The sequence below is a fragment of the Podarcis filfolensis genome, assembly GCF_964270895.1.
Source record: "Podarcis filfolensis genome assembly, chromosome: 15".
In the NCBI taxonomy this organism is placed as follows: domain Eukaryota; kingdom Metazoa; phylum Chordata; class Lepidosauria; order Squamata; family Lacertidae; genus Podarcis; species Podarcis filfolensis.
In genome coordinates, this window is record NC_139618.1 from 39,167,801 (window position 1) to 39,239,889 (window position 72,089).

Here is a 72,089-nt window from a genome sequence, read left to right on the forward strand (position 1 = left end):
TTATATGGAATTAAAATTAGGCCACAACTTTATTCAACTTCCGAATGTAGGAAGACCTTGCCTTAGGCCTTGGGCGTGTATCCCTCCCAGCCCCCCAGCCAGGGGGAACTGGGGCTCATCAGGGTAAATGGGATATGCGGGTGCTCTGTGAGACATAAGTATAGCAGGCAGCCCAGCCCATATCCTTGCACACAAGGTAGTTAACTGACGACCTTTCAGCGTATGGCCAGTGACACCTATATATATATATAACCCCTTTAAGAGGGGGACCCTAGAATCGCCAACACAGGGGGGTGAGTCACCACTTCACGCCCCCCCCCAATATAGGGAAGAAGAGACTAAAGGATTCCACCCAAAGCCATAACCGCCAAAGTTGTGACAAATTGCTATGGGGAAGACAAAACCTGCCAATGCAGGGAAATCTCTTCCTGGTCCTTCAACAGCAACCAGTCAAAGACCATAGCAGCGCTCACTAAGCAGGAAGAAAAAGTTAACCTGCAACAAGAAAACATTAAACAAAGGGATGGTAAGGAGGGTGAATCTCCAGAGCCGACTGCCTGGCTATTGTCGGCTCCACCCCCTATTTAAAGATGGGGCTGGCCCCACCTCCCAGCAAGAAACTTGATTACTGAGGCTGGGCGTGAACCTCCAAAAATTAACACTGAGAGGCAAGCCAGCTCCTGTTTGCCAGTAAGCTCCGTGGGAACTGTAGCACTACGTGCGATCCCACAAAGGGCACCCACAATGTAAAGTATGAGTGCTCATTCTGCCCAAAGTCAAGATAGACTCTCTCTCTCTCTCTCTCTTTATCACATCACTCTCTGGCACTCTGCAAGCAGCCTCAATGGCCTGCTCATTTTCTGGAATACTCATGAGTACCATCTTCTGATGGGTGTTCATGGAAGAATGGCACAAAGAAAAGAACATGAGAAGATCTGCTGGATCAGACCTATGAGCCAACTGGTCCAGCATCCTGGGAAGCCCATGAGCAGAATCTGAGCACAAACAGCACTGTCCCCACAACCCCAGCAAATGATGTTTGGAGGCATGCTGCCTTCAACTGTGGCAGGGGAACACAATATATGTTTGTGTTTGGAATAAAATGCTAGAATACCTGTAACCCTCACACCCTTTATAAAAGTGTTTACTAAGGTAAATGGCCAGATCTGCAAATAATTTCACTGTAGTTCTCTTGACTCCAGGGAGAAAGAGATAGAGCATTTTTTTCAAAATTCAGTGGTCAGGTTTGGCATGGAACAAATATTTGAAATACTAGAACTAAGCTGTTGCACTCATCTGTAGTTACAATCAGATGTCTGATTTGCTTTATGACAATGATTGTAAAGCTAATGTTAATCTTGTATTCTAAACTGCTGTGAGACCTGATGGTGAAGGGTGGGTAATAAATGCAAACACCACCACAACAATACAGTAATAGTAGTAGCAGCAATGCTATTCTGCATGAGTGATCCTCTCAGTCAAACCTAGAAACCACTTTCTTAAGCCAGTCATTCTGGGTTATTAAACTGTTAATTCCTCTGTTTTCCAAATTAGGATCATCTGTGAATTTGGTTTCTTCTTCTTTTTGAATCTTAAGTTCAGTTTCCACATTTCCATATCAGCATTTTAGCGCAGGTTTCTCCTAAAATACACATTTTTGCAAGCAATTTACTCCTAATATAATGTATTTTTGCATGTTCTTTTTACTCATTTATTCAATTTTATGCACACTTCTACCCTAATATTTGTGTTTTTTGTACACAGTTTTTTGTTGTTTCTGTTTGCATATTGTTTCAGAAACTACAAGTTTTAACATGAACCAACATGAAATCACCACCACCACCCCTTCTCCCTATGCATACTGTTTATAGGACGAAATATTTCCAGTGCATATAAATCTATTGTAGCTTCCCAAGCTCCTGATACAAATTAAAACTTTTTTTTCTGAAAGACACGTTTGTAAGGATCTTTGCTAAGTGTAATATCCCACCTCCTACCCACTTTTTTTACAGCTCATATTTTGTCCAGGAACATAGACATCCTCTTCTGTCAACCGTTTGCCTGGCTCTGATGGATAGAAAACCACTTGGAGGACAATAATGCTAGATAGAGAATGGAGAAAATAGTGTTTGTTGTTTTGAATAAAAAAGGATGGAGAGAAAAACTGGGCATCTATTCCTATTACTTGGAAGGGAAAACATATGACTGTCTATCAAAAAAAGAGAGAAAAGAATGGATGTCGACATTTTTACAGTGCAATGAAGCATTTGGATATAGCAGTGTTGGCAACATTTTATTTGCTGGCAAAGCATTCAGCAAAATGCCACTTTAAGTTGAACTCTCTCGTGTGCCAGCTCCATTAGTATTCCACAACCAACCCAACCCGGGTACCATCGGCATGGCATGCTAATTAATACAATTGCTCGTTCTTTTGCCCCTCTCTCTCCCTCCCCCTTCTCCTGCCTTCCCTTTCCAGTATGGCCAGTCACTTCTATCAATGATATATGGTTTATATCTTCTTAGACATTATGCTGACGACCCAGGGCAGCACCTGCCACTTTTGATAAACTGTCAGATTATTTTTGGAAAGTCTAACATATGCTTTTTTTCTGGAGTTACAATTTAGCACTGGGATAATCTATTAAATTGCTTTCTCAGTGATGCCAAGTAGTTGTGCTGTTCTTTTATTTAGGGGACTAAAGCAGCAGATTAAATGGGTGTCCAGATAATTTAGACAAACCGTGAATGAGACATGGAAAGATTCCACGAGGGCTTCATGCTGGAAGCTGGTGAGCAACCTCAGCTTTGTCTAGCCATGCTCCAGTCAGATATAGTATTTCACTTTATTCCATGGCAGCTATTTCTCCGGGAACTACAGAGGACTTAAATCCTGAGGGTGGGATTCACCTAATGAATTTAAACTTTGGCCTAGGAAAAGCCAACTTAAAGGGTACTGAAGTCTACAACAGTGGCGTAGTGGCGCCCGCCCTGTGGAACGCCCGCCCACCAGATGTCAAAGGAAAAAACAACTACCAGACTTTTAGGAGACATCTGAAGGCAGCCCAGTTTAGGGAAGCTTTTAATATCTGAAGGACTGTTGTATTTTAATATTTTGTTGGAAGCCGCACAGAGTGGCTGGGGAAACCCAGCCAGATGGGCAGGGTATAAATAAATATTATTATTATTATTATTATTATTATTATTATATTACAATGAATGGATTACATCACTCATTCCACTGCTTTCAGGCAGTTGTTTACTGAATTTCATCGCTTGCCAACTAGCCAGTGATCAAGATGTCCCAAACTAGGATTATAGGAGACTATATTCTTGCTTTGTGAATGTAACACATTTATGTTTGGGATTTTATTTTATTTTATTTGCAAGATTGAGCTAGAAGACATTGGTTTCATGCTGTCAGTTCTTGAAGATTCATAAAATGTGAAATGACAGTTCCCCAACACAGTCCATCCCTGAATGTAAGAGCTGATTATTCAATGGACCTGATGTGCTTTATTGACGCATATGTTACAGTGATGGCCACCAACTTGAATGATTTTAAAAGAGGATTAGACAAATTCATGGAGGAGAGAACAATCAATGGCTACTAGCCATAATGGCTATGCTCTTCCTCCACAGCTGTAGACAATAATGCTTCTGAATAATAGTTGCTGGAAACCACATGAGGGAAGAGTGCTCTTTGCGGGTTTCACACAGACATCTGGTTGGCCACTGTAAGAAGAGGATGTTGAGCTCAATGGGCCCTTGGCCTGATACAGCAGGCTCCTCTTGTCTTCTTATGTGTGCATCCAGGTGTTCCTTTCAACAATCTGGCTGCAGCATTCTGTTCAGTCTCACAGGAAGCCTCACATAAAGAAAATCACAGTATTCCTATTACCGTTGCAATTCTAAAGACCCATTGTTTCAAATCACAAGTGGGGAGAGTTCTGTTGTACTCATCTCCAGCTTTTGTGATTCCCATGGATATCGGGTTGGCAACTATGAGAACAGGATGATGAAGTCAATGAGCCTTTGGCCTGACCAAGCAGAGCTCTTCATATGCTCCTAATACATACCGGACCTTTCTTCTATTGATCAAAATATAAGTATGTGTTCATTTCAGGCAGGCAGGCAGAGAAATAAAGCCTGACCTAAATAGAAAGACTAGATCTTTCTGAGATGAAACCAGTAGCAAAACTTAATAACTGAAAACAAACACTGTCGGTTTCCCTCCAGGGATCAAAATATATCTTTGAATAGAAGCACTTCTGTGCAAAAGACAAATGCAGAGCCAATTGCCTGAAAAGGTCACCTTTTCACAAACTGGGGGAGGGAACATTTTCAATTAAGTATACAGGCCTTGAAGGGGCAGTTTTCAGAAGTGCCAACAGAGCCAAAGGGCACAATTGATATGGAACCTGACCTGCACAATCCCCCACAAATAATGGAATTTGGGATGCAGCTCCTCACTCTTCCTCATGAGTAAACAAAGAAGGAAGCTCAAATTTACATGCATCCCTTTTAAGTTATGCACAGCATCTCTCCATGAGATGTGTACAGGAGTACAGTTTTGTCTCCTCTTGAATCCCATACTTTGCAGTGAACTGTGTACCTCTAGATCAGTGTTTGCCAACATGATGCCTTCCAGATGTTTTGGACTACAAGTCCTAAATAATTACAAGACCCAAATAATTACCGCCCAGTCAGTCTGACATCAATACCAGGGAAGATTCTGGAGCAGATCATTAAGCAAACAGTCTGTGAGCACCTAGAAAGGAATGCTGTCATCACCAATAGTCAGCATGGATTTCTGAAAAATAAGTCATGTCAGACTAACCTGATCTCGTTTTTTGACAGAATTACAAGCCTGGTAGATGAAGGGAACGCAGTGGATGTAGCCTACCTTGATTTCAGCAAGGCATTTGACAAGGTGCCCCATGATATTCTTGTAAAGAAGCTGGTAAAATGCGGTCTTGACTATGCTACCACTCAGTGGATTTGTAACTGGCTGACTGACCGAACCCAAAGGGTGCTCATCAATGGTTCCTCTTCATCCTGGAGAAGAGTGACTAGTGGGGTGCCACAGGGTTCTGTCTTGGGCCCGGTCTTATTCAACATCTTTATCAACGACTTGGATGATGGACTCAAGGGCATCCTGATCAAATTTGCAGATGACACCAAACTGGGAGGGGTGGCTAACACCCCAGAGGACAGGATCACACTTCAAAACGACCTTGACAGATTAGAGAACTGGGCCAAAACAAACAAGATGAATTTTAACAGGGAGAAATGTAAAGTATTGCACTTGGGCAAAAAAAATGAGAGGCACAAATACAAGATGGGTGACACCTGGCTTGAGAGCAGTACATGTGAAAAGGATCTAGGAGTCTTGGTTGACCACAAACTTGACATGAGCCAACAGTGTGACGCGGCAGCTAAAAAAGCCAATGTAATTCTGGGCTGCATCAATAGGAGTATAGCATCTAGATCAAGGGAAGTAATAGTGCCACTGTATTCTGCTCTGGTCAGACCTCACCTGGAGTACTGTGTCCAGTTCTGGGCACCACAGTTCAAGAAGGACACTGACAAACTGGAACGTGTCCAGAGGAGGGCAACCAAAATGGTCAAAGGCCTGGAAACGATGCCTTATGAGGAACAGCTAAGGGAGCTGGGCATGTTTAGCCTGGAGAAGAGGAGGTTAAGGGGTGATATGATAGCCATGTTCAAATATATAAAAGGATGTCACATAGAGGAGGGAGAAAGGTTGTTTTCTGCTGCTCCAGAGAAGCGGACACGGAGCAATGGATCCAAACTACAAGAAAGAAGATTCCACCTAAACATTAGGAAGAACTTCCTGACAGTAAGAGCTGTTCGACAGTGGAATTTGCTGCCAAGGAGTGTGGTGGAGTCTCCTTCTTTGGAGGTCTTTAAGCAGAGGCTTGACAACCATATGTCAGGAGTGCTCTGATGGTGTTTCCTGCTTGGCAGGGGGTTGGACTCGATGGCCCTTGTGGTCTCTTCCAACTCTATGATTCTATGATTCTATGATTCCTATCAGCCCAAGCCAACACATCCATGCTGGCTTGGGCTTATAGAATCATAGAAAGTTGTATGAAGTCAGACAGCTGGTCCATCTAACTGGTAGTGGCCATCCAGGGTTTCAGGCAGGAGATGTTTCCCGCCCTGTCTGGAGATACTGGGCAGGCATAGGCAAACTCTGGTCCTCCAGATGTTTGGGACTACAATTCCCATCATCCCTGACCACTGGTCCTGTTAGCTAGGGATGATGGGAATTGTATCCCCAAATATCTGGAGGGCTGGAGTTTGCCTATGCCTGATGTTGGGGATTGCGTGAGGAACTTATGTAAGCAAAGTAAATACTCAGCCACTGAGCTACAACCCTTCCTTACTAGCATAGATTGCATGAAAAAGAGACTAGACAAATTCAGACAAGTTGTATTTCCAAAATATTTGAAGGGCACCAGGATGGTAGAGGCTGCCATAGAGTATTGTGCAAAAGTGGCTGTATTCTCAGTGATGAAATAGACTCCAGTTTATTTCACATTCACATTTTATAAGGTTTAGTCCCAATGATAAACATCTGAATTTGCCATCTAAATGTTTTAAAATTGCAAATTTCAGGGATGCCTGCCTAAAACTTCCAAGAGGTAATTGTGCCAGTAAACACTGTTGCACAACAGAATATATAAGCAGGTTACTGGTAACTTGGTTGCACAATAAATTGTGCAATTCTGTTGTGGGACAACTTTCCACTAATGTAACTGTTGCATTGGATTTCTCATTTGCACAGAAAATGATGGATTTCTATTCAGCAGCATTCCACACTGCAGCAGGTTATCAGAGGTCCAGCTGGTATGGTATATGCTGGATAAAGTTGCATCTAGGGTCCTTATTGTGACCCATTCTGCAGATCCATTTTACGATGGTCCCAAGCCAACAGGGCTCTAACTTTGCTGTCAAAACAAGCACCCAGCATCTGGGGAAGTATAAGACTTTGCACAACACAGCTTTTCTCTGAGCTGAGACCCACACAATACATTCATAATAGCCAAGCCTATTTGTAGTCATAAGGTGGTTAACCGAATGGGAGCGGAAGGCCTAATTATGCAGTGGCACCTTATTGTAATTCTTGGGTAAGAGGTGTGAGAAAAATACAAAGTATTTGTTATTGTTGTGAATTTATGGAGCCAAATGATAGCTGCTATTTTCAGATCATGGTTCCAATTTGAGGGATTTGTGCATAAATTGGAATTCCCCAAGAAATAAATGTGACCTCAATTTCCATTTATTGACTGTGTGTCTGCCTGCCTTTGGCCTCCTTAGGCACTGTGGTGTGAAATGGGAGATTAAATTAAAGAAGCAATCACTTTGATTCCTTCTGTACACTGTACCTGGATTACTAAAACAGGAAAGGCATTCGCAGGGCAGAAGGAAGTCATTTAAACCAGAGGCAATTTCTCGTGCATGAAGCTTTGGACTCGTTACCCTCAGCTTCATTAGTTTGCCCACAGTGCTGCAAGCTCTTTTGCAGGGCCTCAGTGATACAAAGATACTGCCATAAATGAGATTGCATGTGTAAATATAAGCATGATAATGCAATAAATTGAGGGTGGAGAACCTCTGGCATTCTGGGCCTCTGCATCTGGCCCCCGGGACTCTTCGCAGGCCACATCCTCACTATTTTAGCCCAGCTGAAAACATGTTCAGAAATAAACATGGGGATGGAGCAACTCCCTTATGGGGAAAGCTTACAACATTTGGGATAGTTTAATCAGGAGAATATGTGTCAAAAGGGAGACACAATAGAGGGGTGTGAAGTTATGTATAGTATGGAGAGAATGAATAGAGAGAGGGCCCCCTCTCTCTTGTAAGGCTATACTATGTGGCCATCCAATGAAGTTGACTGTTGGAGAATTCAGGAGAGGAATTGTCCTTCAACACAACAGCTATGGAATTTGTTTCCACAATTGTTGGTAGTAATGACTACCAACTTGGATGGTTTTAAAAGAGGATTAGGCAGATTCATAGAGAGTAAGTCTATAAGTTGTTAATAGCTATGATGGAGACAGTATGCCTTTGCGTATCATTGTCTGGGAATCATAGGTACAGAGAGCGCAAGTGGGATCACATTCTGATTGCAAGCTTCCCTAGGGATCTGGTTGGCCACTGCTAGAATAGGAAGATTGGCCTTTGGCCTAATTCAGCAGGCTCTTAAAGTGTCATTGAAGAGAGATAGCATATTTTGCTTGTCTAGATAAAGGATAGAGAGAGATAGGGGGTGGAATATGGAAAACTCTGGTGTGTTGTTGTAATGCAATCTACTGTACAATGGTAAGGATCACATCCATGACTTCACCCACTTTGGCCTTTGGCTTCACCCTTCATTGGCCTGCGGCCCCCAGAAGTGCACGTGGCACTTAGGCTGAAAAAGATCCCCAAATCCAGCAATAAATGAAGGATGCATTTCTTATAGAGAGCCAGTGTGGTGTAGTGGTTAAGAGCGGTGGACTCGTAATCTGGTGAACCGGGTTCGCATCTCCGCTCCTCCACATGCAGCTGCTGGGTGACCTTGGGCCAGTCACACTTCTCTGAAGTCTCTCAGCCTCACTCACCTCACAGAGTGTTTGTTGGGGGGGAGGAAGGGAAAGGAGAATGTTAGCCGCTTTGAGACTCCTTAGGGTAGTGATAAAGCGGGATATCAAATCCAAACTCTTCTTCTTATAAGTGCTTGAAAACGACACAGAACTGGAGTCAGGGCATATGAACATGAAGCTTCTGTGTCATGACTGAATATGACCAGTGTTTAGACCATTGTCTAGACTCAGACTTCTGAGTTGTGAGAAGACCACTGTGCATCTCTTTTCGAAATGCGGAAATCTTCAGCCCCTCAGCAAAGGTGACAATGCATGTCATTTGCATTCAATTCTGGCAGCACTCTGTTGGTGTTGGGTTGGGAGAGATCCTCTTTTCTCCCTCTTCTCACCCTGGTATTCTGCTTATATGATGTTCGAGACACTCTGTCTGGCCTTCTGGAAGATTGTTCTAAGCTACCATTCTGTACAAATCGCTACAAATCAATTCAGGAAAACCAGAGCTGCTCTATAGTCATTTGTAGCTGCTTCAACCCAATCTGGATAGGCTATTAATTGGCCCTAATTGGCAGGAGCTCTGGAAATGCTTTTCTCTCATCTAAGTAAATTGTGGCTTGACAACTTCCAGTCCTCCTCTCATTTGTGCCTAGCACCTCCACAGATATCTTTTTCTTATGTTCCACAACTCAATAAGTGTAACAAATCACAGCTGGGGAATCACATGATCATCACCTGATTAGGGGGTGGGATGGGTGAGTCCAATCCCTGAGTCCTGGTTAGTGGATGCTGATTCTGGTGGAAGAAAAAAGGGGTATAAAACAACTTCCATTATCATGCTTCCTTTTACTCCTGCTGTCTCTTTACTGTTGCCTACAAGTAAAGCACGCAAGCCAGGTTTATTGCCTTGAAGGGGTCAGGCTCAGGGAGGGGACATGACTGGTGAGCAGATATATGGGAAAGCTAACCAAAAGAGTTTCTCTTTACTTTGTATCTGTTTCTGTGTTAGCTATAAGTCATCTTGAGTCCTTGTCAGGGGAAAAGTCAGGATATGAATATTATTGTTATTATTGTATGGGCTGATTCTGTACTCCAGATGTTCTTAAGCTGCTGATTTATTTTATTAACCAATTTATAGTGCCTGGGGTCTTAGGGTCCTCTCTTGTTCTTTCTTATTCCAAGTAAACTTTTGCTGCTGTAAAGAATTGGTGTGAATTCTTGAGAAGGAAGTCCAAATTCTAAGTCCAGTGCACAGACTGGTGGTAATGGGGGTGAGGGGATCCCATTCCTTTGGCTAGCTAGAGAGACACAGGCACAGAGACACAGTCTGAGCTTTTCCAGGGAGCTAATATTTCCCACTTTCATTTCTGCTGCCTGGTAAAAATAGTGGTGTGAGAAGTGGTGGTGCAGTCAAGAGGGTCTTATTGACTTGGAGACTCTCATTCTGACATTTGTTTTATACTTAGATATGTTTGAGTAAGGGACGCAGGTGGCACTGTGGGTTAAACCACAGAGCCTAGGGCTTGCCGATCAGAAGGTCGGTGGTTCGAATCCCCATGAAGGGGTGAGCTCCTGTTGCTCGGTCCCTGCTCCTGCCAACCTAGCAGTTCAAAGTGCAAGTAGATAAATAGGTACCACTCTGGTGGGAAGGTAAATGGCATTTCCATGCGCTGCTCTGGTTCGCCAGAAGCGGCTTTGTCATGCTGGCCACATGACCCGGAAGCTGTACGCCGGCTCCCTCTGCCAATAAAGCGAGATGAGCACCGCAACCCCAGAGTCGGCCACGACTGGACCTAATGGTCAGGGGTCCCTTTATCTTTACCTTTATGTTTGAATTAGTAACTATTCAGTAGGCTTTTTGAAAATAATTTGCCTGCATTATCAAGCTGTATGACAATAAGCTACCTTCATTGTAATGCCACGGGAAGGTAGGGATGGAAGAAGATAATGTTTTTTGTTCTCCCCTGTGTTGTTTCTGTTCTGCTGCACTTTGTCTTCCACCAAAAGCTACATTTTTCACCCCGCCGTCTGCTATGAACAAGTTACATAACATAATTCCACAATTTTCTAAATACTTAAGTTGCCATTGTGCTGCTCCACCCCATTAGCTTCAGGGCAAAGAAACAAAATGCAAATGGAGGGAAACATAATCAATTGCACATTCTTTATGGACTGAAAATAACTCTGAATGTTTATCATATGTGTTCATTCTAGTCATGGGACAAGTAAGTGATCATTGGTTATTTCACTTCCCACTTCTCTCTTTATTAGAATTCTCCAACATCCCTTCCTGAATGCTGCTGAAAACAGCATTGGCATGATGGTGTTCTATGTAGCTGGCATGGAAGCTCCATGATGGTGCCATGGCCAAGAGGAATGTTCAGCACTGGCATGAGGGTAGGTCATTCAACTGAGATCACACACACCTTAACAAAGCCATGGCCTCACATGGAGAACTGCCACATGGAAATAGGGTCTGGCAGCCTGCATATGGAGGGTGTTTGGATTGATTATATAAGGATGCTATTCACATATTTTTCTCTACAGGATATTTTCTCACCAAGTGAAAGCTGGAAATCAGAAGCCGCAAAACGTCAAATCATAGCTCTGTAGAACAAGATAACTAAGCAGCCCAAGCATGTATAATTGTTTTACAATCCAAAGCATGTATAATTGTTGCACCAAAACATCTCCAAAAGGTCAACTAGTTATCAGAGACGGGGCCAAAGGGGAGTGTAATTAAATCCACACAAACTAACAAAGCTAATTTATTAGGATAGTTTGCAAGAGTAAAACCAATGTTGCTTGCGAGTCTTCCAGATGTCTTGTCTAGTGGCCAAGCTTAAATATATTTTCAAATGATGATTTAAAGACAAAAATCCACTCATTTGACCTCTATATCTTAATGCCTTCTGTGGCAGAGTGTGGGTATACATAGGAAGCTTTCTTATGCCAGGTCAAAAATATTCTAGCATGGTATGCTGTGTTGATTCCTCTGTCGAGGCTTGATTCTCAACGGAGAAGTGTTTCCATTATGTGTTTCCTGATACTTTAAGATAGTCACTAATGTGCTTCCCATAGGCTCACATGCACTCAGAGATCTCCCCTGGCACCCACAGGGCCCACTCCCTGCACTCAAATTAGACTGGAAGGGGGCATTCTGTTGTAGCCAAGATAATATACTGTGGTGTAAGCTTGGTTGTTGTGGGTGTATTGTGTTCAGTACAATTTATCTGCTTTGCAAATGTGCCCATGGTTGGTGATACTTTCTTTAAGAACAAAATATATATATATTGGAAATGCCAAGGACTGAGCCTGGGACCTTCCGCATGCTAAGCATGTGCTCAAATAATGAGTTCAGTGCTCCATCACTGAAGAGGAATTGCAGTTAATGCTTAAACCCATTCCTCCTTCCTTGGAAACATAAATTAACTTGAAAAGACAGGTTTCATAACCTCTCTCCTTGCTTGAGGTAGGTTCTGATGAGGACATTATGGACCATTATGGGCCACTTCTAGATGGTACCACTTCCACAAAACTATCTCCATCTGTTACTATCATTGCTTCATGTCCTCATCCATAATCTCACTGGTCTCAGACAACTATGTGCAGCTTCTATTCTTTACCTCCAGGTCAATGGAGAGTTTTTAATGAGACTGCTCCTTTCATAGATTGGAGAATGAAGCCATTTAGTTTCATAATTGTTCCCCTGTTTGTTCTCCCCCAGTTTAATTCCAGTCAGCAACAACACTGCTGCATTAGACCCTGGAGCAACTCAGAAATGAACCATCCTCCCCCTTGCTCCTGACTCACCACTTTCAACCTGCAAAGGGAGGAAAACTGAGCTTGAATATGGGGAAGTCCTATCCCCAGTTGAAGAGCAATGAGATAGCTGTTTGAACTTGTGTTCATTCATCAAGGTGGATGTACCTCGGAGCTTCTTGGAGCCCTGCATGTCATCAAGAGTGGGGCATTACTCCTTGGGAGGCAGGGAGGTGGGACTGGAGCTTATTGGGAATCAGCTACATTTCTCAACCTACAGTTGAGACTGATCTGTTAGGGCTAGTGGAGAGCATGGCTCCACCAAGCTCAGCTTGTTCTCAGCTAGCCCCTATTTAATAATAATAATAATAATAATAATAATAATAATAATAATAATAATAATAATAAATATTTATACCCCACCCAGCTGATGGGTTTCCCCAGCCACTCTGGGTGGCTTCCAGCAAAATATAAAACATCAAACTTTTTTTTAAAAAATGCTTACATCTCTTATTTACATCCAGCCCAAGAGTTGGCATTGATTGCCTACTTTTTCTTTCATAAGATCATAGAACTGCAGAGCTGGAGTCTTGTCGTCCTCTTTAGAATGCAACAGTTAGGAACAAAACCTGAGAGTGCCACATGCTGGTGCTAGGCTCAATAGACTTACTTCATTTTGTTGCAAGCATACCCTTGTAAGTGTGAAATCAAATCAAATCAATATGATGTTTGCATGATAATTTAATCTTGGCCCTCTACTTATTGGCAAAAAGATGCTATTGTTAGCATTTATGATTTGACATCTATATGAACCTGCATCTTCCCCTCCCCCCCCCCAAAAAGCCGCCTTGAGCTTGTGCAATTTTCATGTCTTGAGAATACATTAATTGCTGCTTTTATTGTTCTTTGCAATAATTTCTGTGGCATCCAACATTTTCCTTACTGTAATTAGCATGAATGAAAATCATTTCAGACAATTGTTAGAATTGAATAAGGATGATAATAATGTGTTGGAGGGGGGGAAATCCTCCAGGACAACTGATAGCTAAGGCCAATTATTATTCTATTATCCTGATGGGGAGAATATATGGTTTTTAAAAAGAAAAAGTGTGCGTGTGTGCGCATGCATGCATGTAGAGAAAGAGTTCAGTCTGTGTTTGAGACAGTGTGTCTCCACATTCTTACAAGAAATCCCAACCCCATCTGTACCAGGCTGGCAGCAGTTGTGGGATTGCATCAGCTACCAGCAGCCCGGGCCTGTCCAAAATGACACAGAAAATAGCCCTGGCCCTCCTGAAACCAGCCCCTAATCCCCAATATCAAGAGGGCCCTCATATTGATATTCCCAGATTTGTGGAATGGGTAATTTTGTCAGGGATCACTTTGGCCCTTGTTTTAATATGGAACCTGGCAAAACTTACCACCATCAGTTAAAATGAAGCCCAAAGCGGACACTTTTGCCTCACTGATGACACAGAATATCCTGTTATTACCACCATCACTATGTAGGATTGGTAGGATGAGGCTGTAATCGCCATGCCGGAAAAAAAAGAAAAGTGAGGAAGGAAAGGAGCCACCATATCTTTACAGTACCTGTAAGAGATCAGCGGTGGTGGAACTCAATCAATCAATTGATCAATCATTTTAGTTGTATGCTGCCTTTCCATGGTTAAAACCATGCTCATGATTACAAATATGACAAAAGTAGTCATAAACAATAAATAAAACATCAAAAAGTACACAACCAAATTGAACAATTTCCGTAAGTCCTAAAATAGGAGTCAACAAACTTTTTCAGCAGGGGGCCGGCCCACTGCCCCTCAGACCTTGGGGGCAGACGGCGGACTATATTTTGAAAAGAAAAGAAAAAGAAGAAATTCCTGTGCCCCACAAATAACCCAGAGATGCATTTTAAATAAAAAGATACATTCTACTCATGTAAAAACATGCTGATTCACGGACTGTCCACGGACCAGATTTAGAAGGCGATTGGGTCAGATCCAGCCCCCAGGCCTTATTTTGCCTTGTTGTTGTTTAGTCGTTTAGTCGTGTCCGACTCTTCGTGACCCCATGGACCAGAGCACGCCAGGCACTTCTGTCTTCCACTGTCTCCCGCAGTTTGGGTTTTGCCTACCCATGTCCTAAAATGAAGATACAAAAAATATATCAATAACAGCAACAACCCCTAACATCTCCCTCTAAACAATACTCCAGCCCAAGAATCTGTTCAGTAGACTCAGCTTTTGCAACTGTATTCACAGCTCCGCCTTCCCAGGCCAGGTGGGAAAAGGCCTGTAAGGCAGGGAGAAGCTCTTCCAGAACTCACAGCCAAGATGGAAGTGAGTAGATGGAGTCTGCAACCTCCAGATGCACAGTTGCTGACTGCTTATGGGAGCCAAATTGTAGCAGCTGGCAGTAGGGAAGGCTACACACCTGCATGATTCTAACTCTTGCTTCCTTGTTGCTTTGACTCAAATCTCAAGATGCTAAGGGCATGATGGGAGGAATCTGTGGTCCTTCAGATTTTATATGGAAACCAACTCCCTTAAGCCTCAGCCAGCATGGGCAATGGTGAGAAAAGATTGTAGTTGTAGTTCAATACCATATGGAGGGCCACTTTACTATTTCACTTCCTTGCCTGAAGGGTATGTGTGTGTCCACTCTGCACATTCCCACCACTTAGGTATGGATGAAACAGTCAATTTTAGTTTCAGCTTCTCATTTTCCATGCTTAGCTTCCGTTTTCCATATTTTGACACCAGCCCTATGAAAATTCACACCCTTGTGAAAATTCATCAGCATTTTAGTATAAATTGTTCTCGATCTACACATTTTTGGGCAATATTTGCCTAACCATCACATCTTTGCAAAGCATTTTTCTCTAACATAATGCTTTGTTTGTTATTTTTAGCATTATGTGCATATTTATGCACACTTTGCCCCAATATAGGCATATTTTGACACATTATTCAGATAGAGAACTGCACTAAAAAATTTGGAGAAGTGTGAATTTTCAAGGATGGCTGTGTTTCAGTTCACATATTGTTTCAAATTGAGTGGGTTCATATTTAAATGGAAATGAAACTGAATTTCTCCACTATAGCTACCCAACACTCACCACCGTGGTTTCTCCACAAGATAACCACAACATTCTAACAGTCCCAAGAGAGAACCATTTTCTTCCCTTCCGACACAGCTTGTCTTCCCTTTTCTGCCCATCACACATTCTCACTAGCCGCTGTTGTCTGCTACCTCACCTGCAGAAGATAAAAGGTATCTGCTGCTTTTGAGGAATAAAATAATTCATTTACGTTTTCTGTTGAAAGTGGAGAGGAAGTCTGAAGTGCTTTGCATCCACAATAAAAAGCTGATCCTAATTAACAAAAGCAGGATTAGTTCATAAATAAAATACGAGCCACAATACACTGTTCTGCAGCTCTTCAAAACAAAAAGGAATTGTGACTCAAGTGCACATTTGATCAGAAACGTCTGTTGTAAAGGTCCCATCAAAAATGAATGAATAGCAGACTCTTGTTCATGCCCTACTGATTTACCCTCACTTATCCTCACAACACGAGAATTGTGTAAAAGCAGAGATTTATTAGAAACATAGGGAGCTGTCTTATGCAGAGTCAGACTGTTGGTCCATTTAGTTCAGTAATGTCTATTCTGACTGGCAGTGGCTCTCATTAGAAATGTGGTTTTTTACAGACAAAAAACCCAGTACTTTTCCATTGACTGCAATAGAACATGGTTACAGGCCCCTAACAAGACATGGAAAATTGTGAAATGATACTTTGTGTTTGAAAACTGAGGTAATTAAAAATTTTAGCTTATCTAGACTGACACTTAGTGCTTCTACCGGAGTAGTGGAGGGATTGTTGATTGCTGCTCTTTTGTATTAGTAAGATATAATTAAAAAATATATATTTAAGGAAAAAAAGAAATGTGCTTCTGTTTGCTTGCTTGCTTGTGGGACACCCACATATATTTTGATTTGTCTTCATTATTTGTAGAGGCTTCTGGATTGCTTTGAATATAGGCCCAGTGGCAGCTGTTGGTTAATTTATTTCTGGGCAGTGTTTTCTGATTGAAAGGGGACCCTTTAAATTTGTGGGCAACCCAGACACTCAGGCACCAACTGCTTAAGCATTAGTGTTGGGGGAAAGAGGGAAACATAAGAAGAGCTCTGTTGGATCAGGCCTCAGGCAGCTGAAATGCATTTTGCCTTGAAGGCCTCCAAGAGAAAAAATGGTTCCTAGAAGTTTCATGCCACAGTATAGCAGACCTGCATTGGTTACACTTAAGCCACTATATGTCTGCAATTCAAAGGATTACATGTTACAAAACCAAGCTTAAATGCATGAGCATCTTTGCCTTTTGAAACAGGATTATGGAAAGAAATGCTACATTTGCTAAAAGAAGTTTAACCCAAAGCCACTTGACCTCCCCTTCAGCCTTAGAATTCCCAGTGCAACTGATTTGGCAAGTGAGGTTTGAAATGCGGGACAATGGGGGCGGGGAGGAGCAAAAAAAGAAAAGAATTCCAGAACAGATGGATTTATGAAATGAGCTCAGTGGCAGATGGTGCTTAGAAGCTTTTATTGGCATATAGTGGATTGTAGAGTTCTCTGTGTTGTTGTTTTATTTTTTTTTTATAGAAGCACTAGTGGTATGTAATTTTGCACAAGTGTTGACTTATTGATTCTGAAAAAGATTCCCCTCTCTCACCCACTTCCAGAACTGCTACCATTGGCAGTTTTCTCACCTGGCTGCATCAGAGAGAGAGAGGTGAGGCTGTGAGGCCGACTCCATCAGTTTATCTGAGACTAACTGTCCTTTAGCTCCTCCCCTCCTTCAGATTCGGGGCAATCTCTCAAAGAAACAAAGGCCTGAAAGTGCCTCACTAACAAAGTGCAACATGCAGGGCTGGCCCAAGACAATTTGGCACCTCAGGCAAGTCACAAAATGGTGCCCCCGCCAAGGGAAGAAGGGGGAATGAAAATCTATATCCAGAACAAAGGGGAATAAAGATCCACAGCAGCGCCTCCTAGAGGCCACCAAGAGGCATGGGGGTGGGGTTGCCAAGGAGGCAGCAGATCCGGCCTTCAAAGAACATGCTACAGTGGCAGTGGCGGCAGCAGGCGATGCATTCCTTGAAGGCCGGGTCTGCTGCCCCTGTGGATCCTGCCACCTAAGGTGGTCACTTCATGTTGCTTCATGGGTGTGCTGGCCCTGGTCCAATGTGTTATAATATGAGGGATCCATAGGCAGCTCCTGATAGGCTTATAGAGTAGGGCCTTACAGTTTCCCATTGTAAAATAATACCCAGGGAACAGGGGAATCAAAATGTCTTGTCTCTGCAACTGACTGAGAGGAAGGGGGGAAGTAGGGAGGTTGGCATTGTGCAAATGCACCAGCAGGTGCACTGGATTGGTTCTGCCAATGTGTTTGCACCATGCTGACATCTATGCAGCCTCATCTCTTCCCTCCATCTCTGTCCTGGTAAATTCAATAAATTCATGGTAAATTCATAAATTCAAATAATGGGATATCATTTAAATAGTACCAACCCTCCACTGTGATCTGTGAACCACTCTGGGAGCATTTTGGCTGAAGAACAGTGTGTATGTACACACACAGAAAGAGAGGAGAAAGGGAACTGGGAAGCTGATAATTCAAAAGGGCACCAGGGTGCCTGAAAATTTGAAATATGTTCTGGTACTGTTCTTAAAGTCCTTGTAATCAGAACTTCCTAATACCATTATCATTCAGTGAAAGTGGGATGAAAATAGCAACTTAGCCAGATTTTGATCACAGAGGGTTATCATGCTAGGAAATAAATAACCTTATAGGATTTAGTCTCCTGAGCTTTACACTCCTTTATTTGAAATAATCTTCCCAGATGGCAAAATCCAAAAGGACTTAGGGGAGAGATGCTTTGCTCTGTTTGCTGACAGAAGGTACATATTATCAGATAAGCTTTTTCAAAGAGAACCTGTTGGGAATTTGGTGGTCATAATGAGATAGTTCTGTACAGCGGGTGGGTGATGGGCTAGGTGATTGAAGTTGCATCAGGGAAGAGAGCAGCATGCAATACCTTTTCAGGACGTTGCCTTGAATTTAGCTGAACACTTTTGTAGCCCCCTTTATGCTACGCATTATGAATGTTTCTGCTGTAATATTTTTCCTGAAAGACTTGGAAACTGAGCCAATGTAAAAACATTCAAGCGTATTTCAAGTGACTCCCTTAGGTGGCTAGTAGATTTGTGATCAAGGCTGGAATCACCAATTAGCACTCCCAGGCAACTGCCAGGGTCCAAACATCCCTGTCAGGGTCCACTGGTGTTGATGCCTGTCTTGGCCATGATGGCGCCAACACTTGGCTTTGGTCTTCCTTTCTACTCCTTGCCCCACCTATGGTCTTACTTGGTTGCGGTGGGAAACTGGGGAGCTACCTGGCATTTTCAGTTTCCTACAATATCTCACATAAATGTTCTAGTATTTAAAATACACAGCTGTATATTACAGGACCCTTTTGCATCAGAATGGAGGAGATATTCAATTTACTTCCCATCTAAAGGCAAACCAACCTAGTTTGCAGTTTCTGAAACAATATGCGAACCAAAACACAGCCTTCCTTCAGAATTTGTCCTTCAAATTTTGCCGCGTACAATAGTCTCCAAGCTAATGTGTATAAAAATCTATATGTAAAGCATTCACAAAAATGTGCATATTAGGGGAAATAACATTTAAGATGCATTGTATTCTGGAAAATTGCTTTGCAAAAATGGGTATAATAAGCAAAACTGCATAAATAAAGGTGAACATCGGGAGAAATTTACACTAAATGCTGATTAATTTTCATGAGAACTGAACCTATGAGTGGAAAAAATGAGAAATTTTGGTAAAAATAAATTGACAGATTTACCAAGGTTTGTGCACTGCATGTTACTAGTGTGGATATAGCCGGAGAGGCAATGTGTGTGTGTCTAATTACCAGCAACATCAATAGGATTTACTCCAACACTACCAGTAACATGATTGCAGCCCAAACATTTTTGTTTTGCTTCTGTTGACTTCGTATCCTTTTTGTTTACCATTTCTATCCTTGTGGTTTACAGATTTTATTAGTTTTTGTTACAAATAGCCAAGCTATTTGAAATACAAGACAGACGGCCTTATTAGTGGTGATGCAAAGGATCTGGAATATGCTCCCGGTGGAGGTTCACATGTCTCCGTTGCTTATCTTTCTTAATATAACCATTATTAGAAATGGACAGAAATTTAAAACACTTTCTAAAAAAACAACAGGGTGTTTGTTTGTTTTAGCCACACCCCTAGTTAAACCTATTTATTAATTTACTTGTACTATTTTTCTCCTGTTCCAGAGGGTACAACCTAAACCAATGGATTCCACTTACAAGAAAGCAGATTCTGACTAAACATCGGGAAGAACAATGCAATGGGCTCCCTTGGAAGGTGTTGGACTCTCCTTCCTTGGAGGTTTTTAAGCAGAGGTTAGATGGCCATCTGTCATGGAAGCTTTAATTGAGATTCCTGCCTTGCAGGTGGTGGGACTAGATAATCCTCAGGGTCCATTCTAACACTACAGTTACATGATTCTGTTTATATACCACTTCATTGCAACCGTTTCTTAATACTGTAAAAAAACATAATGCAATAGAAATGAAAAGTCTGTTAAAATGATAAAACCAGGATCCCATTAAATTGCTTGCTAGAATAAAAAAAAAATATTCATTTAGTGGTAGAGGTTTGATAGGGAGAGAGCCTCTCTGACCTCAACTGAAGGAAAGTCCCAGGGAACTTAGCAACACTTACTTCTGAGTATGTATACTTGGATAGCACTGTTAATATCAACATTTAGTTCTGTCACTGCTTTGAATTTGTGGTTTTACTTTTATATACTGGATTTCTGTTTCTTTGTTATGTTGACTGGAAAATGTATTGCAGCTCCATGACAGAGCACCTGGTTTCCATGTAGAAGGTCCCTGTTCCATTTGCAACATCTCCAGAGAGGGCTAGGAATGGCCCTTGATTAAAGTCATATGATATGCTGCCTCCGTTTTTAGTATTTAATTTTGTTACATTTCCAAGACTATATTGTCTATGACTGACATAAATTTAATTTGCTAATGCTTTTGTTATGAACCATGTTTAGGTTTAAAAATGGCATCAGCATTGAAAAATAATTCTGAATAAGTTGTGCAGTTCTGTTTTAGATCAATTTATAGAGGATGAGTCTGTTAATGAATATTGTCCCTAACAATTACAAATTGAATCTATATTTTTAAAGATATTTTTTAATTTCAAGACTATGCAACCCACAAGTCATACCAGAAAAAGCCCAAGAGAAACAATTAAAAAACAAAAACATATACACAAATAGAAACCTATATTAATTAACAGATGCAACACCCACAGCGAGAAAACAAAAGAAAGCCCCAGTTAAGTATTAATTGATTTCATGATTCATTGACTTCAATAATTCACAGAGCTGAGAATAAACATTTTTCAACCCATATTCTGAAGAAATAGCATCTAGTCCAACTTCCTGCAGTGCAGGAATCTTTTACCCAATAAGGGGCTTGAACCCAGAACCTTGAGATTCTCTAGCAATTGAGATTCATGCTCTAGCAATTGAGCTACCCCTTAGGACTCATTGGGTTTTAATTGCTGTTTATCCACTCAGGAACCTCAAGGTGAATTATCATCATCATCATCATCAGACTCTGACCTCTCTGGGGCTTGGAAAAAAATGTTTTTTCTTTTGTGAAAGCGAGCAAAAAAACCATTGTGCTGATACTGTATCCTTCTCTATCTGAGTCATGTGGAACTTGTAGATAACAGCTCTATCATGGGCAGAGAAAGCAACAACATCCAAGGCCCAAGCCCAGGCAAGCAGTGGCTCAAGTAAGGGTTTGGACAAGAGGCTAGCTGAGAGGCAGTCAAGCACAGGATTGAATAAAAGGCACAGTACCAGTACCAGTCCAAATGTTTTCCCGTCTGGTACTGAGACATTTGATCCGGAGGTGCTGAAACCACACCCAGCAGAATTTCACCAGCTGCAGGCGGATCTTATTTTTGTGGAGAACTTGACCTCCTGAGAAGTATTTCCCTGAAGTCTGGAAGTTCTCCTCATGGAATGGATTTCTGCCTGCCATATAGGGAGCCACCATTCACATGGGCTCAAGGCCTGTTCAACCTCAGTTTCTGGTGTTGAATTATCCTGCTACACAGGCTGCCCCCTGTCAACCTTGCTTGAGAGTCCTGACTCATCCTTACTCCTAGATCTAGTTGGGTCCTGGCTAAGTAGTGGGGCTCCAGTTCGTTATCGGAGAACAACCTGGTCATAGATGCATCATCAATACAGAGACAGTTCTCTGGCCATTAGCAAAAGTGTACTGTTCAACAAACAAACAAACAAACAAACAAACAAACAAACAAACAAACATCACTGTTATTTGAAGCAGATAAGAGTTATTGGAGAAGTTGCCTTGTAATAAAGTGTTTTACCCCCGATTAATTTACAGTTGTTGTTCTGTCTTCTCTCCTAGTTTATCTTGGTTCTCCAGCTGCTGGTAGCATGTGTTTGCAATATGTTGTATAAACAGACCCCCACATGCCATTTAAAAATTTTCCAAAAACACACACACACACACACACACACAAAACCCAGCAACTCTCTCTCTCTCGAGCAATTTATACTTTGGCACACAACCTATAGAAAACAATCTAAAATGTGGGAGCCATCCCAGCCTTTGTGCTTAAAACTAGATGTAGCTTATTGGCTTTAAAAGCACCCAATAATATTACACATTACAGTTTTGTGAGACTGTTGAGCACTTAGGCAAGTAAGAGCCTTCCATTTCCATTTCCCTTTTGTTATACCTGAAATATTAATGGTGGGGGGGGGGTAGATGTGTGTTGGGATACTCTTGCCAATCTGCTAAATATTATTAATCCATTCATTTTAGAAATTGATGCTTTAATATGTTGTTTTTGTATTTGCATGAAAACCAATTAAAAATATTTGGATTATACATACATACATACCTGTAGATGCTTTAGACCAGGGCTGAGGATCCTAGAGTCCAGCTGGGCTCCAACTTTCATCAGCCACAGCCAGGGCCGGCCTGATACATGTTGGCACTTGAGGTGAACCTCAAAACCCCACCAGGGAAGAAGGGACAAGGTGGGGGAAAGAAAATATTGATACTGAGATATGCTGCCCATGGGGATCTTGCCACCTGAGGGAGTCAAGTCACCTGGTGTCCTGGGTGTGCTGTTCCTGGCCCCAGCCAGCCAACCAATGGTCAGGAGTGATGGGAACTGTAGCCCAACAACATTTAAAGGGCCTTAGGTGACCCAGCCCTCTTTTAGGCAATGGTGGCAGAGCTTATTTTCTCTGTAACAAATGTGTACAGTTAAACACTGGAAAAAGCTAACTGTGCCATCAGTCTCAGAATGTTACAACAAAATATGACTACCATAAAAATGATTAAAATTAATATACAGTAGTATAAACAAGCAACCAATGACTAGAGAAGTGTGTTTTTAGAACAGAGGTTCCCAAACCCCCCTCCCCAAAGCTAGAAAATTGTTGGTGGTTTTAGGAGGATCACTTAATTGCTTTTCTGCATGCTGCAGCAATTGTAATGCAATATGCTAGATTATAATGCGTTGCATGATTTTTCGTTGTATTTTTCTAGACATGCCTCAGTCCACCTGAATGAAGCTCCTAAATAAAACAAAAACACTTTGTTTTATTATATGTACTTGCATATAGGAAGCTTGTTATATTCATGCGTACACTATATCCTTAAAGGTAAAGGTACCCCTGACCATTAGGTCCAGTTGCGGACGACTCTGGGGTTGAGGCGCTCATCTCGCTTTACTGGCCGAGGGAGCTGGCATTTGTCCGCAGACAGCTTCCAGGTCATGTGGCCAGCATGACTAAGCCGCTTCTGGCGACCCAAGAGCAGCACACAGAAACGTTGTTTACCTTTCCTTACCTATTTATCTACTTGCACTTTGACGTGCTTTTGAACTGCTAGGTTGGCAGCAGCTGGGACCGAGCAACGGGAGCACACCCCATTGCGGGGATTCGAACTGCCAACCTTCTGATTGGCAAGCCCTAGGCTTAGACCACAGCACCACCCGCATCCCTACACTATATCCTTAGTAGTAGTAAAAAGAAATTCCATGGCATTGATGTCAAAAACCAAAGTACAGCAAAAGTAAAATACAAAAGGGTTGTAACCAACTAGGCTCTACTCAGAGTAGGCCCACTGAAATTAATGGACATAAGTTGGCCATGTTAATTAATTTCAGTGGGGCTATCATTAGATACAACCCTGAAGGGTGTATAAATAATAAAATAATAATTATTATTAAATGACAAAAACCCACCCAAACATTTGATCAATAAGCATGAAAACAATTGCTGTTGTTTTTGCTTTCAGAGTTGTTATTCTGAAGGCATATTTGCATAATCTATTACTGAAGTGGCAAAACTCATGGTTCCTGCCAACCTACAAGCAGAGTGCAGCCACAGAGATACTAGTATCTCAGTGGAACTAAGGGAATCTGACGACCGTCCATTGCCACCCTTCTTGTAATCTATCATATATTACCGTAAGTCTGAGCCCATTCCCTTGCAAAATGCTGAGATAGAAAGATTAATTCATTCTCCTCCACTGTTTGTTGACTGCTGAGAGCACAAGTGCATTTAATTCAGTGGCAGAGCACATACTTTGCACGTATGAAGCTCCCAGATTCCATTCTTTAGATCTAGGGCTAGGAAGAACCTGCTGGAAACGCTGGATAGCCACTACTAGGCAGTCTACTAAACAATACTAATGGAGATGGACCAGTTGTCTGTCTTCATATAAGGGGCATTTTCCTGTCTTCCCGGTAGGGGTATGCAGCAACCACAAGATTTGCCTTATATCTGTAGCATTTGGAAGCATCACAATCTGTTTCAGATTCACTCTCTGTCATTTCATTTCAATTCATTATTCTATTCTCAATCCAATCTGTTAAATCTGGAGCTCTGATTTGTTCCCATTGGAGAATCTGAAAATGACTGCAACTTTCTTTCCCCTTGTAACATAAGTGGCTAGAATTTTCAGGCAAATGAGCTCCTCCAGAGAGAATTAAGCCTGCCAAATTTCAGACAGATTCATTTGGGGGGGGGGGGTTGTGCAGGGAACTTTTACAGGTTTTTTTTCTTTAAAAGGAAAATGTATCTAAACCTGTTTATTTTATACAGAATTGGATGCATATTGCAGGCATGAGGGGCTGAAGCCTGCCAAATTTAAGTAAGATGGGTGCAGAAAGTAAGTCTCTTTTACTGGGTGGGGAAATCGTAGATTACATTCCTTCTCCTATGTATTTTGGGACAATCAGTTTAAAAACTGGGTACATGAGGGAGGGAGGTGCCCCTGAGTAACAAACCACCCAGAGTCCAGGGATATAGATCCATGGGCCACCACAAAAGTTACCATTAGGTTAGGTTACCTTTGTTGTAAAAAAATGGGAAAGTCGTGGTTTTTCTTGCTGCCCCTCTAATAACCTCCATACGCTGGAAAATAGAGAGATATGGTTTTAAATTGTTTGCTAAGAAAATACAGTGGACCCTCCGGATAGGAACTTAATTCATTCCGGGGGTCTGTACATACCCCGAAAAGTCTAGAGGCACCGATTCTGCGCATGCAAGCGGCGCGATAGAGTGTTTCTGCGCATGTGCACGTGGTGAAACCCAGAAGTATACACTTCCAGGTTTGCCGCGTTTGCAACCTGAAAGTTACGTTACCTGAAGATAACGTAACCCGAGGGACCACTGATCCATCCCAATATTCTGCACCACTTATACCCTGCTATCACAGCCCAAACTTCTCATAGTTATTTGCTGTGCCCCTGCAGGGGGTGGGACAGCACCATGCATAACAGCACCTGGAAGCGGAAAGACTGGGCTTCTTCTTGCCTGGACTTCACTACCCACCCTCAGTTTCAGGTCCTCGCTGAGGAATCCATTGGTCACTGGTTAACAAGGCTGGAAAGGAATTTTACTCACAACCACAATTAGACCTGCTGTGCTGGGGGTAGAAAGAAAACATGTCAGGAAGGAGCAGGCCTCTCAGCTACAGATGTCCTTTATTGCTATATAGCAATAATGGAAAATAAACTCACCCTGGGACTCTGCAGCATGCAAGCTACAGGGGCTCAAGAGTTCCAGAAAGCATTACGCTGAAATTTGATGCCCACTGGCATGTGTAATGAGACTCAGGTGGTGAGGTTTTGCCTCAGTAAGAGCATTTGTCATTATTAGGTGTTGCTGTTTTGATTTTGCCACAACTGGTTTCCCTTTTGAATTTATTTTCCCCTTTATTTTGTTTAATTGAAATATTTTCAATAAAATATAATTATAAAAATGGTGGAGATGCATTGGACCCCACCATCAACTTGACGGAGACCCCCATAATGGGTCATGGGGGTGGCTTACTACACTACACAGGAAGTGGATACACACAAGAGACTCTGCTGAAAAGTGTGGTTAAGTGGGGGCGGGGGGAGAGGTGGCTGTGATTCCTGGCAGACACAAGGGGCAGGAGTTCTACCAAGCAGCTGTACACAGACTAGGCAAAGGTGAAGCCATTCCATCCTACATTAGCTGCATTCATGTCATGATAGTTTACGTATACCCTCTCTGCAGTATGTGCAGGCTTGCTGGTACATACCCTCCAACATTTCTCCGATGAAAGTAGGGACGTCCCATTCTGTAATGATAATTTTACTATTTATACCCCCACATATCTTACTAGGTTGTCCAAGCTACTCTAGGCAGCTTCCAACATACATAAAAACATAAAAAATATTTAAAAAACCCTTCCCTATAGAGTGGTATCTCTGGTTACAAACTTAATTCATTCCGGAGGTCTGTTCTTAAGCTGAAACTGTTCTTAACCTGAGGTACCACTTTAGTTAATGGGGCCTCTCACTGCCAGCGTGCGATTTCTGTTCTCATCCTGAGGTAAAGTTCTTAACTCATGGTACTACTTCTGGGTTAGCGGAATCTGTAACCCGAAGTGTTTGTATCCCGAGGTACCACTGTATAGGATTGCCTTCAGACGGCTCTGGGGTTGGATAACTGCATACCCTCCAACATTTCTCCAATGAAAATGTTGTTTAGTCATTTAGTCGTGTCCAACTCTTCGTGACCCCATGAACCAGAGCACGCCAGGCACTCCTGTCTTCCACTGCCTCCCGCAGTTTGGTCAAACTCATGTTTGTATCTTTGAGAACACTGTCCAACCATCTCGTCCTCTGTCATCCCCTTCTCCTTGTGCCCTCCATCTTTCCCAACATCAGGGTCTTTTCCAGGGAGTCTTCTCTTCTCATGAGATGGCCAAAGTATTGGAGCCTCAGCTTCACGATCTGTCCTTCCAGTGAGCACTCAGGGCTGATTTCCTTCAGAATGGAGAGGTTTGATCTTCTTGCAGTCTATGGGACTCTCAAGAGTCTCCTCCAGCACCATAATTCAAAAGCATCAATTCTTCGGCGATCAGCCTTCTTTATGGAAATAGGGATATCCTAAGGAAAAACGGGGCATTCCAGGATCAAATCAGAAACCAGGACAGCTTCTCTAAATCAGGGACATCTCTGGAAAATAGGGGCACTTGTAGCTTTGGTCAGCTGCTGGGTGAGCTCTCTGGGCAGGTCCTCTGATGCAGCCTCCTAGCTGACATTAGTGTTGACCATGAACATGGGCATCTCAGTGGTGGCAGTGAGGGAGAGGCTGGTTGCCTGAGTGCAAAATGGAGCCTGGCTGTCTCATTTCCCCCTGTGCATTTGGAGCTGTCCCATTCCACACACTCCCTCTCCTCTCCTCTCCTCTGCTCCCCTCCCCTCTTAAACTCTGGGTATCTCCTCAGTCAGCTTGATTTTGTTTCTCAGAAGAAGGAAAAAAAGGGGGGTTAAGGGCAGCTGTGGCCTTAACTATATGGAACAAAACTGAGGCTATAGAACTCTTTGGAGGGTCGGGCAGTCCTTGGTCTGCTTCAATACATATTGTTAACAGCACAATCTGACTTGGTAACAGATCTTGGTAACAGAGTCGATGAAAATCACTAGTTCCTAGGATAACTCAGACACTGTGAAAATCACTTTTAAAAATAATTTCTGTCAAAGGGAATGGATTGGCTAAAAGTTATTAAAAGAACACTAATGACATATGTTCAGTTAAAGTCACAGGTGCCCTGAGCATCAGTTGCATAGTCCTTCTTTATTACACACCATGTCGGCTCGCACAAGTGTTACCTGTCATCAGCTTGATTCCCAGCCAAAAGAACATAGTTAATAGAAGTCTAAATAAGATCAATTTTCTCAGCAGGTCTCTGTGGACCATGAGAATCGCTTTCCCCATCCCCAAGAGAAATAAGAGGGTGTGGATTCAGTTCTTCCTTCAGAGGCATTTGTTTCGTGGGAAGAGACATTCATGAGAGGGCAAAGGAATATTTGTTGGTAGTGGAGAAAGAGGCCTTTCAAATTTTCAAGTTCAGACTCCAGTTGCAAACAAGCCAGCAAAATAAGTTTACTTGAGCAACTTTGAGTTCCTACTGACATGGAGCTAGCTCTAAAAAATAATGATTTGGGGTTTTTTTCTGATGGAATTTGTTATGCAACATCTATCTGCAAATATATTCTACCAAAATTTACCCCCCCCCTCTTGCTTCCCGAAGAAGCTTTTTCTGATGCTGCTGGTGCCATACACATGGACCCTCCAGCCCTCTGGCAGAAGAAGGAACACAGTGGTTGCTAGGCAACTGCATTACTCATTCTAGCCCCAATCCCTGGAGCGCAGGAGGGCTCAGAGATGGGTTATAGTGCTATTTAAGACTGTGTCCAACAATAAAGATTATGGATTGGCATCCATGGGCCACTAGCTCTTCCAGAATGCACAGATCCTCATCTTCAGTGTCTCCATAAAGGGATATGTAGGAGACCTGAGAGCCCAGCAGGGATGCCTATTAACCTCCTCACCTTGCACTCCTATGTGAGTTCCCTAAAGCATTCAAAAGAGAACACACACGCCTGTGAATGGGCGCTTAATAACTCACATTTTAAAATCAATAATATTCTAGTTGCCCTTTAGACTTCTGGAGAGACCTCAGTTTTCATACAAAAGCCCCCAAAGATACTTGTTTGCCAGAAGTGCAAGACAACATAAAAGTAGGGGTAGCTATGTCAGGTTTTAAACCGAAGGCACAGTAAAACTGTAAATACGTGTGTGTTTTTTCAAAAGTGTGCTTCATGTTAAGGGATCAGTCCCACCAACAGACAAACAACGAAAACAAGGCATTTGAGGGGTAAAAACTAACTTTGTCCCTTTATGATTGTAAAGCTAAGCCTCATACAGTAGTTGCACAGATTCTACAAGTTACAAGAAATAAATACATTGCCTATGTGAACCTACGATTTAGAAGTCCAGTCTCCAGCCAATATGCCCAAACATACGCTATTTGGGAAAATAAAAGATGCATGGACAAGGAAGTTGAAACCACTACTGAAAATCCGAATCTGATAATCCCAGTCTCCAAGTGCTATACAAGTGGGATCCTAAGTATAAGACTCTCCCTGACTGATTCACAGGTGCATGGCCTTAAAAGCATCAGTATGTCTCCCCAATCACACACACCACCCTGAAAACCGTAGTAGATTTCCTCAATAAGGGATCGCGCTCAGCAGAACTTTAAAATTTAAAGTGACAAGCTGTCAAAAGCTCCACTGTCAAAGTTGCGCCACAGTGCCCCTAGTGGCAAGGCCATGGTAATAGCAGGCAATACTGCTGTTCTTCAGGAATGGGACCATTTGCTGAGAAAATGTAGCAAGCCAAACAGAGGAGCATGGAGGCTTTCTGTTACAGACTGGAAACAATTAATCAAGCCTGCTTTACTAGGGAAACTGTGTATATATGAATGGAATATTGCATAAAATGGTTTGTAAATCATATATTTTTTCAAATGAACTTCCAAAACCACACACATCCCTTGTTGCGATCCAGTGATGCTCTGGCATAGGAGGCCTGACCGGTGTGACACAGACTGTTGGTTTTGTGTGCCTGCCGGGACAACAGGTTGTAGCCTGCCTGCAAACTGGCCAATCACAAGCAGGCCCTCCCCAGAGGTGGAGCTAACTGTGCCCATGGGCATCACTTGCATCTGCTTCTGGAGGATAAATTGAGGCCTCCCTGAGCCTCCTCGCCCACTTCGTTGCAAGATCTCCCTCCCTCATTTATTGGCTGCTTGTGTGTCGGTCACTGTATTCAGGGCTGGGTAGGAATTTTTCGACTAGGCAAATTGGCTCTGGTCTTGTGGTTTTCACTTGCCTTATAACAGTGTACACAACTTTGTGCAGTTACGCATTGGGTAAGCCTTAGTCTTCACTGGAGGAGAAGTTGTAGCCTTTGCCAATGGGAAATGGGTATCCCACTAAAGGGATCTGGGAGGAATTGCTTCTGTCCATAGCACTCCTCAAACGGGGATCCCCTCAGAAAGTGCTTCTATTTAATGTAGTGGGTCATAGGATCCCTGTAATGCGATACACATTTCCTATTGAACCCCATATGCTTCTTCCTGCATACTCAGCTAAATTCTTAATGGTAGAGAAAAGGCACACCATAGGACAGGACAGGACCTTGAATATTCTCCTCACCATCCTCCCAACTCCAAGTTTGATTGTACAAAGGATTCAGGGGAATCTGGAACCACAATCATTCAGGGTTCCGGATTGTGTGGAAGTCTTTGCATGTACAGCTGTAGGAACAATGGCTAAGTTAATACAGACATTTGCTCTTTATGCATAGATGTGAGGGTGGGGTGGGGATTTGACATTTCTGCTTCTGTGTAAGGCAACATGGGAACTATCACAAGTAAACAAGTGGGAGAGCCAAGAAGCAGAGCTCACTCCGTTGGCTCTGGTGTGAAAGGTCAGCTCCATCAGGCACCTCCAGCCCCTGAACTGTACCAGTTCATCATTTTAGGAACAACTGTTTAGATATTGGTGCCTGAGTTTGGGGTTTGATTTTCCTCTTCCTTCCCTGTCTCTTTTTGCCTCGTGTTTGTTTCATAGATTGTAAGCCTGCAGGTAGGGACTGCCTTGTTTTGAGTGTATATAAGCCACTCTGGGAGCCTTTTCTGCTGAAGAGCGGGGTAAAAATGCTCTAAATAAACAAGATACATAACAAACAGCTATGGTTTCCTCTAGTTCCACAGCAAAGGAACAGTGTTTTTTTAAATGGTAATGAAACAATAATTGGCCTCTTGAGTATAAAGATGATTCCTTTGAGAGGGCATTTATGTTTATTATAAGCAACTCTATATCTTTAGGAGAGAGGGAGAAACATATTCTCAGTGGTACTGAACAATGAATAATTGCCAATGTTATTTGTGTCACAGTAGCTTATTACTTGAGAAGGATGAAGCTGCTACCCCAGAGGTCACGCATGACCCACTAAATGAGAGCATCAAGCATTACCATAAATAATTAAATTGCACATGTTACTTGGGGTCTGATCATTTATTTCTTAGGTACTGTATTCCAATTGTCTTTACTGGTGAATGTTAATCAAGATAATGATCAGGTTCACCACACACTTGGATTTCTAAAAAATTTTTTTAAAAAAGATTTAAGGTTAATGATGCTTAAAGTAGCTCAGGGAATGAGAAATCAAACGGGGAGAGGGGAGACCTTTCAATTTAGTGACAGACCTTTATCATATATGATAGGGGCAAGTCACATCCCTTCAGGACCAATGGCAAGGCTCCCAATGACTGAAGCTGGATTGCACCTAATACTTTTTGTCTTTTGGTTTCAACCAAGACCAATAATGTAGCTTGCCACACTGCCTTTTCTGACCATTCCCCACTCTTTTATCCATGAATAAATGGAAAACTTATGCATGTCCATAGGCGAAAGCTAGTGACACAGTTTGCATATGGCAGAGAAAACTCTTACTTTCTTTTTAAAAACGTAATGTAAGGCTCTTCCGTATATACCATAATGTGATCTGGCAAAAATGCTCACTATCTCTGCTTGTGTTACTAAAATATAACAGAACCAGTATTCAGAAAGCATCATTGGTGAAAAAGAGTAATGAATCTGAATTCAGTGAGCTGGGTCCATGTTTAGTTGTCCTCGAAAAACACTCACTGGAATCAAGAGATTTAAGCTAGTAATGATGAAGTTAACTCCCGTTGCTTTTGATGGGTCTGCTCTAAGCATTGCATACAATTCAATCCTAACTATGTCTCCTCAGAAGTTAGTCCTGTTGAAATTAATGGTGCTAAAGCCACACCAATGTGATTTATGTGGAGAGTGAAGACCAATTTCATACAGAGTAGCTGCAATTCTTTGTGTGGGTTCAGACACAGTGAATCATTCTCTGGTGTACTCATGATTGATTGTGCCAGCATTATCACAAGCTCTAATGTTGAGTCCATACGGTACTGTACTCTGAAGAAAATTCATCCGTGGTGGGGTAGCTTGGTCACTGATACAATCCTGCCAAGTGCTAAGGAGGATTTTACCTCATAGCAGCAGATGCAAGCAAGGCGATAAAACATGTAGTAAAATGTTCACTTATATTAGCCCTCACCAACTTGGTGCACCCAGCAGTTTTGGACCACAACTCCCATCAGCCCCACAGTCAAACATCTGGGAGTTGTAGATCAAAACAACTGGAGGGCAGAAGTAAGATCTATATCTACAAGAACTAATAGTAGATATATCAGTAGACAGTAGATGTATCCCACATTTTTCTGCCTTGCTTATGGGTAATAAAGATGGGCATTTTCACAGAGGTGAAGCAAATTTAGAGAGTGGGAATACCAGCCTAACTAGTGTTCCTTCCAGTTCCTCGAGATGGCTGGCAGCCATCTTTAATTCTTTTTCTTCTTTTTCAAAAAGTCCTTAGGAAACTTCATCAGCATGTGAGTGGAAATTTCTCCTGATGAGCACATTTTTGTATGTGGTTTTGACTAATATATACTCCTCCCTAATATGATACCATATTTACGCAAATCTAATGCTCACCTTTGGCCAAATTACGTTGCAAAAATTAAAGTGTGCATTAGATTCGATGGCACATTTACATTTGCCAGCAAATACGGTACTTTTTTTGTTTCAAGGTTCTGAAAATTGAGGTGACTTGAGTAAGTAAACCACCAGGGATATCAGCAGGATTTCCTGGGATCAGTACATTGTATGTGAATTGCCCACCCACCCACAATCTATTAGCAAGAAATGCTGCTTATGTACATATATTTATCCAGTCTATCCACCACCACAGGGCTGTTGCAAAGATAAAAGAGGGAGAAGAGGGTAATAATAATAATAATAATAATAATAATAATAATAATAATAATAATTTATTATTTCTACCCCACTCATCTGGCTGGTTTTCCCCAGCCACTCTGGGTGGCTTTCAACAGAACATTAAAAACAGAATAAAACTTCAAACATTAAAAACTTACCTAAACAGGGCTGCCTTCAGATGTCTTCTAAAAGTCGGATAGTTATTTCCTTGACATCTGATGGGAGGGCGTTCCACGGGGCGGGCGTCACTACTGAGAACCTCACAGTGAGGGAACCGCCAGAAGGCCCTTGGTGCTGGACCTCAGTGTCCGGGCTGAATGATGGAGGTGGAGATGCTCCTTCAGGTATATTGGGTTGAGGCTAATGTACACCATCCTGAGCTCCTAGGAGGAAAATCAAGATACAAATATATAATACATCCATGTAAAAAACAAAACAAAAACCCCATACATGCAAAAAGTTAGAAATCACTCAACCCTGCTTTAATTGCAACATTTTATAGTGCTGATATTTACAGCAAAATACCGCATACACTCCCAGCCTTGATAAATAAGAAGATAAAATACTCTAATTATGTGCAGTTTCACAGCTTTGGTGTCTGAAGTACCAAGTGTCAGCCCAGCCTACCTATTTTAATCAAAGAGAGGGGAAGACATTGTCCGCAGCCTTGAGTTCCTGGAGAGGGGGGTGGGGAAAAGAAGTCTTAAAGTGCTGGAGCTGTTACTGTGTCTGATGATTTTATGGTTGCAGCTGCTGATTCATTTTGTACTTTATATTTTCAATTCATGGTGACTGTATATGAATATATAACTGTCCAGTGGTGACAAGCAAACCACAAGTGGCTGGGGGGGGGTGCGGCACATAGAAAGCGGGTGGGCATTGAAATATCACAATATTTTTTTAAGTAGGAAGGCAGTTTCATTTGTTTCAAGATGTTGAAACTTCTGAGTGACATAAGTCAGCCTTAAGCAACATACCCCAGCATCTTCCTCCACCTAGAGTCAGGCAACAGTGATGAGCTTGTCCCATTTTTTGAGCTGTTCTGAGAGCCATCTGCCCTGATGTATCCAAGCAAGGATCCAAGCTTTTTGTGAGAACCTGCAGAACCACTGTCCATCAGTGTTGGCAATATTGAGCTAGATGGACAAATGGCCTGACTCAACATAAGGCAGCTTCCTAGGCTGCTATGTGGAGATGAACTAACTCAAGGTACCTATGAATGGTATAATCATCCAATGTAGTGTGCTCCAGATGCTGTTGGACTACAAATTCCTTCAGCTCCAATCAGCATGGACAATGGATGATGGGTATTGCAGTCCAACAGCATAAGACGGGCACCATGTCAGCTATTTCTGGTTTAATCATTCTTTGGATTAATGGGTTAATGGATCTTAATTAATCTGGCAGTAGGTTTAGCAACTCTTTTGACAGCAGTAGTTCACATTCCCTGCAGCACACTCTGATATCTCCATTAAAAGCAAAACAAAAACCTCCCAAAACTGAAATAGCAAACAGAAATACCAGCCACTACAGGCTGATTGTTCAGAATGTGGAAATTTGAAAATTACAGCCACCAGCTCAAGGGATTAGCCAGCCTTCTCCTTAAGCTTGCTGAGAAGCCTATTTTGCAGAAGTCCAAGCAAATACCCTTTCACAGCCACTTAATGCTGTCTGTCCCCGAACAATAGTGATTGATTTTGTTTAGTCCTGCAAACACAAATTATCCCGTAATCATCTTAGCCTGCAAGCCATGCTTACGTCTGACTTGTTTGTGTTTTAAGTGAGGGTGCCGGGTGGTGAGGTGGAAGGGCATGATTATAATGGAAAATGGAAAAGGTTTGAGGCAATGACAAAATTCTTCCTTTCAGGGTCACGGGACATTTATCCACTGTAATTTTATTTATTTATTTAACCCTGGTGCTGGGTTTTGGTTGAATGCAAGAAGTGAAGGGTGAATGTAGAAATTAAAGAAATCACGTTGCTGCTTTCTGCTAAATTGCTGCCTCGGGGTTCCTCCATGAAGATCTTTTGGACTGTATGATTGCTTGTTTTTCTGCCGAACAAGAGCACACAGTAGGATGCTAAAGAGACCCTATTTTGTAACTACACATACTTCTCCACAACTGGTGGTTTAGTTGTTTACCATCAGTCTCTGTTCTGGGGGATGAAATTGCACCGACAATTACCCACCATTTTTGAATAGCAAAGAATATCCTCTGGCATCTATAGAAATGATGGGGGCCAATGTCCTCAGTGTCTGATATTTGTGTTTGTTCTGCTAATCTCTCTCCATAGCTGAGGCTTCTGTTCTAAATGCCTTCATCACATTTTGTGGCCTCCCTGCAATTCCAGTTCATTTTCTCTGTCTGTGCCACGAATAAAACCACTGCATTTAATTGCATTGCCTGCTTGTGACTTGAGATGTTCAGATGAGACTTTTCTCCGCTTCCCACCATTGAGAGAGGTTTCCTCTGTAGTGACTCAGAATACAGCCTTCTGCCTGATGGAATGCCTTTCCCTTACAACTACAGCAAGTGTCAATTTTGTTATCAGTAGCAGGTTAATGCTCGTTTGCTCAGGCATTTTATGATTTGTAAATAGATTTGTAAATAGTGCTTAATCTGCTCTGTTTTGCATTTATTTATATTCATTTATTTAAAATATTTATAACCCATCCTTTACCCAAAGGTCCCAGGGTGGAAGTTTACACCGTCAAAATGACAAATGAAGTAATAAGATTTAAACGCTGCAAAGCATAATACAGACTTCAGTTACAAATCAAGTCACTAGTAGATAAAGAGGCGTGTCTTCACTCACTGATAAGACAAATTCCACTCGCAGCAGTTGTGGTGCTGCACAATTCACTGTTGGTGCCAGTTTTGTTTCTGGAAGCGGCTGGGAGACATTCATCTCCCCCTTTGGCTGTTGGAATTTTGAAGTTGCCCACCTGTGAAACTGGCCAATCACAGTCAGGCTCTAGGAGGTGTCATTGGAGGGACAGAGCCAACTGGAGACTGTTTGTGGTTTCCACTTGGGTCTGTTTCCCAGGGATAAAAAGGGCATGCCTCCTCACCCAGCACAACAGTCTGCTTTTGGTCTCCCACACCCCCACCCATACAACATTGAGCTCTTAGTTGCTAGATCTTGCTATGGAATTCACCATATTTGGGGCCAGCAAGGAATTTTATCCCAAGACAAATTGGCTGGTCTGGTGGTTTTCGCCTCCCCAAAGCGATTGTCAAATTTTAGTGGTTAGGGCATTGGGTGCAATCCATGGCAAATAACACAAAGATAGGGTTTGTAAGGCATTGGGTCCCCCTTCCAGAAAATGGGGTGGCCTGTTAAAGGGATCCTAGGGGTGGTGCTTTCATTCACAAGCCCAGTTGGGGGCCATAGCATTCCCCATGGAGGCAATTATAAGGGGCTGCTCCCATCTGATGCATGTCATAGGGCAATCCTCACCCAGAGTCAACTGTCTGGCAGCAGTCAGCTGGCAGGCTCATTGAATGGAAAACCACCCAATGCCTGAGCCAAAGTCCACTTATATCTACTGTATAATCAATAAAAGTTGTGGCCTGTTTGGCCCAAGAACCTAGTCCAGTGTCATTCTTTATCACATTCACAAGGCATCAGGTGACAGATTCTCCGCGCCTAAGAACACAACATCAGTGTTGTGGATGAATCAGATCTCACAGGAGAGGTCATTCCAAAATAAAGGGACCTGTCCATCAGCCTGCATCTCATGAATCACGTTAGGTGTGGGGTTCACCAGTAGTGATTCTTCTAGAGATCTTAAAAGATCTTGGATGGTTACTGTGAGATGATGCATTATTTCAGGTGTTTAGGAGGCTAGATAATTTGGGGCCTTAATGTTAATTGACTCCTTAAATCAGGCCCAGAAATCAATTTAATTCTGAATTAAATGTTTTCAGAATTAATGTAATTAAATACCCAGGATACCCACTAGCACCCTGGCTACAACATTTTTTACCAGTTTCAACTTCTGGTTATGGGTTATATTCAGTGCTGGTCAGAGAAGACCCATTGAAATTAATAAACATGAGTAACTTAGGATCATTTATTTCAATGCATCTACTCTGAATAAAAAATACTACCCCATTGTTCTGGGACTTTATGGAAAATTAAAATGGTGACTTCCAAATCCCCCAGTGGGGCCCACCTGACTGGAGTGTTACTCCAGTGTTGGAGAATTGGTGATATGATGTGAAAGTGCCTAAGTGAGTTAGATGGGCCCTTAGCCTGATCCAGCAGGACTGGAAATATGGCACTGCAGTGTCCCCCTCCAATTGACTAAGCCCCCTCACTATTCAGTCTGGCCCAGTCCTATGTCATGATCCATGCCGCAATTTATCTTGCCTTGAAAAATCCTAGCCCTCTCCAGTCTTTCCCTGTAGTGACTCTTTACCACCCAAACACTGGACCAAGATAAATCCTGCCATGTTGGTAGGGCTTAATAGGATCAAACTGGTCGGAAGGCTCCCAGCATGCCCCTGCTAAATACATGGGATGTATATTCTGCTATTTGCAACTAACAGCCTCTGATCTCTAAGACGACTTTATTCCATAACTCCTTAAAAGGGAAAAGTTAACCAAGGGTCTTAGAGAAATGGATAATCCCCCATCTGTATCATAACAACTGGCTGTGATTATGATGTCACAGAAAGAGAATTATGTCCACAGGTAGAAAATAAGCAGTAGGAATGAAAGGATACTTAAGATTTCATTTTCATGTCAGTAATGAGAACAAGAGAGTGAGAGAGAGGGAAGGCAGAGGAAGCAATATGGATAATGGTTCTCTTAGGCCTTTTTTTACGTACGTTATTGTCACAGTGGCTTTTACCTAATGGACTCTATCCCTGTCCCCTATTCTTCCCTATGGTTTTGCTGAGCTGACAAAAAGAGTTATGCTATGTAACTAAATAAAGCCTGATCCATGTGTATAGTACCATCAACGTAGCAGGCACAGACCCTCCAAGTGTCTCTATTTTCCAGGGACACTTTCCAGTTTCTGATTTGATCCTGGAATGTCCCGCTTTTCCTTTGTTGTTGTTTAGTGATGTTCCTATTTTCATTGGAGAAATGTTGGAGGGTATGGAGTTATCCAACCCCCAAGCCATCTGAAGGCAATCCTGTATAGGGAGGTTTTTCTTTTAATGTTTAATGTTTTTTACGTATGTTGGAAGCTGCCCAGAGTGGCTGGGGCAAACCAGTAAGATATCTGGGGTATAAATAGTAAGGTTATCATTATGGAATGGGATGTCCCTATTTTCATTGGAGAAATGTTGGAGGGTATGCAGGCATTGGGAGGACCAGCCATGGGCGCGGGGCAAGCGTCCCAGGGGGCGAGATGCCCATGGGGGCGGAGCGAGCAGCCCATGGGGGGTGAAGCGAGCTGTCCATGGTGGGCTGCTTCTTGGGCGGTGGGAGTGAGCCGTGCCGTGCCGCTTTGCCAGCAGCCTTCCTCCCTTCCTTTTTCATTTGACAACTCAGGGAGCCCCCCCCCCCGAAAGCAGCCCACGAGTGGGAGGCAATGGCGCACTGTCTGCCTGGGACTCCCAAGCCTCCCCTGAGCTGTCAAAACAAAGGGGGGAGGGGAAAAGGCTGCCCACAAGGTGGCACAGCTCTGCCCCTTCCCCGATGGCTCAGGGGAGGCTTGAGGGTCCTAGGCGGGCAGTGCGCCAAATGCCACCCTCCTCAGTGATGACACCCAGAGCAGACCATCCCCACCCCCCCTTCCTCCACCCCTGCTGTAGCTCAATGGTACAGCACTTTTGCATGACTTGCAGGCAGAAGTTCCCTGATTCAATTCCCCAGCACCTCCAAGTAAGGCTGAACCTTTTTTTCAAAAAAAAATACCTTGTAGAAATCACATTGGGAAGCAAAGCCAGAGATTGGTTCAAGTGAGTCTCGTGGATGTATGTATGCATGCATGTAAGCTATCCATACTTCATGCTCCCATTTGCAAGGGAAAGAGACACCCTCAACTATTTTGTGGGTGTAAATAACTGTATGCAAAGTAGCGCTGTTCCAAAATCTGTCCCCCAATTTTGTGAAAGTTTTCTCCCCCTTGGAAAGAGGCTTCCATTTTTTCTGACACTTTCTCAGGACCCTTTATAATTTCAGTGGGTACAGAATTTTGACCTTACCTTATTCTTGCAAGCAAGGTGCCTCTGGGCTGGGGTGTGTGTGCCTGGTTTCTTTCTAATACAGTGGTACCTCGGGTTAAGTACTTAATTCATTCCGGAGGTCTGTTCTTAACCTGAAGCACCACTTTAGCTAATGGGGCCTCCTGCTGCCGCCACGCCGCCGGAGCCCGATTTCTGTTCTTATCCTGAAGCACTATTTCTGGGTTAGCAGAGTGTGTAACCTGAAGCGTATGTAACCTGAAGTGTATGTAACCCGAGGTACCACTGTAAACATTTATACAGCATTCTACAGCCTCCCTGGCTGCTCATGCAGGGAAAAGGTTGCCTCATAATAGTCCTTTCCTGGTCTTTAATTGAAGTGTGGGCACTCAGGGAGGCTACAGAGTGCAGGCCTCTGGAAAGATGATTTGAACACTGGAAAAAGGACACTAAAAGACCACCCCTAAGAAGCAAGAGAATCATGAAAATTAATTACCCCACCAATGAGAGTTTCAACAATTTTTTCTCTGCCCTTTGGTAATTTTCAAAAGCAATTTATTTTCTCATTAGTTGATGGACATTGATGATAAGAGAGAGTAATGCTTTGTCAGGAGTGCGTGCAGGAGCTGGGACCTGTGACTTGTAGGGCCTTGCATGACTGGGGCCTTCCTGAGTTTGGCCTGGAAGGGTAAGGCGCGGCCACACAGGTGAGGCTTGACAGAAGACTTGTAGCACCTGGTGGCAAGGGCCGGGAGGGGTATATAAGACCAGCATTTCCCTCTGGCTCTTTGCCACAGCAACATGCTACCCACCTAGCTGTGCTTCGGCTTCCTGACTCCTGGTATCCTGACTTTTGGACCCTTGGCTTCCTGACTCCTGGTTCCCTGACCCTCAGACTCTTGGCTTCCTGGCTCTTGGTTTCCTGACTCTTGGACCCTTGGCTTCCTGACTCCTGGTTTCCTGATTTGTGGACTCTTGGCTTCCTGACCCGTGGACTGCTGACCCTGTACTGCTGATTCCTGCTTTCCGACCTCTACCCCAGTCCCGATGTACCAAGCTGGGAGTCCAACTGCCTGTAACCTGGACCGTGACATGCTTCTGAATGCTAGTTGAGGGAACCTCAGGAGGGGAGAGTGCCCTTGTGCTAGCGTCTTGCTTGCAGGTTTCCTAGAGGCATCTAATTGGCCACTGTGAGAGCAGGATGCTGGACTAGATGGACCATTGGCCTGATCCAGTAGGCTCTTCTTATGTTCTTATGGGATGTAAACACATTGGGGCAGAGATCTGAGACTGCCAGTGCAATGTAAGAGAGATTAGCACAAGGGAGATATAAGGTTCTAGAAATCAGCAATGGAGCTCACTGGGTGACTTTGCTCCAGTTGCTATCTCTTACCCCACAACACTGTGGTGAGAATATCCAGGAGAGAAGGAACTGTTTCCCTGGTCTTCTTAGACTAGGAACGGGGAACCTGTGGCCCACCAGATGCTGTTGGACTTAATCTCCCATCGTCCCTAGGCATTGGCCACACTTGCTGAGGATGATGGGAAATGAAATCCAGAAACATTCTGAAGGCCACCATTGCTGTAGAGAAAGGGTAGGAGAAATAGGTAATCAATAAATGGTTTATTTCTCACCACAAAAGGAGAAGCTGATACACAGTGCTTAGGTAGTTAATTACTGGCAAAGAGCAAGAAGCTACTGATATGAAGAAATAAATTCTGCAGGGGTGTTTCTGATTGCTCCGCATGGAAGGAAATGAGCATTCCCAGGACTTCATGGTGTTTAACTTGGGTCTGCGCTCACACCTGTCACCAGCATTGGGATATGCATTGAAGGCAGGAGGGGAAAGTATTCTATGCTGTGAAATTCTCCAGTGTTGTTCCAGTTGGTTGTGTAACTAGGGAAGAGAAGTTAACGAAGCAAAAAAAAAAAAGAAGAAGAAGAAGAAAGACCAGCAACAGCTGCTGGATCCTGCTACCAAGCCAGTGGCTAATGTCTTCGATAGGGGAACAGAAACTGTCTGCCAGTCTCTCTCTCTGTTTCTCTCTCTCTCTCTCCTGCCAATGATGCCTGGAACTGGATAGAGTGGGTGCAAATTGCATCCCGAAATTATGCTGTAAGAGCCAATGCAGGAAGTTCAAGGCGGATGTTATTCATTTGGCCCGGGCAGTCGCGGAAACAGCATCACCTTCAGTGTTCGGAAAGAGCTAAACCTTTTACCTTAAGTGAACCAGAGAGGGGGGAAGCTTCATAATATGATAAGAAGCATCCCCTGGTGCCTTTACAGTCTTGAGAGGTTCTGATGATTTGAAGAACTTCAAAAGCTATGTGGAGTTTTATTCTGCCCCTATTCTAGCATCATTAGAATTGGAGTTAAATGTGAAGGGGGCAGCAGTGGGAGGTGCGGGGGGGGGGGTGACGGCTTCCCAGTAGCACAGCATTGCCACTTGCCAGAATGGGAATGGGATGGGGCAAGGTTGAGGGAGCCCCACCCTGAGGAGTTGCTCTGCTAGATGGTACCGCTGACACTCCCCGCAGTGTGCCACTGTTGATAGGGCAAAGGACTGTGTACAACAGCCACTGCCCTCACTGCTAATCTTTGTAAGATCATAGGTCATAGAATCAGAGTTGGGAGGTGTGTTCATTGTGAAGGTCTGATGGTTGAAACCCAGAGCTGTTTAATAATAAACACCTCTTCCTACAGAACTCTGGGAATTGTAGCTCTGTTGAGGGAATAGGGGCCTATTAACAACTTGTAACACCTTTAACAAACTACACATCCCAGGAGTCTTTCAGGGAAGCCATGACTGGTTAAAGGGATATCTTAATGCTTTAAATGCATAGTGTAGGTTGCTTCTGTTGGGGGGGGCAGTGTTTTATCAACAGACCTCAGTAATAGGGGGTTGCGGAGAGTGGAGCACACTGTGCCCCATTCCAAATTCAGAAAGGGGGGGGGGAAATAACCATAATGCTTTGGTTCAACTGTTTTGTTTGTTTTTTTTTGATGGGGGGGGGGCGATTGTATCCAATGACACTTACAGTATGCACTAACAGAAAACATTTCCACACAGGTGGGAGCATCCAGTTTTATTGATCTCTTCTTTTCCACCTTATCACACATGCCCCCCTGAAGAAACTTCTCCTGAGGATTGAAGGACACCCCAGGATGTGGCATTAGGTACCGGTGAGGGGGGTGGAATCAGCCAAAATTGGGTGCTCTGTTTTGTGTAGGTGTGCATGCTTTAGTTCAGGAGTAGGAAGTTTGGCCCTCCCATTGTTGCTGGAATGCAAGGAAATGTAACACTGTTCCCATTTTACATTTTGTGATGTTCCATTCTAGCAGGACTTTTCTTTTAAGCATCCACAAAGCCTTGGAAATGTTCCTATGAAATCTTGCATCCAAGGATAATGGAAATCAACTTATTCCCCTTTCCAAATGTCATTATCTGATGTTATAAGCCAGCTTTCATATCAGGCAAGTTGTTAAGTCCACTAGATCTGAAATTCTATTTGAGTAAATGTGTTTTCTTGATTCTAAAGGTTATATCCTAATGTTAATGATAAGTGGCGCTTTCTCTTTATAATGATTTGTAAAGTCTTTTGAGCTAGCAAACGTGATGCTAGATGAAACTTCAGCCATGGCTAATTTTCAGTTTGATGATCAACTTTCTTAGAGGGGAGGGAGGCCTACTTTTTCGTTGATTTAACATCCTCTTCTGAATGTAAGGAAAACTAAAAGGGAGGGAGATGTACACAAGATTGAAGGCAGATTTAAAATGTACCCTGGATGTGGTATATATAATAACTCAGTGGTAGAATATCTGCTTTGTATGCAGAGAGTTTCAGGTTCAAGCCCTCGGATCTCCACACAGGGCCAGGAGAAACCATTGCCTGAAGTCTTGGAGAGCTGATGACAGTCGTTGTGGACAGTCCTGAGATAAATGGATCCATGGTCTGACTTGGCACAAGGCAGTTTCTTATATTCCTAAGAATACATTTTCAAGAATTCACAATACTTTAAAACCACAGATTCACCTCTGTTCAGGCTGACAGTGTATTAATGAGGTCACTGAAGTTGTTTCACTCCAATTGCTAATCTATTCATAGCTTACCACCAGAACAGGAAAACCCAAGGTCTTCCATTAAATAGCCCTTTGCTTCGATACTTACTTGCAAACCTTGGGTTATAGATCATGTTCTCTCAGCCCTGGGGAAAGATCCAAGAGTGAAGGTAGCCAAAGAAATTGAGGCAAAGGAGACCAACTTGAAAATAGATTGAAATATGGAAGCATGGTATTAAATTACAGTCTGCTTAAAAGCATGTGCTGTCTTATCCAAAAGAATACTAGGACACCAGATAAAGCAGATGGATCTTGGGCCTAGTCCCACATAGCTACTAAAATTCTTAATGGCCTTGGGTAAGTCATTATCACTCAACCTCAGTTTTCCGTCCATAAAATGAGGGAAATGTTCCCACCAGAACAATGTGAGGGCAATGAAAAAAAGTTTATAAAACATGGTAAAATGCAGTGCTTTTTTCAGGGGGTACTCAAGGGTACACCATATCAGCACCTCTTTTTTGTTGTTAAAAAAATGTGGCACTTACTGTCAGTGGCAGAACGTGTCCCACTGGTGTCTGGGGTGCAGAGCAGGACACTCCACTAGAGCGACTACAGTGGACGCTCAGGTTGCGAACATGATCCATGCAGGAGGCACATTCACAACCCGCAGCACTGTGTCTGCACTTGCGCGGGTTGTGATTCTGTGCTTCTGTGCATGCGCAAACCGCGAATTAGTGTTTTTGCGCATGCGCGAGCACTGAAACCCGGAAGTAACCTGTTCCAGTACTTCCAAGAATGCATGTATTCCTGAAAATAGCATGGAAAATGCAGTCTACATGGGGAAATTGTTTGTAAAAAATGTGTATATAGTAGGCAAAATCCCGATGACTTTTAATGGATACTTCCCCCCACCCCCCTGTGGAAATACGAATAAATGAGAAACAGAGAGAAACAGAAACTTGGATTCACTGATCCACAGAGAATGGGAGGTTGATGAACTGTGGTCTGAGCTGATTGGAAAACAAATCATCACTTAACTAAGTGTTGGCCTTCTGCACAACTCCACTCCATGCATGCCTCCACATTCTTAGCATATTAGTTTGCATAGCTAGGCCATTTGCCAACATGAGTTTCCCAGTGCTAAATTTAGGGTTGTCTGCCTTGGGACAATAGGCATCAAAGCATGCACATGTTTTCTGAATGCATGACAAACACTTATTTAATCAAAGGAAGCTTTTAGTGAGTCAGAATGCTGCAAAGCAAAACCAGACAAATTTGTTATGAAATGCGAACAGTGTATCAAGCAACTTGTTCTTTCATCTATTCACATTTTGTCTTTCCTCCTCTGCCACCCCACAGCAAATATGTAAAAGTGACAAGTAAGCAAATACAGTGGTACCTCGAGTTACAAATGCCTCAGGTTAGAAATGCTTCAGGTTACAAACTCCGCTAACCTGGAAGAGTTACCTCGAGTTGAGAACTTTGCCCCAGGATGAGAACTGAAATTGTGTGCCGGCGATGCAGCGGCAGCAAGAGGCCCCATTAGCAAAAGCATGCCTCTAGTTGAGAACAGCTTCAGGTTAAGAACGGACCTCTGGAACGAATTAAGTTCGTAACTAGAGGTACCACTGCATTTCATCCATTAGGTTTTAATCTTTCTAAATGTTTTCGTATGTAAGCATACATACGTTGGAGAATAGATAGACTAAAATATTGCCAGGAGCTGAGTTAATGACCCTGAAAACATTGTATTAACTTCTCTGCTCTCAAAAATAGCTTTGAGGGCACTGTGCATGCCCTAATCAAGCTACCTTCTAATATGTTTATACACACATACTTAGGCTCTGCGCGTGGACTATCATAACATTGGGGTCATCAGGTACCTTACTTAGCAGAGGAGAAATTATCATAAAAAGGGATAGGAGAGGACATGGAATTATCCATCAACAATTACACCTGGATAGCAGATTGTGCAGGCCAGATAGATCACCTGGTTACAGAACCACTATGGTGAGATGCATTGCATTTCCATTTAAATTACAGTGATCGTTTCTAAATTTACATCAATGCATTTTAATTAGCATATGCCATCTTTTTTTAGTTAAAGCAGTGTCCTCTGTTGATGCATTTCCACTATTTTGACAGTATCCAAATGGTCACTACACCATCAGTACAACCAGATGTGCACACCTAATTGCCCAGAGATAACAGTCATAGAATTTGCTTCAGTAGTAATTTTGCATCAATAGTTAGGTGTTTACATGGCAAAGGAATGAATCAGAGTTGAGAGCGGGGGCTTCCTATGTTCCTATGCATCAGGACAGTTTCCTTTGCAGCCAATTAAACTAAGTCTTTAAACTGGTATTTTAAAATATCTCTTTTCCTATTCAACTCCAATGGTGCTTCTGGTTGACCTTGTATATGGTACATTGGGTGTGTTAGGCAGTGGGACCTTCATCTGCAGTTCTGAAGGATGAGCAAAGCTACTGCTTTGGAGCTATTTACAGCCATCCAGATCCTCATCAGCATCCCCCATCACCACAAACTGTGTGTCACACACGGAACTGTGACAGGTTTACATCGCAGGAAAAACCAGAAGTTCAAGCAAGCCTTTTGTGGGTCAGCAGCCTCTGAAGAAAAATGTTGTCTTGCTGTCATTTAGGCACAAGGGGAGTTGTTTGTGCTGGAGAATGGCAGTATGTGAATATTCTCTCTCCCTCCCTCTCTCTCTCTCTCTTTTCAGGCACACTATGTTTCCCTGGGCTACTTGGTGACAGGTTTTCAAGGGAACTTTTTGTGCGTGGCTTTAAAACAAACAGACCAGTTCCCATTTGTAGTTTATCTCAGGATGTACAAAGGGGAAAACGGGGACAATGTCACCAAGAGCAGGGATGGGCTACTAATACTCACCCCAAAAATATCCCAGAGAAAGCACAAGGTAAAACCCTCTACACTCCAAATGTTACCTCAGCCAATTGCTTCCTTTCCATCACATGCCTAGGACTATGACCTTAGCATCATAGAATTGTAGAGTTGGAAGGGACCACAAGCGCCATCTAGTCCAGCCCCTCACAATGCAGCAATCCTTTGCTCAGTGTGAGACTTGAACCTACAATCATGGGATTAAGAACCTCATGCTCTACCAACTGACCTAGTTAATTTGTTGTTTTGTATTTATAGCCCACCCTTCACCAATGGTCCTAAGGCATGCTACATTTTAAAAAAACAACTGCAATATAAAACCATTGCTGAACATAAGCATCCGTTAAAATGTCAGTCAAAATCATTTCAACAACAGTAACATAAGTAAAAATATAGCAATCTGGGCAAAGAAGTGGCTCTTGACTTGCTTGATGAAAAAATATATGTAACAATGGTGCCAAACTGGGCTCAGAGGGAAAGGCATTCCTCAGCCTGGTGGTTACCACAGAGAAGGCCTTCTCATGAGCCACCCTCGAATGTCACAGGGTGGTACTGCTGCTAGGAGGCCCTCCTTGCCTTAGTTCTCACTGCAGCAATGGTGACATATAAATGTTGAAAACAGGGCAGAGATCCAGGGCTCCATATTGTGAAATTAAGTGACAAGAGGCACCTTGCTTCATCTGTGACATGATGGAAGGCATGACACATTGGAGACCCCAGGGCTGCGCACTAGACTCAGCAAGAGCCATGTGCTAAGACGTTTTTTTATTAAAAAAAAGCAGTGCAAAATGACAGCAGTGTGACAGTCTTACTATCAAACAGGAAGAGAAATGAATAAACAGTTGGTGGGAAATGGACACAATATGCTTATTGTAGTGTTTTTATGAGGTTAGCTGCCCTGAGCCCTGCCTTGGCCGGGGAGGACGGGATACAATTATTATTATTATTATTATTATTATTATTATTATTATTATTAGGCTGTTAGAACAAAAGGAGATTCCTGCTGCATCAGACCAAAGGTCAAGCTAGTAGTCCAGCATTCTGCTTCCATTCAGATGTTTATGGAAAGCTTGCAAGTGGGACATGAGCACAATAGAATGTCTTGCTTGCGATTCCCAGTGATTGAGTCTGTGTGCACATTATCAGCTTGAACAATAGCCAGGTTCCCACCCCACTTATTTTGTATTGCTGTTTACACCAGAGAGGTGCCAGGGATATCTTCACCTGATGCCCATTACCTGATTTCTTTCTCGATGCTGAACTCCAGTTCACTGAAGCTATCATCTGCCTGTGCACTGTCATCTGCCTGAAATGTACGCTCCTCAGCTTGACTGTGGTGTCCACATTCTGAATACCAGTTGCTGGAAACCTCAGGAAGGAAGAGTTCTCTTGTGCTTGAATCCTGCTTGCTGGTTTCTTACAGGCATCGGGTTGGCCACTGTGAGAACAGGATGCTGGACTAGATGGGCCATTGGCCTGATCCAGCCAACTCTTCTTGTGTTCTTAATTGGTTTGAGGGAAAGCACATTAAACTGGAGTGTTTCTCAAGAAGCTTCAGGATATCTATGGACTGTGGCTTAGGCTACATATCCTCAGCTTCAAACACTAGTAGTGGGAGCATGCTGGAGCCAAAGTAAATGGTAAAGCAGGCATAGGCAAACTTGGCCCTCCAGATGTTTTGGGACTACAACTCCCATCATCCCTAGCTAGCAGGACCAGTGGTCAAGGATGATGGGAGTTGTAGTCCCAAAACATCTGGAGGGCCGAGTTTGCCTGTGCCTGTTATAAAGTGTACCCACCCTCATATTCAGAAGCATGCAGTCTCTGATACTTGGAGGTATTACATACAGTGGTACCTCAGGTTACAGACGCTTCAGGTTACAGACGCTTCAGGTTACAGACTCTGGTAACCCAGAAATAGTACCTTGGGTTAAGAACTTTGCTTCAGGATGAGAACAGAAATGGTGCGGCGGCGGCAACAGGAGGCGCCATTAGCTAAAGTGGTACCTCAGGTTAAGAACAGTTTCAGGTGAAGAACGGACCTCCAGAACAAATTAAGTTCTTAACCCGAGGTACCACTGTAGTCATCATGACTGGTAGCCATTGATGTGTCTTTGCACACGTGGGGTGAGATAGAGCAAAATGCATTTGGGGTTGGTTTTGACTTTTTCTTTCTGATTCTTTAGCAAAATAAGCAAACAAAATCTTGCCATCACATTGTAAATTTTGTTTATGGATAATCACAACAGCTAGGAAATGGCCCAATTTCTTCACTGATACTTAGTTGTCTTAGAAATCTAATAAGAATTCCCCAAAGCATCTTGCAGAATCACATATTTCCAACCCTGATTGAGGTATTTAATAGACCCTAATAAAGAGTTTAGTAGCTATAATTCTTTCTTCCCTTTTTTATTTACGACATTGAAGCTGCAGTCATATACACACTTTCCTGGGAGTAAATCCCACTGAGTTTATTTCTGAGTAGACATGTATAGTATTGCACCAACAGTATCCTGCCTTTCAGTTCAAGTAGAATTCCCAGAACGGATTCCAATTATGAAATAAAAGGCACAACAAATTTCAATACAGTTACCAATAATAGAAAACAGATTAATAATGTGATCTCTGTGTGAATGGGGTGTGCATTTGCTTAGCAGTATGAAAAATATAAGAGCAGATTAAAAACAAAAACAAAATTAAAGCACTGGGAAAATTAAAAATGTATGTGCTGGGCACAAAGGTATTTGATTTTGCAGATTTACATGCATAAACATTCCTCAGCTCATAAAGAGTTAAGCCACCATATACTATTAATCTCAACTAAGATAATAATCAAGTTGCTCATCATTCCAGTTGCATCTAATATCTTCTCCATTGCACTGGGAATACTGCAGAACTGTGTAGCTGCAATTAAATAATATTAAAAGCATTGCTGCCCAACTCTTCTTAACATGAGTCATCAGCATCCTGTGCAACTCTCTCTGTCTCTAGCTCTTTGCTGATGATGTATTCATTCCTGGCTGTTCATGAAGCTTTTCTCCAAAATCTGCATAGAAATTTTGTATCCTCTAATTTTTTGTATTTTCTCTTTTTTAAAATAAAAATAAAAATGTGAAGATCTATTGGTACTCTTTCTTGTTTTATTTTTCCCTTTTCAAAAATCAATAAAAACAAAAAAGATAAGAGACCCATGGACCTTGGAGAACAAGCTACATGGTCAGAGGTTTGGACGTAGCTAGGACTGAGTGAAGGAAGTGGAAAAGAGAAACACAGGAAGCTGCCTTATATGGAGGCAGATCATTGCTCCATCTAGCTCAATATTGTCTGCACTGGCTGGCAGTTCAGGATTTCAGACAGGAGACATTAGCTGCCATATACGGAGAAGTCGAAGACTGAATGCATGCAAAACAGATTTTCTATCATTGAATCACAGAGAGGGGCAGTGGAGATACTATGAACAGTGGCGTAGCATTGGTTGCCAGTGCCCAAGGTGGGCACACATGCGCCGAGCACATGCATGGGTGTGTGTGTGTGCCAGCTCAGCACTTGCTGCTGGAGCAACCCCACTTTCACCAGAGTAAAGCAGTGCCACATTGAGCCACCTGCCAACCTGTGCAGGGGGGAGCCTAGCTGGCTGACATGGCCCTTGGTGGGCAGAGAGGAGCACCAGGCAGGGCCGCCCTGAGGGTGCCTGTATAGGGATGCCTAGTTCGTGTCCCTCAAAAATTGTGTGCCTATAGCCACACACCCTGGCACCCCCCACATTATGCCCCTGACAGTAAATAGTGTGAAATAGCTACATCTCTAGAAGAGGTGTCTCCAAACAGAAAAGGAAGGCAGATCTCTCACTTGCTTGCTTGTGGCCATCATCAGGTACCGCCCTTATCCCCACTGGGTGGGGCCAAAGAGGAGATAGCTGCATGCTAAGTTTAGCTACCCCTTTTCCTCCATAGGAAGGCATAGGAGTCGAGGGAAAGATCTACAATCGTTGTTTATAACATTTAAAATGTGTTGTTAAAATGTGACACCAGAGGGCGCTAGCAAAGGGAAACTGCCATTAAAAGTTATAGAGAGTTATATTTTATAACGTTTAGAAGATCAATGTAGATCCAGTCCAGGACTAAAGCCTGCAAAGTAGAAGTGAAGAAATCTGTCAATTTTAGTTGTCTGCATTTCCCATTTTTCCAATCTTAAATTCAGTTCTCCAGGTTTCTGCAGCAATTTGTGAATTTCATTTTTTAAAAATCCTCAGGAAAATTCACCAGCAGTTTAGTGTGAATTTCTCCTGAGAAGCACTTTTGTGTTTAGATTTGACCAACATACACATCTTTGCAAAGCAACTTCTCCTAATTTAATTCATTTCTGTATGTATCACTTTATTTTGCATATGTATCTTTGTGCATATTACTTTGCTACAGAACTTCATGGCAAAATTCAGAGAAGTGCAAGTTTTGAATAATGGTTGTGTTTTTTGGTTCACATTTTGTTTTGCAAAGTGCAAGTCAGGTTGGTTTGCCTTTAAAAGTGAGCTGAATTGAATTTCTCTCTTTTTTTTTTTTAAATAATTTTTATTAACTGGCCGATCACATCAAATTAAATCACATCACATAAATTCCAAATTACAAAGCCAAATTTTAAAATTTTGTTGGGGGAACCCATACTTCAAGATCCAAAGGGGGATTCAAATCATCTTCTTATTACTGCGTTAGTGTCCAAATCAGTCCCAATCAGTCCAGACAAAGTTCCCAATTCTATCCAGTCTTATCTTGGTGTTTCCACATCATATCTTGTTCATATAATTTCTCTTTTTCTTTTACGATCTCTTCTGTTAGTCTCCTTAAGCCGATAAGCAAATATAATAATCCTGTGTGAATTTCCTGTTCTTCCAATCTAAGTCCAGATGGTTTCCATTATCTCCTTCGTAGATAACATCACTCTTTCCATCATAAATCAGGCATTTTTCGCTCTTAAATCCCACGGAGGAGTTAATCCATGATATGTAAACAGCACTATTTCTCTCTTTCTCCTCCCAGACCCAAGAGCTCCAACAATGCCTCCCAAGATGGCGACGGCATTTTTAACTGCGTCATTCCAAAACTCTTAACTTTCCAGCTTCGTCTTGAAACATTGCTTTGGTTCGAAAGTTTATCTCCACACAGCCTTAAATCACAGCTTAAGTCCTTAAAGTTCTGACTTATTAGGGGAGGGGATTCTTGTTAAATCACGTAAAAAGGAATGGAAGGTTTTTCCCCCCTCCCCCCTCAGTCATTTGCAATACCGTATCTTGTCGTATCTTCTCATATTTTATTCTTGCCTTGTTATCAGAGATCTCTTCTGTCAGCAGTCTTTACTCCCCCTTTTTCCTTGAAGTATGTGCAATTTATCTCGTCCAAATTGTTTCTTTTGAAGATTCTTGCAAACTAGAGGCGCGGATCAGAGACGGCATCAAGGAGTGCCGGAATCCCACAGGAGGGCTTTGTGCCTAGTGCCCCCACCCCCACAAATTCGGGGGTGGTATAGGGCACAGCAGGCAAGGGCCGTCCCCCCCATAATCCTGGGGGGGTTAAGGAGGCTAATTACCCCCATCATAGCCTCCAAATTACCTTGTGTGGGTCGGAGAGATGTTATTGTCAGCCATCTTCCGATGCGCCACCTAGTGGCCCCCGAGCTGAATTGAATTTCTCCTTCATCCCTACCTAAGGTTGGCCCATGGGAAATAAGGAGTACCCCTGTTTTAATGTGCCCCTTCTCCCGGGGGGTATAGAAGAACTACACATGGAATGTTCAATGCTTAGGGAAGTGAGAAATGTGTGTCACTATGTCCTGTGGAGATAGGGTTGCCATATTTCAAAAAGGAACCCCTCTCGAAAACCAGGACATGTCAGGAATTTTCATGACGTATGGCAATCCTATGTGAAGAGCCACCTTTGCAGGGATGGATAAGCCCACCAAAAAGGGTTTTAAGGCCCACTCTCCCCCCCTCCCCCGCTTGCTTTGCTTGCCTGGTGCTGGAAAAGAAGGATTATCTGTGTTAAGTTGTGGGTGAACATATCAGACGACACAGCAATTCTTCAAACAGCTCTTGTTTATTCAGAGGTCAGAACAGAACTGAACTGAAGGGTTCAGCCAGCCTGCTTATATAGAGCTCCAGTACAACGTAATTGTAACAACTTTCTGTAACTATCCAATCACTGAACGTCACTTTCTATCCCTTATTTGTATATGTGGACCTGAACTATCTACAGTATCCCCCTGCTGGCCCAGGGTGAGAACTTCAGTACATAACAATCTGCCAGCTTGCTCATTGGCTCACTGCCAATGGGCAGTACCAACAATGAGGAAGAGAAACAGCAACCGCTGTTGAGAAAGGCAGGAAGGAGGGAGAAGGGGCTATGGAGGTTGTCCTGCTCACCAAAGGTAATCCAAAACCTGGAGCCAGCACTGGCATCAATATACAGGTTGCTAGTCTAAAATCAGCCTGGCATAAATTCATCACCATTCTTTATATTATTAACTAGCTGTCAACCTATTTTCTTCCATTCCTTACTAAGCAGATATACACACATCAGTGGTGGAAATGGCATTCCGGCTTGGACAAAGAAGCTGCCTTATAGGACATCTTAGGAGGGGAGCCATGCTATTTTGAACATACTGCCAATCCACATGGATGCCTCTCCAGGCCTGGAATAAGCTCATCAATAGGAACAGCAGGAGACCGATTCACACTGATCATGCTGGACCTGCGTTATGGGCAAACAGAAAGTGCCAGATTCCAGACTCTGCAATCAGCCTGGCACTTCTTGTAAGCACCAAATGCTGATTAGGAAGCCACTTGTGGCTGGGACTTGAGCCTTGTCACTTTCTTCTACTTGTGGTGACCCAATTATTAATCGAGGAGGGGGAAAGCCATTTTTCCACATAGGAAAGCACCATAGATCCCACACAAATAAAGCCTGGAATTATGGAATCAAAATTGCTTTTGCAAATTTAGATGAATGTAAAGAACCTGACTTTTGTTTCAGTTGGATAGAGTTGGTGCACAAAGGATTTTTTTTTTTTTAGTAAGTAGAACAAGAATAAGAATTAGTAGCAAGAACATTTTCATGTTACACTTAGCATGCTCTATCTGAAAACACAAGAGCTATACTCAAGTAATCAAAGATGGATACAAAACACAAGTGGAAAGCAACTAGGAATTGTGGAGAGAAGGAAAGTGATGAGCAAGAGGAGAGGAAGGGGGGGGATACATTGCCCTCACCATTGCATTACTTCCTGCTCTTTCCCTCTCTTCCCTTTTCACTTTGCATCATCCCATGTGGCATTTGCCTCCAAGTGAGTCATCAGGAAAGGGTTAAAATGAGTGTGATGTGATTGGCCAATGGAAACTGATAGGAGGAGTTAGAATGAGAGTTGGTGTTGTGTGAAAGTCAGTTGAGAGTTGAGAGTTGGGAGTTGAAGAAGGAAGAGGGAGGATATAAGTCTGTGGGTTGGTCGAGTTGTGTGGTGAAAGAGTGAGAGGAACTGTTAGGTGGAGTCAGATAGTTAAGGTGGGATAATCAGTTTGAAGTTGTTAGGAACGAATAGGACAGTTAAGGAACTCAGATTAAGAAACTGCCAAGAAAAATTAACTGAAACCATAAGCTTGTTCATGCCTATAAAATAAACTTGATTATTTGTTAATGTTAACAAGTGACTGGACTCCGTGTGTACCCGTGAGAAACGGGTTGGTGGCAGCAAAGAAAGCAATTGCAGTGGTGGCACAGGGTCAATAGAGCGTCAAACGTCCGGGGGCCCTGTGTGATCGCCACATCCCACCTTTCCTTTCCACTCACATCTGTTGATTCTGCACCTGGGTCTCCATTTAGCCATTTGTCTGTCTCTGCACCAGATAGTTGGGGCTAGGAGCCAACTTTTTACATTTCTCATGTCATAGCTTCACTGCGGTACATTGTGGGGAACTTGAATAGTGAGCTCCAGTTGTGGTCTAGGAACAGGCATCGACAGGTGAAACTTGGAAAATTAGAATATCGTGGAAAAGTTCATTTATTTCAGTAATTCATGTCACGCTGCATTGAGGCAGTAATTGATGCAAAAGGGGCCCAAACCAAGTACTGAGTACATATGCATGCTTCTACTTCTCAGAGGTCAAATATTGCTCTATTTGCGGTCCTTGTTTTGCTGATTTCATCTAACATTCTAATTTTCTGAGATTGTTAATTTGGGGTTTTAATCAGCTGTACCCCATAATATCACAATTATAACAAATAAAGGCTTAACATATCTCACTTTGCATGTCATGAGTCTATCTCATATATTAGTTTCACCTTTTAAGTTGAATTACTGAGATAAATAAACTTTTCCACAGTATTCTAATTTTCCGAGTTTCACCTGTAAATTCCCCACGATTTGCTGTCATAACATCACTACAGGGCATTGTGGGAAAATCTAAATGACAGGGGCCTCTGGGAACAGCTATTTAAATTCCCCACTATGCCTCGGAGTGATGCTACATTGGTAATATCGTGGGGTATTTGAATTGGCGTCTTCACCAGAGCAGTTTGGGCCCTACTGGAGTTCAGTCTTTGACCATGACTCCAGAGGAACCTCATAGAAGGAAGAGTAGTGGTTTGAGACCTCCAGGGCCACAGGGAACCCCAAAGAGCCTACGGTCACGGTCAAGCAGCCCAAGATACCCAGCCCCAAAGACACCTTGTCTGCCTGCACTGCATGACTCCACACACAGCACTTGAACCCCTACTCATGCCTCACAGGAACAGAAATGGCATTGGGCCTAGCAAGAACTCCTGGCAGAGGAGCACTCACATGGCAGCCAGACAGCTTCATTACTAGGAAGCTTCACAGAAGTGTGGAAAGATCCAGAGAAGCACAGGTGTGCATTGGGGTCCAACAAATGGCCAGCAAGAGAAGAGCCGACTAAGATAATATAAATTTCCTAATCTCTCCTGGTACTTCGATGGGATAAGCCACTGGTCTTCAACTGGTGGGGCAGGACTGATCCAAGGTGGGTTGCAGCAGGAGCACTACCACCATGCAAATGTGTGGGAAAACATATGTTTATAGGGCTGCTGTGGACGGCTCATCCTAGCTCTGATTTGCGCTGCTTCCAGGAGGGACCCCTATGCTTCCATCTCCAGATGGGGGGGCACCAGCTTTTTGCTTTTTTAAAATACTAACTGGTCTTCTGGATATTTGTTCTGACTGCACAGTTTCCCACTGCCTCCTGTTGTCATTATTGCAATCCAGTGAATGTATTTGAGGTTAATTGGCATTGTTTGACCTGTGAGCATGCTCAGAGCTCTTTTCTTCAAGGCCACACCTCTCAAGCTGTTTGTAGGCCAGCAGGAGAAACTGAGTCGTTTTAAACTTTTATTAGTCTTTTTAAATACACATGAAGAAATAATGGATGGTGTTTCTATGCCATTTATCTGTTTTCTTTTGCCTTTTGTTCTTTAAATTATTTGCATTTATTTTTATTTTTAAAAATATTTTTATTGATTTTCCAATATTGTTCCAATATCAGCCTCATTATCACAATACCAATTTTATCCATTTAATGCAATTATTAATCCCCATTATCCAAATGTCAAATTATACAATTTAATTAAACTGGCACGCTAGAATTGATAGCTTCGTTCTCCTACATTTTTTCTGTTTTTAATAATTTCCATTCCATTCCATTCAGATATAGTAATCCCTTATATATGGTAACAGCTACGGTCTTGTGATTTCTATTCGTGTTGGTATATTAGGTAATTTATAAAGTTTCAAGTGAAGAACTCTAACTGTAAACCTTATTCTTTCCTGCATGCGACAGTTTCCCCCCATGACGTTTTCCTTTCCATATGTGGTGTTGTATCCTTCATTCCTGCAACTATTGAGGGTTCCCATCTTGCTGCGGTTATCCCACAGTTTCCAAAAGTAGCTGCATCACTTTGTCCCGTAATTTGGCTTCCAGTAAACAAGCCATCTTCACTATTTTTTCCAGCCTAGGAAGAACGGTCTGAATCGAGACTGCAGATAAATAATCCAAAAACTTTACCACAGCTGGTAGACGCCTTTCCTCCCTGTTGCTGATTTATGGCCAATTGTGCATTTTTATCAATACACTGGGGTATAGTATAGGAGGACTGGGAGATAAAAAAGTGGACAGCAGCGGTAAAGCATGGGAGGGGAGTTGTTGGGGAAATTGCCCATGGCTCATTTTCTAGGAGGGGGTGCAGTTCACATCCTTCTCATGCCACCCTCCCCAAGCCACTTGGCGAGGCTAGGTTCTGATCAGAGGCTGGGCTCATTCCAGGCTCGCAAAGGGACTCAGGGCTGGTGTTGCTCGGCAGCGAGGGCTGGGCTGGTGCACAGTAGACTCCTTTCACTCTCCACCCCCTGCCCCCCCCCCAGCACGTGTGTGATCCCCCCCCCGGCATGGTTAAAGCATGCTCCACCACTGGTGGACAGTGGACTGTGCCCCTGCACTTGATGGACTATTGGGAGGTGAGAAGCTGGTGAATATAAATTACTGCATTTTCCGTGTATAAGACGCCCCCTATTTTGGGGGACTACAAATAAAATGGGGGGAGATTGTCCAGAGTTGTTGAGGTTTTGGGGTTTTTTTTTGCCAAAAACCGCTTACCCGCCAGACCTGTGCTGCCAATCACACGCAACGCAAAAGCAACCTATCATCTGTCCCCGCACCAGCAAAAGGCTCCAATCACACGCCCTATTGCCGCAGCGACAGCCTATCAACAGCCACTGACAATCTCTGGCTCGCCGAACCAACCAATCACACATCTGTCCTATGCACTATCCATGTATAAGACAACCCCAAATTTTTAACATAGTTTTTTCTTATTAAAACCTCGTCTTATACTTGGAAAAGTACAGTATTTTCTGTTTCCCTGATGTGCCCACTCTCTATGTGTTTGGCAGTGGTGGCAGCAGTCCAGTGGACTACTTGTCTGCCTTTTCTGCAAGTGTGCTTGCTCCCAAAGGCTTTTAGAAAGTTGGCTGCAGTAGGTTTCTACTCTCTTAGTGTCCCACTGATGGGATTGCAGTCAGAAAGTTGGGAGGAGCTGGTAGATCTTTGTCTGCATTCCAGCTTTTGCTCCCTTGCTAAAGTTGCAGTCCAATCCCCACTTAGATGGAAGTTAGCCCCACTGAATTTGATAACTCTTAGATCTAAGTAGACATGGTTAGGCTTTTACTGTAAGGTGATGACTTGCTCAGTTAAAAAAGATTTCTACTGCCTGCTTTGTTGCTCATAAAGGCTTTTGGCAAGTTAGGAGGGTTTTGCAGTAAGTGCCTCTCCTGTAGTCCCAAGCAGACTCCTCTTTCTGCAAGTTTGTTTATTCACTGGTGCTATTAAAAAGTTGGAAGTGGGAGGTTGGGGTCAAGACTGCTGAGAGTTTTAAACTGACCACTATTCCCCCTCCCCCTAAGAGCTACAATTTTCAGAGCTTCTTGGAGGAATTAATTAAACCATTCTGGGAATCATAGGTCTGTTAGGGGATCAGGGTTCCCCTAACAATTCTCAACATTCTTAACAAACTACAGCTTCCATGATACTTTTGAGGAAGTGCTATGAGGCAGCTTTAAATGTATGATGCAGATGACGCCATTATAGGGCTGGAAAAGGCAGCCAAGGTTATTGACAGGTTGGAGCAACTCTCTTTGCCAATCTGGATGCAGGCCAAGATCCGGCTCCTGATAGGTTGCGGGGGTTTATGCTCCTGCCACCTATCTGGACAGGGCACTGATGCCACAATTCCCTCATTGGGGTCTTAGTGGAGCCTCTCCCGTCCCACAATGCCACCACACTGAAAGGGTGAACGGACGTATTGACTCCTGTTTTTAAACTTTGTTTTTATTGTTATTTTAATGAATACTTAATGTCATTATGAAAACTGCTTAGAGCGATTTTTTAAATTAAGTGGTATATAAAACTTGCTAAATAAAATAAACATGTGTGTGTTTGCTTTTGAAAAGAACGATGAGTAACGGGAAACATTATAGTGATGCGATGCATAAATTTATTCACCGTGTGAGGAGAGATTTTTTTCTTCTCTCACAATATTAGGACCTGAGGTCATCCAATGGCAGGTAGGAAATTCACGACAAACAAAGGAGGAGTCCTTAACACAGAATGGAGTTGAAAAATGAGATTCAGCTGCCACAAGATGCTATGATGGCCACCAACATGGATACCTCTAAAATGGGGTTAGACAAGTTCATGGAGGATAAAACAATCACTGGTTATTTATTAATTCTAATGACTATGTTCTCCCTCCAGTATCAGAGGCTGTATGCCTCTGAACACCAGCTGCTGAGAATCACAAGCTGGAAAGTCATATTTTGCTCATGTCCTGCTTCTGGGCTTCCCAGAGGCACCTGACTAACCTTTGTGAGAACAGAAGACTGGACTAGCTAAGCCTTTGGTCTGATACAGCAGGATGTTTCTTATATTCTTATGAGTGTAGAATGAAGCGTGTCTCCAATTTAAATCCAGGCGAAAAGAGAGAGATGAGCCCCAGGTATCTAAAGTTTTGGGAACACTGCATTGAATCTATGACCTCAAATTTGCTTTTTCAGTTTTCAGTTCTCATTTAAGGTTTCATATTTTTTTCTGCAGAGAAGCAATGTGATTGGCATTTGAGATAGGCTTCACAAAAGTTGAACTTGCAAGATCAAAGCCTTGCCAAGACCTGAGCTTCACAGCAAGTTAATTAAAACGAACAAAATGACTTCTGCAAAACTCAAGGCAAGGTCTAGACTCTTCTGCAATGAGCTTTGGCCAAAGTGGATTTCTCATTCTTCTTGCAAACCTGATTGAAGCAAGAGTTGCCTTGCCTTCTGTGAATAAATGCCTCAAGGTTTGCAAAGCCCAAGCTTTCCCCAACCTGGTGCCCTGAATAAGTTTATCCCTGACTGTAGAATGATGGGCACTGGAGTCCAAAACACAGAATTATAGAGTTGGAAGGGGACCCAAATGGTCACCAATCCAACTTCCTGCAATGCAGGAATCACAGCTAAAGCATCTCTGACAGATGATCATCCAACCACTGTGTAGAAGCCTCTCGTGGAAGGCATAATTGTTTGGAAAGTTGAGCTAGAATAATAAGGAATAACTTCCTTAAAGACTCCAACACTTCTAGAGAGAAGAAACCCCTTGTCAGAGGCCACCTTATTGTAGGTTTTGCAAGCAGAATTGAAGAAGAAGAAGAAGAAGAAGAAGAAGAAGAAGAAGAAGAAGAAGAAGAAGAAGAGTAGTAGTAGTAGTAGTAGTAGTAGTAGTTTGGATTTGATATCCTGCTTTATCACTACCCGAGGGAGTCTCAAAGCGGCTAACATTCTCCTTTCCCTTCCTCCCCCCCAACAAACACTGTGAGGTGAGTGGGGCTGAGAGACTTCATAGAAGTGTGACTAGCCCAAGGTCACCCAGCAGCTGCATGTGGAGGAGCGGAGACGCGAACCCGGTTCACCAGATTACAAGACTACCGCTCTTAACCACTACACCACAGATTCAGCTTGGATTTTTGCACAGCACGACAATAAGCAGAAAGCATCTTAATGTTTTCACTTTTAATGTATTCTTAAAAGTAGGGTCAGCATGAACACAAATACAAATCCTCTTATATTTAACTTATGGACCAAGGGACTGGGACTGTTGTATGTGTTGGGGATCCCTTTTGATTTGCGGTATTTCTTTTGCATTTCAGACAATGAGACTTTTACATGAAACTCTCTAAAGCAATAGCTACCTTCTTGAGAACTGAGGTTTACAGGTCGTGTCTCATTGTTTAATGGTGTTTTGCTTCAATGCAGTATCCATATGCTTCAGGAATCTATGCATCTCATCGGTCTCTGTGTGGACACAGAAGGTGAGTTGAACCAGGTCAAGCTCCTCTTCCTGTACCAAAAGTTGATTAGGCTAAGTTGAAACGGTCCTTAGGACTCTGCAAAATTCTTTGCAAGCCTGGTAGCTTGTACGCTTATTTCATCAGTGCTTTTGGGGGGGGGGGGTGTTTGGAAGCAGGGCAAAGTATACCCATTTTGCAGAAGGAATTGCAACCTAAAGTTGCCTAGGTGATGTCAGGATGCATCCTCATCTCACATTATGCTCCAGCCTCTGAAAAGAATGAGCCTTGACAAGTTGTCTACACAACTCAGGGATACTTAGTTCTGTTACCATGCTGTGCTGCTGCCCTCCACGCAGGAACAGAAACCACCAGATGTTTCCCCATGATCTGAAAAGGTATACAAACAAATAATGACAGAAGAAGCCTTTTAAAATACCTACAAATTACTTTTTCCCCCAAGGGAAGGGGTTTCCACATCAAATCATTTCTGTGAGTGATGCATTGGCCTGTCACAACCTCAGGGTTGCATATGAGAATTTCACACACGTTGGCTGGGATAAAGATGATTACTTAAATTAATATCCTGCCCTTCCTCCCAAAGGAGTCCAGGGGGGCAAATACAGAAGTGAGAAAACAATTAAAATATCTACAAACATCTAAAAAGAATTCCACTACAGATGCAGACTTGGGGAAACCTCTGCTTAAAAGACTTGTTGGGAGAGGATGATCTTTAGTAGGTGCCAAAAAGACAATAGAGATGGTACCTGTCTAATATTTAATGGGATGGAATTCCAAAAGGTAGGGGGCATGACACCTAAGGCCTGTACCTTGTATGGAAAGGATCTCCTGATAAGACTGTGTTTAACAGTGTATGTAAGGAGCGAAATGATCTTTCAGGAATTATCCTAATGTGCAGAAGCGGGGAAGGGACATTTGCAGACTGCTGGTAAGTTCAGTTCCATTGGCAAATGACGACCATCAGTCCCCATCCCCCCAATATCTGGGAGCAGCGCAGATCAGAGCTAGAATGAGCTGTCTATAGCAGCCCTATAAACAGAATAGAGCTTGGCTGAGAGGCGCAGAGAGCCAGAGAATGGGGGACTGACAGAAAGGTATTCAGGACTTTCTCTACATTGGATTTGATTATGAGAGGTGGTGTGGAACAGGAAGAAGTGTGACTTTGAGATTTTGGGGAAAACTTTAAAAAAACCAAAGAAACTCTTGAGCATTTCACTTGGTAGGGCTGAGGCTCAGTTGCCATAAACAACAACCTGTGTCCCAGCAACTGTTCACTACCTTTAAGCTTTTCCGATACCTGTGCAAAAGTGATATTAAATTTATGGCATGCTACAATTTAAGAGAGAATGTAATGAAAATGCAATACAGATGGCACCTGACCCCAGTTAGACTGGCAAAAATGTATAAAAACTGTAGTGATGTTTGTTGGAGATGCAACAACGGGGCAGGAACCTTTCTACACGTGTGGTGGAAGTGCAAAGAGATAGTGGGATTCTGGGAAAATATTTACATGTTGAAAAAGATGTTTAGATTCTCATTTGGAAAAAAACCAGAATGCTTTCTCCTAGGTATCATGTCAGAGGAAATAAAAAAAAAAGGTCAGACCAATATTTATGTATGCAACTACGGCGGCAAGGTTATTAATTGCCAAAAATTGGAAAAGCAGCAGCGTCCTACTAAAACAGACTGGTTATCTAAATGATGGAACACTTTCATATTGCCGAATTAACAGGGAGGATAACAGGAGATATGGTACAAAAAGTGAATAAGGAGTGGGCTATCTTTAAGGAATACATCAAAAGCTATGTGGAAAATGTAGAACTTTTGACAGATATTGAGTGAATCCAGAAAATGATTAGAGTGAAAGGAGAGTAAAGTTAAGATAGAAGAAGAGATTAAAGAAATAACGAAATGTGTTTAAGCCAATTGGAAAAACAAAGTAGTGTAACAAGAACGGCTGGAAGTCAAGTCACTTTGTGGGTGTTCGTGTGGGGTAGGTGTGTTGGTATGTATAGTATAGGTAGGTATAATATAGAGTAATGTAGGTATGCTTTATGTTATGAAAATAAGGTGTTGTGTATATGTACTGTGCAAATGTAAATGTATGTGTTTTATATGTTAATAAAATATTTTAGTAAGTAAAAATTTTAAAAAAACCCTTTAAGCTCTGCCGATAATCAGCTGATTCCAAACCATGTGGGCAACATGGATCACCTGGCATCACTGTAATGTCAAGAGACTGGCAGGTGGGGAGAATTGTCCACCTGTTAAACTTGACTCACAGTGGTGGACCAAGGAAATAATAATCTGGCTGGATCTAATTCCCTTGGCTGATCTGAAGCCACAGAGATGAGTGGTACAGAAAGGATAATTGACCTAGCAAAGTGATGGATTCCGCAGGTCTGAATGTGGTGCAGCAACCTTACACTTTGGGTCTTTCTCACTCTGGCAGCAAGCATAGTCTTCAAATAAACCCTTCCTGGATATCACATTTCCCTCTGGCTTGATATATTTGCAGATGCTCTGGCGACCAGGCTGCTGTAACAGCATTTACTATCCTCCCCCTGCCCCCCACAATTCCAGAGAACACAAATAAAATGGCTGGTATTAATATCCTTGGAGAAATCAGGCAATGCAAGAACATAGTGTGAGTGTTCCCACTGTGGCTTGTAATACGGGCTGTGTTACACTGTTATAGGCATGTTTAGTAAATCTTGTCCTGCTTTTCAAATTGACATTGCTCGTGCAGTGCTTTAATGCCAGCACTCTCATTTTCTCTTTTGAAACATAAAAGGCCATACATTAGTGCAATTGCACAGTGTTGCACTGCCTAGTGTCAGTCTCTCGCTCACTCTCTTTCTCTTTTTAATAACATTAGAAATAAAGACATGTGACTTTTTCGCCTGCTGAATTGTTCCAAGAATGAAACAAATTGAAAGGCTTTAAATGTATTAGCAATTGCCAGGTCTGAATTATTTTTATAGAGCTGGAGGCTCAATTAACTAACTCAAGGATGATCTTCAGTATAAATGATAACCTTAAACACAATTGCCGTGCAAGCAAAGAATGCAAAGTAGGAATATGACTGATTGCTGAAAAAGTGATTTAAAGGGGGAAAGTCTCACTGGGGTGTTGTGTGTGTGTAATTGTAAGTAAATGCCATAATACTCCAAACCCCCATGTGCACAAATTTCATGCTGCGTTCAGTATCTTCCACTAGACATTTCAAATTCAAAAAGTGTTTTTAAAAGCATGAATGTTTACATGCAGGATGTCAGAGTCGCCACATGAATGCAATCATAGCATGGGGATGCAAGGAGCATCGGAGATTAGAGACATGTGCCAGAAGATGTTAGAAGTCCAAACAGCAGCAAGGACAGTTTTTGCTCTTCTGATATGTATACTGACAGGGGAGATCCATGGTCCACAAATGGCACAAGAGGTCACACGAGACCAAAAAAAATCTATGATTGGATTTCCTAGCTTTAAAAAAACCACACACATCCTTTTTATTAGAGGAATGACTTGGTGGTGGGGGAGTTGTTGTTGACCCTTCAACTTCTCTCTCTCTCAGTCTCTCTCTCTCTCTCTCTCTCTCTCTCTCTCTCTCTCACACACACACACACACACACACACACACACATGATACTGGCCTTTCAATGTGAAAAATGCAGACGTAATATTGGAACTTGCGTTTCTCTCCACTGATAGCAATGAGGTGACTGCAGTTTTACTGGGATGATCATTTAGATCCAAAAAGATAAAATGGAGAAGCTTGAAAAAAGAGAAAAAAACACACACCAGCTCCACTTTCTCTACATACTGTAACCATACAACAAAATGAGTGGTGTCTGAAGTGACCACGGTATTAGTTAGTTCTCTGCATGAAGTTCAGGATGATAATTGATAAATGATAACCAAGGAAGGATAACCTTCCTGAGGCTTGCTAACTGCTGCTTCTACTAGTCAAATCTGCCTCCTCACTGGCACACTGATGATCCTTCATCGTTATTCCTCTTAGCACAGTCCACTTCATCCCCCAACCCAAACTGCAAATCAAAGTCTTTCCAACCTTCTTAAGAACCAGTTGGTCCATTCCCCCCTGGTTGGTGACCACAAAATTCCCTCTCTGCTTGCTCCCAACTTCAATGCACTTCATGGAGCCAAACAAAGGCAGGTGGCCCTCTCAGCGGCTCTTGCCCCCCAAACCCACAGGACCCTGGTTGTCCCTAGTTTCTGTTGCATGTTTAAGGGCTGCACCCAGTGCAGGGATGGGTCCCCACCCCACAAGACCATATTAGCTCACCCAATGGGCAAAATCGCTAACAGTTTTTATCTCACCCAGTTTACCAACTGCCCTTCAAGCTTCTCCAGAGCACACACACAAGCCTCAAGCTGTTCCTTATCATCCTCCTCTACACAGGAGAACACTGCCTCTTCCTCAGGCATGCAGATATACACCACCAGTGTGCCCTTCCCCATAGCACTTCCTTCTTCCACTGTATGCACACTGGGAGTGCAGAAATCAATCAGCTGCAATTATTGTACAATCTTAGGCACCTCAAATTCATTCTTTTCCACAGCAGGCACCCAGGGAGTAGAGAAATTGATTAACATCCCTTCAGCTCCTACCAGCATGCCTCCCCCCTCACCTGCAGCTACAGGCTGCATCTCATCACAGTCTGAACCCTTTTGCTTCTCAGCCACGTGCTGGACCTCTCTGGTCACCACTTCCTTTTGGGTGCCATGCAGCTGGGCTCCTGGGTCACCCAGGAGGCAGGGCTCTCATCTCATGTGGAGTCACACTTTTCTCTTCATGTCTTCATGGAGGATTCTCATCCACTCTGTCAGCAGCTGGCATGATCCATCAGACCTCTGGCTTTGTTGCTGGAGCATCTTGTCAAACAATTGGCTTTGTCACTGTTCCATTCTCTCAAGCTGCTGGCTTTGTTGCTGTAACATCACCCTGAACTACACCAGGAATGCTGCTGTTCCTCCTTCCATTTTTGGCTTAGGCACACCTTGCTCACAGGCCTTTCATCCAGGGTTCATCCCATCCCTGATGTGAGATTACAAGGTCCCAGACCCTTACCCAGGGTCTACATTTTCTTTGGAAATGAGGCACAGCAGGGACTGTGGTGTCTTTTTGATATATGGTTTATTTACACATAAATACAACCAGCCAGGCTTAGATTTTAAACTGCCACCCCCCCATTCTGCTCTGCCTACCCCTTTCTAAAGCTTGCAAAACTTCTTGCAAATCCTTCCTAGTGGATATTGGAAAATGCTACCACAAACAGATATCAGACTTCTTCAGTGTTACTGATAGGGAGCACCCACATCTGGCCGTGTTGCTTTTTATTGAGGGAGGTTGCCACAGCTGCCTAAAAGAGAAAAAGGTTCCCCAGCCCTGACAGAGGATCTGAAATGCAAAGGATCAAGGGTGTTACCTTCATCCATTCATGGCATTCCTGACAGAATGCCTTTCCAGGAGTTGTTGCTGTTGTTGTTTAAACGATTAAAAATTAAACACTATTAGAAGCTAGGTCTCTACCACCAGGAGACACAATGCAAACCAGAACCTTGTGATTTAAAAGAAACAAAGCAAGGGTAGTAAAAGTATTTATTTTGTGGCGTTGCCAACCAAAGATGCCTTTGTTATGGATATCTCCTAAGAAGGAGGTTTCCAAGTTAAAATGTAGGTGTTCTAGTTTCAAGATTCCAAAAAGTGGTTGGAATTCAGAAAGGGATTCTATTTGAAGAGAAGACATTCCTCATTCTAATAGTTAAAGCAGCTCTTCAATGGGGAAAAAAATAACAACCCAAAGTTATTAATACACTAGGGGTGAAATGTGTGTGACTCACACTTAGTATAAAATGAAATGAGTGAGCCAGCCCTGGTTTTTTTGCCCGCCTTTGCTTCTCTGCTGCAGTATATGAAGTGGCCCTTAAATATGAACCACTTTACATTGGTGGGATGTGAAGTGGTTCCTAGATATGAGTCCCTGAAGACATGCAGCAGGTGAAGTGGCACTTGGGTGGCCTTGAGCAAATAATCTTTCTCAATCTTATTCCCTCATCTGAGAAATGGGAGGAACAGGGGTAGGAAGCATCAGTTCATGCAGTGCAACAGTAGAAATTAGGAAATGCATTGCAGGTAGAATCCAGACTCAGGAATTGCCTTAGGAATTAAGCCACGACTTACTTTTCATACTGCTGTGAATGGGGCCTAAACACAACAAACTTAGGCTAGATGTGGATAGATTGGTTAGAGTGTGAGCCTGGATAGCTCAGTTGGTTAGACCATGGTGCTGATAACACCAAGGTTGCAGGTTCAATCCCTGTATGGACCAGCTTCATATTCCTGCATTGCAGGGGGTTGGACTAGATGATCCCCAGGGTCCCTTCCAACTCCACAGTTCTGTGATTCTGTGATAACACCAAGGTCGCAGGTTCGATCCCCATAAGGGACAGCTGCATATTCCTGCATTGCAGGGGCTTGAAAGAGCTGATCCTCAGGGTTCATCCCGACTCTTTGATTCTATGATTCTATGTGGCCCAAGATGGTGATGGGCAAAAGTGTAGAACCAGTGGCACTAGTGGCCATGGAGCAGGTAAGTCTGAACAAACTATCATCAGAGTCAATAATTCAAGTTTTGTTCTCTTCCTCTCTGCTGAGTTCTACAGAGGCAACACTGAGACTAAGGAGGAAGAAAGAGACATGTGGCTCTTCCCCATAGTCTGGCTGGAAGTAGACAGATAGGCAGGTGGGGACTGATGGAGGGAAGACTGAGGTTGGTGGGGCACTGCCCAAGTTTTCCTAAAGGAGCACTCTCCACTGCTTCACAATCAGAATAATTACCGTATTTTTTGCTCTATAAGACTCACTTTTTCCCTCCTAAAAAGTAAGGGGACATGTGTGTGCCTCTTATGGAGCGAATGCAGGCTGCACAGCTATCCCAGAAGCCAGAACAGCAAGAGGGATTGCTGCTTTCGCTGCACAGCGATCCCTGTTGCTGTTCTGGCTTCTGAGATTCAGAATATTATTTTTCTTGTTTTCCTCCTCCAAAAGCTAGGTGCGTCTTGTGGTCTGATGCGTCTTATAGAGCGAAAAATACTGTGCATTGCATATGACTGTTGAGGGGGTGTCATGAGAGAGTCTGAGACTAGGAGGGCAAGTGGAGAGGCTGCATCACTGAATGCCTTAAAGCAAGTCTCCCTGCACTTAGAAAACCAGCATGTTAGGGAGAAGAGCAATAATTTAGTTTTTCCTTGATTGGGAAAACATGAGAAAGCACTTTTTAAAATAATTATATATTTTTTTTAATAATAGAGATTAGGTATATTGATGGCTGTTGGCCATCATCTCTAACTGGATCATCTTTGTACAGAGCTTATAAACTTCCTAGAGACACTTGGCTGGCAAATGTTGGAGATGTATCCCAAAACACATGGTGTGGAGAAAATGGATAGGAAGAAAACCTCATAATGCTGGAACTTGGGGCCATCCTATGAAATTGAAGAAGAAGAAGAAGAGTTTGGATTTGATATCCCACTTTATCACTACCTGAAGGACTCTCAAAGTGGCTCACAATCTCCTTTCCCTTCCTCCCCCACAACAGACACTCTGTGAGGTGAGTGGGACTGAGACTTCATAGAAGTGTAATTTGCTCAAGGTCACCCAGAAGCTGCATGTGGAGGAGCAGGGAAGTGAACCTGGTTCACCAGATTACAAATCCACCGCTCTTAACCACTACACCACGCTGGCTCTCAAGACAGACAAAAGAAAGTACTTATTCACACAACATATAATGAAACTACGGAGTTTGTTCCCACAAGATGTCGTGATGGCTATTTTCTACCAGTAGGCCTTGGAATAACAGTATCTTGAAATCACAAATGATGAGAACAGTGTTGTTTTCAGGCTTCCCATAGGAATCTGGTTGGCTACTGTGAGAAGATGTTGGAGTAGATGGGCCTTTGGCTTGATCCAGCCAAGATTTTCTGATGCTCCTATGTCCTTCCATTCATGAAAGGCCTTTGATCCAGCAGAAGTGGGGAAAAGAATTTCCCCTGATTTCTCTTCCCTGGGCCTCTCCCAGTCTGCTGCAGTCAGTTGGGGAACCCTCTGGAAGAGGCTGGGGACCGCAAGTGAAAGTGATGACATGCAAAAATGGCATCTTCTCCATTCATGATTCTGCTAGATTAAAGAGCTTTCCATGAAGAGATGGACAGGAACGGATCCAGCTCAGGATGCCTAATGAAAGGACCTTTGGTCTGATCCAGCAAACCATATGTCATTAGGGTTATTATGAACATGAACAAGATTGCAAAACAACCATATACTAAAATGTCATGGTGATGACTGATGTTGCTAACTGTGATATATAGCTTGTTTTAACCAGTTTAGGAGATGATATGGTTGGAGATGGCTAAGCAATAACTTATAGTGCTCTTTTGTAAATATACTTGGCATTCAGGAGCATCATCTTCATACAAGTGTAGCAGAAAAAGGCAGAGGCATTGGCTCTGTGTGCTGTTTAAACCCATAGAAACCCAGTAAGTACATTCACCTCAGCTTTCTGCTCTAACCCATATGTTTTCCTCTTATCTAGGCAATATCTTTTCACTACTATTGAGATAGGAAGGAATATATTGAAATACTAATAAAATGACTTTGGATAGATTCAGGGAGCTGAGGTGCTATGTAGAACAATATCAGACTCACTGGAGGGGGGGCAGGGGGGAGTTGAAGTAAAATACTTTTGATGATAGTTTTTTGTGGTGGAGGCTACCATTTGCAGTAACTGAATTTTCCAGGGGGAGAAGAAATTCTGCAAACGTTTCTCAGGGCTGGGGCATAGAATCATCAGTGGCAGTTTCACGCAATACCATGGGCTTTGCATCATTCCAGGGCGGGATGTCTGTGGGTATATATCTTTAAATGGTGGAGATTATTCAGAGAAAATTCAGCAAAGTGACATTCTCTCCCCCCCCTTTTTTTTTGGCAGAGGGAGGGTATGAGAAAAAGGTAAAAGGTAAAGGACCCCTAGACAGTTTAGTCCAGTCGAATTCAATTATGGGGTGCTTCGCTCATCTCCACTTTCAGGCAGAGGGATAAGTATCTCAAAAAGATAAAGTGTCTTATGAATAATTTTGGCTCGACTCTGATAATTTTAATAAATCCAAGCCACTCTGAGTTTCTCAGAATGCCATTCAGAAAAATGCTGTGTTGTGACATAGCATCGTTATGGAGGACTGTGAGCAAAACAAAATGGCAGCTGCCCTATGAATAAAGTCTAGAGCAAGCATAGGCAAACTCAGACCACCAGATGTTTTAGGACTACAGTTCCCATCATCCCTGACCACTGGTCCTGTTAGCTGGGGATCATGGGAGTTGTAGTACCAAAACATCTGGGGGGCCAGAGTTTGCCTATCTGGTCTAGAGGAACACTGTTAACTCCTCCCTCCCATAACATTCTCCACCACCACCTGAAGATGTGAAAGGTGTATGGAAGTTTCACACCCCCTTTTTCACCCCCAAACCCTCCTAAAATTAGGAGGTTGTCATCTGAAAACTTCTAGCTTACACCTACATTAAAATAGCTTAAATCAATAAATGTATAAAGATGTATGGATATGTTGTTCTTAGCCCTTGCTTGATGGCTATCAGTTCTAACAAAGTCTACACATGGTGCTACTACCAGAATGAAGGATAGCAAATCTATCTATTCTGCTTCACCACTTTGCTTCTGTGCTCCCACATAAGGAGATAATGCCTGGGGAGAACCTTCCGCCCCCTACCAAATACAAGCAACCTGCTGCTTTATTGCTGATTGTTTCTCATTCGTTAAGACTGTTTTATAAATCATGCTTAAGGCCACACTTAAATGATGCTTAAATCACACTTAAATTACGCTCAAGGCCACAGTTACCAGTACAACAGAAACATACACATGTTCATGCACACACACACGCACACACAGAGTGGTCGCAGTTTTTATGAGAAGCTTAGCTAAGCAAATATAGAGCCATCAGCCTAGATGATAAAGTGCAAATCAGCAGTGTAAATAGGCTCACTGGATATTAGTATTGATATTTTCTGCAGGTTACCAATAACAGCAGGAAGCCATCTCAGGTAGCACTGCTGCTCAAGCACTCATCTATGGACCTATGTTTTCCCTTGCTTCTATACAGTGTGAAGACTGCGTTGACTTCCATTCAGGTTTTGTTTGTTTGTTGTTGTTGTTTTACTCTGTGATGTTTCGTTAGGTAAAAGTATTGACACTTTGTGGTTGGCCTGTGAATGTAGTCTCCCAGGATTAAGCTGACCTGCAGTTCCACTGCCACCCTGCCTCTGAAAAGGAAAGAGGGCCAAATTTGGTGTAGTAGTTAAGCATATCAGGCTTACTTGGGAGAGTATAATCAATCAATCACTCAATCAATTATACCCCACCTTTTCCTCTGATGAGATTCAAGGCAGCTGACACGGAAAAATTCTTGGCATCCATCTGTCTCAAGAGACAAGAGTATGCCTTCAGAGGTAAAGTCAAATCCCTGGATAGTTACAGTGTCTGCTGTGGCAGTAGAAACTGATATGGGAGAGACATGTTTCATTGCAGCTGGGGCAAATGAAAGCATCCAGTTTTTTTGCTACAGGTGCACCATGGCTTTTCTTCTCTCTCTGTTCCTCCCAGCAGTCATTATTCCTCTGGTCACTACTGTGGATTCAAGACTTGACTGTTTGTCTCTAGGCACTGCAATAGTTTGCAAGGGATTCCCATATGGCAGGGTAAATGCTGCCAGACTTCATATCACGTTTGCAGACATCTTTGCCATGCAGAGTTGGTCTGCCAATGGGCCTGGTGACTGAATCCTTGGGGATCCTACCATCTTCCATTCTGGACATGACCAAGGCAACGTAGACATTGCTGAGCAGATGTGTGAACCTGCTTGGAATGTGGGCTTGGGAGAGCACATCTTTGTTTGAGACTCTGTCCTGCCATGTGATGACCAAAATCCTGATGCAGCGCATGTGGAAGGCATTGCTCTTGGCAGGTGTAAATTGCCCATGGCTTACTTTCATAAAACAGCAGGTGCTCAACACGCAAGCTGGTAGATCTTCATCTTGGTATTGGTCATTAGCATCACATTCTCCCATACCCTTTTGGAGAGGTGAACCATTGCTGTCGCTGCCTTGCCAATATGTTTGTCCACCTCAGCACTGAAAGAAAGGTTGTTGGTTATGGTGGAGCCCAGGTAGAAAACATCATCTACCATCTCAAGCATGTAGCCACCAATGCTGATGTGTAGAGTGCAGGTGACATCCTGAGCCAGGATGTTGGTCCTCATCTGGCTGGTGATGAGGCTGAAATCCATGCCAGCATGGGCAAAAAGATTGATGAGTCTCTGTAGAGCTTCTTCAGAGTGTGTTATCAAGACTGTGCCATATGCAAACATCTCTCGGATATGAACCCACCACACTTGTGTCTTGGTATGGAGATGTGCTAGGTTAAACAGACCTCCATTGCTCTTTGAGTGAAAGGACACCCCCTCTCAGCTTCACTGATGTGGTCCAAAGGAAATCAAAACAATACATTTGGGACCAGCTTGGCTGCAGGAGTTGCCAGAAGGAGGTGTCCCACCAGGCACCTTCCAACCAGTGAGGTTTTAAAAGCATCCAGGAACTTGCTGGATCCCCAGTACGGCAAAATCTTTTCTTGAAAGCGCATTCAGTTGCAGCAGCAAAAATGCACAGTATATACAAAATGAAAGTAAAGAGAGAGAGAAAGGATAAGGAACTGCTCTCAGTGGCAAGTTTATATCACCCTGTCTCTCAGCACTGACCTTGAGTTCTCACATGACTCACAGAAGAAAAACACCAGCTGTGGCATGTTTGACTAGAAAGTACCAGAATGTTCTTGAAAGATCTAGTAAATTCAGGAAGATTCTGCAGCTCCATCCCCCACAAAAAAAAATCTGGAGGGCACTGCATTGGCTACTCTGGGAATAGTATCATTAGGCTGAACATTACAGTTTGGAAGCAGCTGGGATTACTCAGAGGAATTGCGACCATTCTGCATGCTAGGGCCAAGACTGGAGGGGACCACGCTGCAGATGAGTACATGTATACAGCATAGCACTTTGTGCAGCCCACCAAACCAACAACTCAGAGATTTAACTGTTTCCTCTTGGACCCATCCAGGAAGATTGCAATGCTAGCTGCGAATGTTTCTGGGCTCTTCCAGTGCCAGAATTGGCAGCAAGTTTGGACGTCAAACAAAACAGCAAGACCAGAAACC